This window comes from Dipodomys merriami, unplaced genomic scaffold, assembly GCF_024711535.1.
Source record: "Dipodomys merriami isolate MVZ:Mamm:240054 unplaced genomic scaffold, mDipMer1.0.p SCAF_83, whole genome shotgun sequence".
NCBI lineage: Eukaryota > Metazoa > Chordata > Mammalia > Rodentia > Heteromyidae > Dipodomys > Dipodomys merriami.
Genome location: NW_027206435.1, coordinates 2553061 through 2625149, shown reverse-complemented (window position 1 = coordinate 2625149; position 72089 = coordinate 2553061).

Sequence of the window (72089 nt, the reverse complement as noted above, 5' to 3'; positions counted from 1 at the left end):
ATCCTACCCCTGAGCCTAACCCTCAGCCTAACCCTAACCCAAACACTAATCCTTACCCTATACCTAAACCTAATGCTAACCCTCACCCTAACCCTCAGCCTCACAATAAATCTAATGCTAACATTAACCCTCAACCTCACCCTAAACTTCGCCCTAAACCTTACCTTCTTCTAAAACCTATCCCTCACCCCAACCCTAACCCTCACCCTAAGCCTAAACCTCACCCTCAGCCTCAAGCTCAACCTCAGTTAACCCTAACCCTAACTCAAACCCTAACACTAAACCTCACCCTAACTCTAAACCTAACCCTAACTCAAACACTCAGGCTAACACAAACTCTATCCCTAACTCTCACCCTAACCCTAAACCTAATCCTAAACCTAACCCTCATCCTCACCCTAACCCTTACCCTCACCCTGACCCTAAGCCTAACCCTCGGCCTAAACCTCATACAAACCCTAACCCTAACCTTAACCCTCACCCTAACCTTAACCCTAACCCTAACCCTCACTCTAACCCTAACCCTCACCCCAACCCTAAACCTCACCCTCACCATCAACCTCACCATCACACTCATCCTAAGCCTCAACCTCTCCCTCACACTCACCCGAACCCTCACCCTAACCCTCACCCTAAACCTAACCATCACACTCACCCTCACAATGACCCTCACCCTAAACCTCACCCTCACCCTCAACCTAACCCTAAACATAACCCTAACCCTCACCCTAAACCTAACTCTGACCCTCACCCTCACAGTCACACTAAGCCTAACCCTACACCTAATCCTAATCCTAAACCTAACCCTCACCCTCACCCTTACCCAAACCTAAAACCCCGCCTAAGCCTAAGCCTAACCCTAGCACTCACCTAACCCTTATCCTCACCATCACCCTAACGCTAATCCTTAACATAACCTAACCCTCATCGTAACCCTAACTCTCACCCTCACACTCACCCTAAACCTAACCCTAGCCCTCACCCTAACCCTTACCCTCACTGTCACTCTAATCCTCACCCTAACCCTAACCCTCAACCTAACCCTTAACCTAACTCTATCCCTCACCCTCAACCCTAACCCCAAAACTCACCCTAACCCTATTCCTAACCCTAAACCTAATCCTCAACTTAACCCTCACCCTTACCCTCACCCTAAGCCTATCAACAACCATAACCCTCACCCTATCCCAAACCCTAAACCTAATGCTATTTCTAATCCTCACCCTCACCCTAACCCTCACTCTAACACTTACCCTCACCCTAAACCTAACCCTTACCCTCACCCTAAACCTAACCCTCACCATAACCCTGACACTAGCCCTAAACCTAACCCTACCCCTCAGCCTAACCCTCACCCTAAACCTAACCCTTACCCTAATCCTCACCCTATACCTAACCCTAACCATTACCCTCACCCTAACCCTAACCCTAACCCTCAAACTAAACTAACCGTCACCCTAACAGTAACGCTAACCCTACCCTTCACCCTAACACCCACCCTAACCTTAATCCTCACCCTAATCCTAAACTTAAACCTAGACCTCAGTCTCACCCTATCACTAACCCAAACCCTAAACTTAAAACTAACCATTACCCTAACCCTAAACCTAACTCTCAGCCTCACCCTCATCCTCACCATCATCCTCACCCTAATTCTCACCCTCACCCTCAAACTAACACTTACCATAACCCTAACCCTCACACTAATCCTAACTCGGACCCTCACCCTCACCCTCACCCTAAACCTAATGCTAAACCTAAACCTGAACCTCACCCTAACGCTCACCCTAATGCTTACCCTCACCCTCAACCTCACCCTAACGCTAACCCTAACCCTAGCCCTCACGCTAACCTTACTCTCACCATTACTCTAACCCTCACATTAAACCTAACACTCTTCCTAACCCTAACCCTAACCCTCACCCTCACTCTCACTCTAACCCTAACTCTAACCCTCACCCTAACCCTAAACCTAACCCTAACCCTACAACTCAACATAACCCTCACCCTCAACCTAATCCTAACGGTAACGCTAATCCTCACCCGAAACTTAACCCTAAACCTAATGCTATCCCTAACTTTCACCCTCAACCTAACCCACACTCTAACCGTTACCCTCACCCTAAACCTAACCATAACACTAAATCTAAACCTCACTCTAACCCTAACCCTAACCCTATCTGTCACCCTAACTCTTACCCTCACCGTCACTCTAACCCTTACCCTAACCATCACCCTCACCCTAACCCTAACCTAACCCTCACCTTAACCCTAACCCTAACCCTAACCCTCACCCTAACCCTAACCATAACCGTAAGTCTCAACATAACACTCACCCTCACCCTCATCCTATCCTTCACCCTAACCCTAACCCTAACCCTAAACCTAACGCTAACCTTAACCCTCACCCTCACCCTAAATCTCACTCTAACCATTACCCTCACCCTAACCCTAACCCTAACCCTAAAACTAAACCTCACCCTAACCCTCACACTAACAATAAATCTAACCCTAACCCTCACCTTAACGCTCACCCTAAACCTCACCCTAATCCTAACACTCACCGTCACCGTAACCCTCACCCTAAACCTTTCCCTCACCCTAATCCTAACCCTAACTCTAAGCCTAACCCTCACACTAACCCTATCCCTCACCCTAAATCTACCCCTAACCCTCAGCCAAACCCTCTTCCTAACCCTAAACTTAACCCTAATTCTAAACCTCACCCTCACCCTAAGCCTAACCTGAGCCCTAAACCTCACTCTCAACCTCACCCTAAATCTAACGCTATCCCTAAACCTCACCCTTACCCTAACTCTCATCCTAATCCTTACCCTCACCATAACCCTAACCCTAACCCTAACCCTAATCCTCATTGCAACCCTAAGCCTCACCCTCACCCTAACCCTCACCGTCACCTTAACCCTCAACCTTACCCTAACTGTCGCGCACACCCTAAAACTCACGCTCACCGAACCCGAACCCTCACCCTAAACTTAAACTAAACCTCAGCCTAACCCTAACCCTCACCCTAAACCTAAGTCTAACGCTCACCCTCATAATAACACTTAACCTCAACTTAACCCTCACCATAAACCTCACCCTAACATAACGCTAACCCTAAACCTCACACTCACCCTAACCCTTACCCTCAACCTAAACCTAACCCTAACCCTAACCCTCACACTAAGCCTAACCCACACCCTACCCCTAATCGTAACCCTAACCCTAACCCTCAACATAACCCTCACCCTCACCCTCACCCTAACCCTAACCATAAACTTAATCCTCCCCCTAACTCTAACCTAAACCCTAATGCAATCCCTAAACCTCACCCTCACCCTAACCCTCACTCTAACCCTTACCCTCACCCTAACACTAACCCTAACCCTAAAACTAAACCTCATCCTAACCCTCTACCTAACCTTAAATCTAACCCTAACAATGACCCTAACGCTCACCCTAACCCTCACCCTAACCCAAACTCTCACAGTGACCCTTACACTGACCCTAAACCTTTGCCTCACCCTAATCCTAAACCTAACCATAATCCTAACCCTCACTCTAACTCTAACCCTCACCCTCACCCTAACAGTAACCTTCAGCTAAACCCTTTTCCTAACCCTAACCCCAACCCTCAACCTAATCCTAACCCTAACCCTCAAACTAACCCTAATCCTAACCCTAAACGTAACCCTCACCCTAAACCTAAACCTCACCCTCACCCTCACCCTCACCCTAACCCTAACCCTAACCCTATTTCTATCCCTAAACCTCCCCCTCCCCCTAACTTAACACTAACACTAAACCTCACCCTAACCCTCAACCTAACCCTAAACCTAAAACTATCCCTCACCCTAACGCTCATCCTAACCCTCAACTTAACCCTAAACCTCACCCTAAAACTAACCCTCACCCTAAAACTTACCCGTAACCTAACACTAACCCTAGCACTAACTCTAACCCTCACCCACACCCTAAGCCTAAGCTGAACCCTAACCCTCACCCTCACGCTCACCCTAACTCTAACCCTATCCCTAAACCTCACCCTCACCCTAAGCCTCATCCTAACCCGTACCCTCACCATAACCCTAACACTCACCCTAACCCTAACACTAACCCTCACCTTCACTCTAACCCTCACTGTCATCCTAATGCTCACCCCAACACTAACCCTCATCTACACCCTCACCCTCACCCTCACCCTCACCCTAACACTCACCCTCACCCTAACCATCACCCTAACCCTAACCCTCACCCTAACCCTTACCTCAATCCTCACATAACCCTAACCCTCACCTTAAACCTCATCCTCACCCTAATCCTCACCCTAAACCTAACCCTAAGCCTTTCCTAACCGAAACCCTGACCCGCACCGTGACCCTCACCCTAACCCTCACCCTCAACCTAGCCCTCACCCTAAAACTAACCCTAACCCTAACCCTCACACTCAAGCTCACCCCAAAATTCAGCCTAACCCTAACCCTAAAACTAATCCTAAACCTAACCCTAACGGTCACACTCACCCTCACCCTAACACTAACACTAATGCTAACACTAGCACTCACCCCAACCCTAACCATAATCCTAACCCTAACCCTCACCCTAAACCTAATGTTCACCCTAAACCTAAACCTCACCCTAACGCTCACCCTAACCCTTACCCTCACCCTCAACCACACCCTAACCCTAACCCTAACACTACCCCTCTGCCTAACCTTCACCCTAAACCTAAAAGTAACCCTAATCCTCACCCTATAGCTAACCATAACCCTAACCCTCACCCTAACCCTACCCCTCACCGTAACTCTAATGCTAACATTAACCCTCAACCTCATCCTAAACCTCACCCTAACCCTTACCCTCACCTTAATCCTATCCCTCATCTTCACCCTAACCTTAACCCTAACCCTAACCCTAACCCTAATCCTCACATTAACCCTAAACCTCACCCTAAACCTAAACGTACATGTCACCCTAACGCTAACTTTAACTTAACCCTAACCCTAACCCACACCCTAATCCTAACCCTAATCCTAACCCTAACCCTCACCCTCATCCTAACCCTCACTCTAACACTCCCCCTCAACCTAACCCTCACGCTCACAATAAACATCACACTAATCCTACCGCTCAGCCAAACCCTAACCCACTACCTAACCCTAACCCTCACCCTGACCTTCAACCTAAACCTAAACCTAACCCTAACCCTCACCCTAACCCTTACCCTAACCCTAAGCGTAACCCTAAACATAACACTCACACTAAACCTAACCCTCACCCTAACTGTAACCCTAATCCTAATCCAAAAGCTAACCTTAACTGTCCACTTAACCCTAAACCTCACCCTAACCCTTTCCCTCACCATAACACTAACCATAACCCTAAGCCTACCCCTCAGCCTAAACTTCACCCCAAACCTAACCCTGACCCTAAGCCCTACCCTAACCCTCACACTAACCCTAACCCTCACCATAACCCTAACCCTCACACTAATCCTAACCATAACCCTCACCCTCACCAACACCCTCATCCTCACCCTAACCCTCATTCTAACACTCACCCTCACCCTCAACCTCACCCTAACCCTAACCCTAACCCTAACCCACACCCTCACCCTAAATCTCACCCTGAACCTGACCCTAAACCTAACCTAATCAAAAACCTAACCCTCAACTTCACCCTCACACTAAACCTGACCCTCACCCTAGCCCTCAACCTAACACTAAACCTCACCCTAACCCTAAACCTAAACCTAAGCCTCAACCTAACCCTAACCCTCACCCTAACCCTAACTCTAACAATACCCATCATTCTAAAGCTCACCCTACCCTAATGGTAACCCTAACACTTTCCCTAAGGCTAACCCTCACTTTAACCATCACCCTCCTACTAAACATCACCCTAACGCTAATCCTCACCCTAACCCTAACACTAACCCTCACCCTAACCCTAACACTCAACCTAACCCTCACACTCCCCTAAACCTCACCCTAACCCTAAACCTACCCCTCACCGTAACCCTAATCCTAACCCTTAACTAACCAAAACCCTCACCCTCACCCTAACACTCACCCTAACCCTTACCCTCACCCTAACCCTAACCCTAACCATCACACTAACCCTAACTCTCAACCTAACCCTAACCCTACCCTTCACACTAACCCTCACCCTAACCCTAACCCTCAGCCTAAACGTAACCATAACCCTCACCGTCACCCTAACACTCAATCTAACCCTAACCCTTACCCACACCCTAACCTTCACCCGAACCCGAACCCTAACCCTAACCCTAACCCTAAACGTCACCCTAAACTTCACCCTAACCCTAACCCTCACCCAAAAACTAACCCTAACCCTCACCCTAACCCTAACACTCACACTAACCCTAAACCTCAACCTAATCCTCACGCTAAAATTAACCCTAATCCTTACCTAACCGAAACCCCCACCCTCACACTGACCCTAACACTCACCCTATCCCCAACACTAACCCTAACCCTCACCCTGACACTAACCCTCACCCTAACCCTATCGCTACACCTCACCGTAACTCTCAACATAACCCTAACGCTAACACTAAACCTCACCATAGCCCTAACCCTAAATCTAACCCTCACCGTCACCCTAACACTCACCCTCACCTTAACACTAACCCTCAGTCTAACCTTAACACTCACCCTAACCCTAAACCTAATCCTAACACTAATCCTCACCCTCACCCTCACCCTCACCCTCACCCTAAACATAACCCTATCCTTAACCCTCACCATAAAACTCATCCTAAACCTCAGCCTCACTCTAACTCTAATGCTAACCCTAACTCTCACCCTCACCCTAAACCTCACCCTAACCCTTACCCTCACCATAACCCTAACCCGAACTCTAACCCTAATCCTAACCCTAACCCTAACCCTTGCCCACACCCTAACCATCACCCTCACACGAACCCTCACCCTCACCCTCACCCTCAACCTAACCCTAACGCTAACCCTAACCCTAACCCTAAACCTAATCCTACCCTCACCCTCACTCTCACCCTACCACTCACCCTCACCATAAACATCACCCTAAACCTAACCGCACCCTAAACCTAACCCTAACCCTAACCCTAAACCTAACCCTCACCCGAACGCTCACCCTATCCCTAACGCTAATCCTACACCTCACCCTGATACTAACCCTCACCCTAACCCTTATCCTCACACTAACCATAAACCTAACCCTAACCCTCACAGTCATCCTAATCCTCACCCTAACCCTCACCCTAAAACTCACCCTAACGCTTACCCTGTCCCTAACCCGCAAACTAACACTAACCCTAAAGCTAACGCTCACCCTAAACATCACCCTAAACCTAACACTAACCCTAACCCTCACCCTCATCCTAACCCTCAACCTAAAACTATCAATAAACGTGACCCTAAGCCTAACTCTGACCTGAACACTCACGCTCACCCTAACCCTCACACTAAACATCACCCTAACCCTAACCTTCACCCTCACACCACCCTAATTCAAACCCTCACCATAATCCTAACCAGCACATTAACCCTAACCCTAAACCTCACCCTCACCCTCACCCTAACCCTCATCCTAACACTAAACCTCAAACTCACCCTCACCCTCAACATAACCCTAACCCAAACCCTAACACTAATAGTCACCCTAAAACTAGCCCTAACCCTTACCTTACCAAAAACTTCACCCTCACCAATACCCTCCCCCTAAACCTCACCCTCAGCCTAGCACTCACCCTAACACTAACCCTCACCCTAACCCTAAACCTAACCCTCGCCCTCACCCTAACCCTAACCATAAACCTAACCCTAACACTCATCCAAAACCCTAACCCTAAACCTAATTCTAACACTAAACCTCACACTCACTCTAACCCTCACCCTAACCCTTACTGTTCACCCTAATCCTAACCCTAACCCTCACACAAACCTAAACCTCATACTTAACCTAACCCTACCCCTCAGCCTATCTCTAACCCTAAACCTAACCCAAACCCTCACCCTATCCCTCACTCCCAACCAAACCCTCACCCTTACCCTTACCCTCACCCGAACCCTAACACTCACCCTCACCCTAACCCTCAACCTAACACTTACCCACACCCTAACACTCACCCTAAATCTATCCACAAACCTAACCTTCACCCTAAACCTCAAACGAAACCTTAGCCTCACCCTCACCCTAACTCTCACCCTAAACTTTACCCTCACCCTAACACGTAGCCTAACCCTAAACCTAACCCTCACACTAACCCTAACTCTAACCCTCTGCCTAACCCTTATCATAACCCTAAACCTAACCCTAATCCTCACCCTAAACCTAATCCTAAACCTAACCCTAACCCTCACACTAAACCTAACCATAACCATCAGTCTAAACCTCACGCTAACACTAACCATAACCTAACCCTAATCCTAACCATAACAATTAACATAACACTCAACCTCCCCTTCCCCCTCAGCCTTACCGTACCCCTAACCCTAATCCTAAACCTAACACTCAACCCCACTCTCACCCTAACCCTAAACCTAATCCTAATGCTAACCCTCACCCTCAGCATAACCCTAACCCTAATCCTAACCCTAACACTCAACCTCACCCTCACTCTCACCCTCACCCTAAGCCTAAAATTAACCCTAACCCTCACCCTCAACCTCACCCTCAGCCTAACTCTCAACTTCATCCTCACCCTAACACTAACACTAACCCTAACCCTCACACTAACCCTAAACCTGACCAAAACCCTAACGCTAAATCTAAACCTCACCCTCACCCTAAAACTCACCATCACCCTAAACCTCATCCTAACCCTAACCCTCAACCACACCCTAACCCTCACACTCACCCGAACCCTCACCCTCACCCTAACACTCACTCTCACCCTAACCTTCACCCTCACAATATACATCACACTAACCCTAACCCCTAGCTTAACCCTAATCCTCATCCTAACCCTAAATCTAATCCTAACACTAACCCTCACCCTCACCCTCAATCTGCAAAGGTTGTTATCTTGCAAGCATTAGCCGCTTTGGAGAGTGGATCCTCACCCCAGATTTGGCTGTCGGCCCTAAGAGGCAGTTAAGCCTTACCATTCTGCATAGCCTTAGCACCCCGAGGGATCAGGGGATCCCATTGCACTGGGACAGGTATGCAATTTGCAATTTGGGACAGGGTGCAAGGCAAGTGCACTGCACTTGAGGAGATGGTTCTCATCTCCTCAAGAAGAGCATGCTGGGTTGCAAGTGGGTTGATGCCCAAGATCCCACCTCTGCAAAAAAGGCATCGGACGGGCCTGGTCATCACTGGGGAAGGTGCCCCTCAGGCGAAGGCCAGGGCAAGGTCCTCTCATTAATGTTTTAGACAGAGGCCCAACCTCTACTCTTACCTGTCACCAAAAAACAAGAAAGGGGAACTGTAGGGAGCCGGGGCGAGACTCCGTCCACTCCCTTGCAGCTTTGAGGTAACCACCCCATATTAGACGGTGCTTGGCGGGACGCCTGGGCTTTGCGCGTGTGCGAGCCAGGTAGAATCCCCAGCCAATCCCATGACACCTGGTGACGGTGAAAGGCAGGCGACCAACAATAGACCGACCCGCGTTCCTATTTCCCTATATAAGCGGCTATGTTTCGGGTGCACGCTCTCTCGCGCCCAAGCTCTCCCATCAACTAAAACGCTCTCCAATAAAGCGTGATCTGAGAAGACTCCTGGTGTGGTGGTCGTTCTTTCTCGCTGGTCGAGTAGACGGTCGCTACACACCATCACCCTCAACCTCACCCTCACCCTAACCCTCACCCTAACCCTAAACCTTAATCCTAACCCTAACCCTCACCCTAACCCTAACCCTCACACTAACCCTCACATTCAACCTAATCCTCACCCTAACAATAACCCTAACTCTTACCTGACCAAAATCCTCAACTTCACCCTCATTCTTAACCTATCCCGCACACTCACCCTGGACCTCACCTTAACCCTTACATTAACCCTAACCCTAAACTTCACCCTCACCCTCACCGTCACGCTCAGCCTAACCCTAACCTAACCCTAATCCTAAACCTAACACTCAACCTCACCCTCACCCTAACGCTAACCATAAACCTAACCTTCACACTCACCCTCACCGTCACACTCAGCCTTACCATAACCCTCACCCAAATCGTAACCCTTACGCTCACCCTCACCATCATACTCACCCTAAACCTCACCCTCACCCTAAACCTAAACCTCACATTAACCCTAACCCTAAACCTCACTATTACCCTAAGCCTAAACCTAACCCTAACAATAACCCTAACCCTATCCCTCATCCTAACCCTAACCCTAAACCTAAACCTAAAACTCACCCTAACCCTAATCCTAACCCTAAACCTCAGTCTCACTGTAACCGTCACCCTAACCCTGACCCTCAACCTCACCCACACCCTAAACCTCACACTAACCCTATCCCTCAACTTCACCCTCATACTCAGCCTAATATTTAACCAAAACCTAATCCTAACGCTAACTTTCACACTCACCCTAACCTTAACCCTAACAATAACCCTCATCCTAACCCTAACCCTCAAACTTACCCTCACCGTAACCTCCACCCTAACCCTAAACCTAATCCTAACCCTAACCCTCACCCTAACCCTCACCCTAACCATCACCCTAAACCTAAAAATAACCCTCATCCTAACCTTAACCCTCAACCTAACCCTCATTCTAACACTAACCCTAACCCACACCCTAACCCTAAACCTCACCTTCACCCTCACTGTCAGCCTCATCCTAACCCTAAACCTGACCATAACTCTAAACCTAACCCTCACCCCCTCACTCACACTAACACTAATCATAACCCTAATGTTAACCCTCACCCTCACCCTCAACCTAACCCTAACCATCACCCTAACAATAATGGTAACCCTAACCCTAAACCTAATCATAACGCTAACCCTCACACTAACCCTAAACTTAACCCTATAACTCACCCTAACCCTAAACCTAACCCTCACACTAACACTAACCCTCACCCTAACCCTACCCCTAACGCTCACCCTAAACATAACCCTCACCCTAACCCTCACCCTAACGCTAAAGCTAACCCTAACCCTCACCCTCAACCTAACACTAACCCTAACCCTTATCCTCACACTAACCCTAAAGCTAACCCTAACCCTAACTCTCACACTAACCATAACCCTCACCCTAACCCTAACCCTCATCCTAACTTAACCCTAACTCTACTTCTAAACCTAACCCTCTCCCTTACCCTAACCGTCACACTGATGCTCACTCTCACCCTCAGCCTAATCCTAACCCTACTACTAATCCTAACCCTAACACTCACCTTCAGCCTCACCAAAATTCTAACACTAACCCTAATCCTAAACTTAACCCTCACCCTATCCCTAAACCTAACCCTTACCCTAATCCTCTCCTTAACACTATTGCTAACCCTAAACCTCACACTCAACCTAAACCTCACTCTAACTCTAAAGCTCACTATAACCCTAACCCTAACACTAACACTAATACTCATCCTAACCCTAAACGTCAACCACACCCCAACATTCAACCTCACACTCACCCTCACCCTAAAACTAACCCTAACCCTCACCCTCACCATAAATATCACCGTAACCCTAACCCTCACCCTAACCCTAACCCTAACACTAACCCTAACTGTAACCCTCAACCTAACAACCAACGCTAACCCTAACTCTCACCCTCACCCTAATCCTCATCCTCACAATAACTCTAACCCTAACCCTAACCCTAACCCTCACCCTAAACCTTAACCTAACCCTAAACCTAACCCTAACCCTCACACTAACCCTAACCATCACACTAACCCTCACATTCAACCTAATCCTCACCCGAACAATAACCCTAACTCTTACCTAATCAAAACCCTCAACTTCACCCTCATTCTCACCCTAACCCACACATTCATCCTGGAACTCACCTTAACCCTAACCCTAAACCTAACCCTAAACTTCACCCTCATCCTCACCGTCACGCTCAGCTTAACCCTAACCCTAACCCTAATCCTAAACCTAACCCTCAACCTCACTAACCCTCACCCTAACACTAACCCTAACCCTAACATTCACCCTCACCCTCACCATCACCCTCAGCCTTACCATAACCTTCACCCAAATCATAATACTTACCTTCACCCTCACACCCACAATAAACCAAACCCTAACCATAGCCTTCACCCTAAACCTAAACCTCACATTAATCTTAACCCTAAACCTCACTCTTACCCTAACCCTAAATCTAACCCTAAACCTAATCCTAACCCTAACCCTCACCCTAACCCTAACCCTAAACCTAAAACTCACCCTAACACTAATCCTAACCTTAAACCTCACACTCACTGTAACCGTTATCCTAACACTGACACTCAACCTCACCCTCACCCTAGCGCTCACCTTAAACCTAACGCTAACACTCACACTCACCCTCATACTCAGCCTAACCCTTAACCAAACCCTAATCCTAACCCTAACATTCACACTCACCCTAACCCTAATCCTAACAATAACCCTCACAATCACCCTCACCATCACCCTCATCCTAACCCTCACACTCAACCTCACACTCACCCAAACCCTCACCGTCAACCTAAATTTCACCCTAACCCTAACCTTCACCCTAACCCTAAACCTAACCTTCACCCTAACCCTCACCCTAACCCTCTCCCTAACCCTCACCCTAAACCTAAGAATAACCCTCATCCTAAACCTAACCCTCAACCTAACCCTCATTCTAACCCTAACCTAACCCACACCCTAACACTAACCCTCACCCTCACCCTCACCCTCACCCTCAGCCTAACCCTAAACCTATCCCTAACCCTAAACCTAACACTCACCCCCTCACTCACACTAACACTAACCAAAACCCTAATGTTAACCCTCACCCTCAACTTAACCCTTGCCCTCACCCTAATAATAACGATAACCCTAACCCTAAACCTAATCATAACGCTAACCCTGACTCTAACACTAAACCTAAAACTATAACTCACCCTAACCCTAAACCTAACCCTAATATTCACCCTAACACTAACCCTCACCCTAACCCTACTCCTAACCCTCACCCTAAACATAACCCTCACCCTAACCCTCACCCTAACCATAAGCTAACCCTAACCCTCACCCTCAAACTAACGCTAACGCTAAACCTTATCCTCAAACTAACCCTAAACCTAAACTTAACCCTAACCCTCACACTTACCCTACCCCTCACCCTAATATTAACCCTACCCCTCACACTAACCCTGACCCTAGCCCTAACCCTAATACTAACCCTCACCCTAACCCTAACCCGAACACTAACTCTCACCCTCATTTGAAACCTCACCCGAACCCTTACCCTAAACATCACCCTAACATTAACCCTCACCCTAACTCTAAACCGAACCCTCACCCTAAACCTAACCCTCAACGTAAGCCTCACCCTGAACCCAATCCTCATTGTAACCCAAACCGTAACACTTTCCTACCCGAAATGCTCACCCTCACCCTCACCCTCACCCCAATCCTCACCCTCACCCTAGCCCTCACCCTAAACTTAACCCTCACCCTAACCCTAACAAAAACCCTCACCTTCACACTCACCCTAAACCTAAACCTAAACCTAATCCTTACATAACTCTCACCCTAAACCTAACCCAAACCCTTACCCTATCCTTCACCCTAACCCTCACCCTCACCCTAAACATCACCCTAGCTCTAATCCTCACCCTAAAACTAAACCTCGCCCTAACCCTCACCCTAAACCTAACCCTAAAGCTCACCCTAATCACACCCTAACCCTCACCTTAAACCTCACCATAGACCTAACCCTCACCGTAACCCTAAACCTCACCCTAACCCTCACCCTAATCCAAACCCTAACCCACACCTTCACCCTCATCCAACTCTAACCCTAACTCTAATCCTACTTCTAACCCTCACCCTCACCCTAAATCTAAACCTAACCCTTAACCTAACCCTCACCCTCACCCTCACACTAACCCTAATCCTCACACTATCCCTAAACCTAAGCCTAAACCTCACCCTAACCCTCACCCTCAACCTAACCCTAATGCTAACCCTAACCATCGTCCTCACCCTAAACCTAAACCTAAACCTCACCTTAACCCTCACCCTCACCCTCACCCTAAACCTAGCCCTAAACCTCACATTAACCCTAACACTAACCCTAACCCTCACCCTCACCCTAACCCTCAACCTAACCCTTAGCCTAACCCTAACACTAACCCTAACCCTCACACTATCCCTCACCCTCACACTAACCCTAACCCTAACTTTCACCCCCACCCACACCATCATCCTCAGCTTAACCATAACCCTAAGCCAAATCCTAACCATTAACCTCACCCTCACACTCACCCTAAACCTCAACCTCACCGTAGCCCTCACCCTAATCCTAAACCTCACCCTAATGCTAACCCTAAACCTCACTCTCACCCTAACCCTAACCATAACCCTAACAATAACCCTAACCCTAACCCTAATCCTAACCCTAACCCTCACACTAACCCTTACCCTAAAACTAACGCTCATCCTAAACCTATCCCTAACCCTCACAGTCACTTTAAGCCTCACCGTCACCCTAACCCTCAACCTAAACCTAAACCTCACCTACATGCTAATGCTCAACCTCACTCAAACCATAACCCTCCCCTAACCTTAACGATAACCCTGAAACTCACCCTAACCCTATAGCTAACCCTAAAAATAATCCTAACCCTAATCTTAATCCTCACCCTAACCCTAAACCTAACCATAAAACTCACCCTACCACCAATCATAACCCTCAACCTAACACTCACCCTAAACCTAAACCTCAACATAAACCTCACCCTAACCCTAACGCTGACCCTAACCTTCACCCTCAACCTAACCCTCACTCACCCTAACCCTTATCCTCAAACTAACTCTTGCCCTAACCCTAACCCTAACCCTCACACTAACCCCAACCCTCACCCTAACGCAACCCTACCCCTCACACTAACCCTCACCCTAAACCTAAACCTAATCCTAATCTTCACCCAAACCCTAACCTTAACCCTAACCCTCACCCTCACCTTAATCCTCCCCCTTACCCTAAACATTACCCTAACCCTAACCCTCATCCTAAAACTAACGCTAAACCTCACCCTAACCCTAACCCTCAACCTAATCCTCACCCTCACGGTAATCCTCACCATAACCCTGACCCTAACCCTTACCTAACCAAAAACCTCACCCTCTCCCTCACACTCACCCTAACCCTCACCCACACCCTAACACTCACCCTCACCCAAAACCTCACCCTCATGCCAACCCTACCCTAAACCTCACACTAACCATATCCCTTACTCTATCCCTAACCCTAACCCTCAACCTAATCCTAACCGTCCACCTAACCCTCACCATCAACCTAATCCTCTCCCTAAACCTAAACCTAACCCTTAAATAACTGAAGCCCTCACCCTCACTCTCACCCTAACCCTCACCCTAACCGTAACCCTAAACATCAGCCTCACCCTAACCCTCACCCTAACCCTAACGCGAACCCTAAGGCTTACCCTCACCCTAACACTCACTCTAACCCTTATCCTCAAACTAACCCTAACCCTAACCGTAACCCTCACACTCACACTAACCCTAACCCTCACCCTAACACTAAACCTAACCCTACCCCTCACCCTAACCATCACCCTAACCCTAACCCTAACTCTAACCCTAACCCTCACCTTAAACCTATCACTAAACCTCACAGTCACCCTAACCCTCACCCTAACGCTAACCCTCAACCTAACCCTCATCCTCACCCACACCCTAATGCTCAACCTCACCCGTACCCTAACCCTCACCCTAAAACTCACCCTAACCCTAAACCTCACCCTAATCCTAACACTCACCAAAACCCTAACACTAACACTCACCCAACCCTAAATCTCACACTAACCCTCAAGCTCAACCTAATCCTCAACCTAACAATAACCCTAACCCTTTCCTAACCGAAACACTCACCCTCACCCTCACCCTAAGTTTCACCCTCATGCTAGCCTTCACCCTAAACCTAACTCTAAACCACATGCTTCCCTTCCCCTCCCCCTCATCCTAACCCTAAAACTAACCCTAATCCTAAACCTAACCCTCACCCCCACCCTCACCCTAACCCTAAACCTAACACTAACAGTCACCCTAACCCTAAACCTCACCCTAACCCTAATCCTGAACCTCACCCTCACCCTAAACCTATGAGAAACCTAACAATAACCTAACACTAACCCTAACCCTAATCCTAACCCTAACCTTCACCCTAACCCTAAACCTAACCCTAAATCTCACCCTAACACAAATCCTAACACAAATCCTCACCCTAACCGTAACACTCACCCTAACCCTAAAACTCACCCTACCCCTCATCCTAACCCTAACGCTAACCCTAAACCTCACCCTCAACCTAACCCTCACCCTAACCTTATCCTCATATAATCTCTAACCCTAAACCTAACCCTAACCCTCACCCTAACCCAAAACCTACCCCTCACACTAACCCTAACCCTAACCCTAAACCTAATCCTAACCTTCACCGCAACCCTAACACTAACCCTTACCCTCACCCTCACACAAACCATCACCCTCACCCTAACTTTCCCCCTCACCCTAAACATCACCCTCACCCTAACCCTCACCCTAAACCTAACCCTAACCCTCACCCTAACCCTAACCCTCAAACTAACACACACCCTCACCCTAATCCTCACCATAACCCTAACCTTAACCCTTAACTTACCAAAATCGTTAACCTGACCCTCACCCTCACAATCACACTCACCCTCTCCCTATCCCTCACCCTAACCTTAACCCTCACCCTAACCCTAACACGCACCCTCAACCTCACCCTAAACATAACTCTAAACCTAACCCTCACCTTACATTAAACCTCACTCTAACCATTAACTTCAACATAACTCTAAAACTAACCCTAAAACTCACAATAACCCTAACCCTAACCCTCACCCTAACGCTCACCATAACCCTAACCCTCACCCTCACCCTAACCCTCACCTTAACCTTAAACCTCACCCTAACCCTAACCATCACCCACACCCTAAACCTCACCCTCACCTGAACCCTCACCTTCACGCTAACCCTACCCTAAACCTCATCCTAACCCTAACCCTCACCCTAAAACTAACTCTAAACCTAACTCTCATACTAACCCTAACGCTCACCTTATCCCTCACCCTAAACCTCACCCTAACCCTAACACTGACCCTAACCCTCAATCTCAACCTAACCCTCACCCTAAACTTTATCCTCACACTAACACTAACCCTAACCCTCACATTAACCCTAACCCTCACCCCAACCATTACCCTACCCCTCATCCAACCCCTCACCCCATCCCTAAACCTAACCCTCCCCCTAACACTAACCCTCACTGTCACGCTAAACCTCACCCTAACCCTAACCTTCACCTACACCCTACACTAACCCTCACCGTCACGCTAACCCTCACCCTAACCCTAACCTTCACCTACACCCTAACCCACACACTTGTCGTCACCCTAACACTCACCCTCACCCTCAACATCAGCCTAAGCCTAACCTTCACCCTAACCCTAACCCTAATCCTCACCCTAACCCTAACCCTCACCTTAAAACTCACCCTCAACTTAATCCTCACCTTAACCCTAACCCTAAGCCTTTCCTAACCAAAACCCTCACCTTCACCCTAACCATCACACTAACTGTCACCCTCACCCTAGCCCTCACCCTAAAACTAAACCTAACCCTCACCCTCACCCCCACCCTCAGCCTAACCCTAATCCTAACCCTAACCTCAACCTCACGCTCAACCTCATCCTCACCCTAACCCTAACCCTAACCTTAACCCTAATGATAAAACTAGCCCTCACCCTCACACTAACCAAATCCCCAGCCTAACCCTAACCATAACCCCAACCCTACCCTAACACTCAACTTCACCCTAACCCTCATCCTCACACTAGCCCTCACTCTAACCCTAAACCTCACCCTAACCATAACCCTAACCCTAACCCTCTCCTTCACCCTAAACCTCACCGTTACATTAAACCTCGCCCTAAACCTTACCCTCACCCTAACCCTAACCCTAACTCTCTCTCTAACCCTCAACCTAACCCTTACCCTAACCCTCACCCTAACCCTAACCATAACACTAAACCTCACCCTAAACCTCACCCTAACCCTAAGCCTAACCCTAAACCTCACCCTCACCCTAACACTCACCCTAACCCTTACCCTCACACGAACCTAACCCTAACCCTCAGCCTAAACCTCATATTAAACCTAACCGAAACCCTAACCTTCACCTTAGCTTAACCTTAACACTAAACCAAACCCTCACCTTAACCCTAACCCTCACCCTCACGCTCAACCTCACCCTCAGCCTAACCCTAACACTAACCCTATTACAAACCCTAACCTTCACCCTCACCCTCACCCTAACTCTAAACCTAAGCCTAAACAAAACGCTCACCCTAACCCTAAACCTATCCCTAACCCTCACCTTAACCCTAACCCTAATCCTAATCCTAACCCTCACACTCCCCCTAACCCTTACCCTCACCCTAATCTTAACCCTAACCCTCAGCCTAACACTCATCCTAACCCTAACCCTAACCCTACCCCTAACCCTCAACCTCACCCTAAATTTAACCCTATCCCTAACGCTAACTCTAAAACTCTGCGTAAATATAATCCTAACCCTAATCCTCACCCTCACCCTAAAACTAACCCTAAACCTAACATTAACCGTCACCGTCACCGTCACCTTAGCACCCACCCTCAACCTCACCCTCACCCTAACACTCACCCTCACCCTAAGCAGTACTCTCACACGAACCCTCACCCTAACCCTAACCATAACCCTCATCCTAACCCTCACCCTCACCCTAACCCTCACCCTTACCCTAAACATAACACTTACTCTCACCCTCACACTAACCACCACCCTAACCTTTAACCTCACACTAACCCTCTAACCCTAACCATAACCCTCACACTAACCCTACCCTCACCCTAACTCTAACCCTACCCCTCCCCTAACCCTCAGCTTAAACCTAACCTTAACCCTGAACCTCACACTCAACCTGACCCTAACCCTCACCCTCACCCTAAACCTAACCGTCACCCTGAACCTATCCCTAACCCTCACCCTCACCCTAACGCTCACTGTCACCCTAAACCTCACCCTAACCCTAACACTAACACACAAACTAACAGTCACCCTCACTAGAACCCTCAATCTCATCACAACCCTCATCCTTAACCTAAACTTCACTCTAACACTAACCCTCACTCTAACCCTAACCCTAACCCTCATCCTAAACCTAACCCTTAACCTAAACCTCACCCTCACTCTAATCCTCACCCTAACCCTAACCATAACCCTTACCTAACTTAAACCCTCACCCTCAACCTCACTCTCAACCTAACTCTCACCCTAACCCTAACCCTAAACCTCACCCTAACCCTCACCCTCACAGTAAACCTAAACCTAACCCTAAACCTCACCTTCAACCTCACTCTCACACTAACCCTCACCCTAACCCTTACCCTCAACCTAACCCTAACCCTAACTCTCACAATCAACCTAACCCTCACCGTCACCCTAACCCTCATCTTTACCCTAAACCTCACCCAAACCCGATCGCTCAACATCACCCAAACCCTAACATTCACCCTAACCCTTACCCATACTCTAAACCTAACTCTAACCCTAACCCTCACCAAAACCATAACGCTAACCCTCACCCTTACACTAACCCACACACAAATCATCACCTTCAACCTAATCCTCACCCTAACAATAACCCTAACCCTTACCTAACCGAAACCCTTACCCTCAACCTCACCTTCACCCTCAACCTCACCCTCACCCTAGCCCTCACCCTAACCCTTACCCTCAACCTAACCCTAAACCTCACCTACACTCTCCTCCTCCCCCTAAGCCTAACGGTAACCCTGACCCTAACCCTAACGCTAACCCTCAACCTCACCCTAAACCTAACGCTAAACCTAACCCTAACCCAAAACCTAATCCTATCCATAACCCTCACTCTAACCCTAAATGTAACGCTAAAACTCACCCTAACACCAATCCTAACCCTAACCCTCACCCTAAACCTAACCCTCACCCTAATCCTAACCCAAACACTCACCCTAACCTTAAACCTCACCCTAAACCTCACCTTAACCTTAACCCTCACCCTCACCCTAACCCTCATCATAATGCTAACCCTAACTCTTACCTAACAGAAACCCTCAACTTCACCCTAGCCCTCACCCTAAACTTAACCCTCACCCTAACCCAAACACTAACTCTCACCCTCATACTAAACCTAAGCTTAACCCTAAACCTCATCCTATCCCTGAACCTATATCTAACCCTAACCTTAACTCCCACCCTAACACTCAACCTAAACTTAATCCTCAATGTCACCTTAACCCTCACCCTAAACCTCACAATCACCCTAACCCTCACTCTAACCCTTATCCTCACACTAATTGTAACCCTTATCTTGACCCTAACCCTAATATTCACCGTTACTCTCACCCTAACCCTAACCTTAACCCTAATTCTAACACTAACCCTCACCTGCACCATCACCCTAACTCTAACCCTAACCCTAACCCTCACTCTCACCCTCACCCTAACCCTAATCCTAACCCTAATCCTAACCCTAACCCTAACGATCACACTAATCTTAATCCTCACCCTAACCCTAAATCTAACCCTAACCCTCAGCCTAACCCTTACCCTCACCCTAACCACCACCCAAACCCTAAACCTAAACCTAACCCTAACCCTCACCCTAACCCTAAACCTCAACCTAACCCTAAACCTCACCCAATCCCTAACCCTCAAACTCTCCTTCACCCTCACCCTAACCCTGACCCTCACCCTAACCCTAAACCTAAAACTAAGCTTAACCCTCACATTAACCCTAAACCTAACCCTCAGCCTATCCCTCTTCCTAACCCTAAACATAACCCTAAACCTGAACCGCCCCCTAACCCTAACCCTCACCCTCACCCTCAGCCTCAGGCTAACCCTATCCCTAACCCTAATCCTTACCCTAACCCACACACTCAGCCACAACCTAACTCTAACCATAACCCTAATCCTAAGCCTCACCCTCACCCTTACCCTAACCCTAACCCAAATCCTCACCCTAACCCTCACCCTAACCCTAACCCTAACCCTAACACCCACCCTCACCCTAAACCTCACCCTAACCCTTAAACTCACCAAAACCTTGACCCTAACCCTAACCCTAATATGAACCCTAACGCTAACACACACCCAAACCCTAACACTCAAGGTCACCCGAATCCTCAACCGAACCCTTACACTACCCTAACCCTAAACCTAACCCTAATCCTATACCTATCCCTCACCCTAAACTTACCCATTACCCTAACCCTAACCATCACCCTCACCCTAACATTCACCCTCACCCTTAATATCACCCTTAACCTAACCCTCACCCTAACCCTGATCCTAACCCTAACCCTACTCCTCACCCTAACACCTACCCCTAGCCCTAACCCTCTCGCTAACACTAACCATAACCATAACCCTCACACTCACTCTAACACTCATCGTAACCCTAACACACAGCTGAAACCTAACCCTCACCCACACCCTAACACTCGCCCTCACTCTCACTCTAAACATCAACCTAACCCTAACCCTCACCCTAACCGCTTCCCTAACTCTCACCCTAAACCTAACCCTCAACCTAACCTTCACCCTCAACCTAATCCTCACCCTAACCCTAACCCTAACCCTTAGCTAACCGAAACCCTCACCCTCACTCTAAATCTCACCCTCACACTAGCCCTCAACCTAACATTAACCCTCACCCTAACTCTAACCCTCAACCTCATCCTCACCGTCACCCTCACACTAATCCTCACCCTCAAACTCACCTTCACCCTAACCCTCAAAGTAACCCTAACCCTCACCTTAACACTAAGCCTCACCATCACCCTCACCCTTAACTTCAGCTTAACGCTAAACCAAACCCTAATCCTTATCTTAAACCTCACATTCACCCTAAACCTAACAGTCACCCTCACTCCCACCCTCAACCTCACGACACCCTAACCCTCACCCTAACCCTAACCTTAACTCTAACCCTAACCCTCTAAACCCTAACCCTAACTCTAAAACTCACCCTAATCCTAACGCTAACCCTAACCTCACCCTCAACCTAACCCTCACCCTAACCCTTATCCTCACACTAACCCTAACCCTAACCATAACCTAACCCTCACACTAACCCTAACCCTCACCCTAACCCCAACCATACCCCTCACACTAACCCTCACCCATACGCTAACCCTAATTCTAACTTTCACACTAACGCTAACCTTAACCCTAACTCTCACCCTTACCCAAACCCTCACCCTCACCCTAACCTTCCCCTCACTCTAAACATCAGCCTAAACCTAACCCTCACCCTAAACCTAACAGTAACCCTCACCCTAACCCTAACCCTCAACCTAAATCTCACCCTCAGCATAATCCTCACCATAACCCTAACTCTAACCCTTACCTGAACAAAAGCCTCACCCTCATTCTCACCCTCATTCTCACCCTCACCCGCTCCCTATCCCTCACCCTAAACTTAACCCTCAAGCTAAACCTAACCCTCATGCTAACGCTCACCCTAATCCTAACGCAAACCCTAATCCTAAACCTAATGCTAACCCTAACACTCACCCTACCCTAAACCTCAACCTAAACCTTACCCTCAATATAACCCTAAACCTAAACCTAATCCTTACATTAACCCTAATCCTAACCCTCACCCTAATGCTGACAGTAACCCTAACCCTCACCCTCTCCTTAATCCTCACCATAACCTTAACCCTCACCCTAACCCTAACCATCACCCACACCCAAAAACTCACACTCACCCGAACGTTCACCCTCATGCTAACCCTAGCCTAAACCTCACCCTAACCCTAACCTCACCCTAAAACTAACTCTAACCCTCACCCTCATACTAAACCTAAACCTCACCTTATCCCTCACACTAAACCTCACACTAACCCTAAAGTTAACCCTAACCCTCATTCTCAAACTAACCCTCACCCTAACCCTTATACTCACAATAACTCTAACCCTAAACCTAACCCTCACATTAACGATAACCCTCACCCTAACCCTTACCCTACCCCTCACGCAAACCCTAACCCTCACCCTAAACCTAATACTCACCTACAACCTAACCCTCACACTCGCCCTCACCTAACTCTCACCTTCAACCTAAACATCACCCTAATCCTAACCTTCACCTTAACCCTAACCCTAATCCTCCCCCTAACCTTAACCCTCACCTTAAACCTCACCCTCACCCTAATCCTCACCCTAATCCTAACCCTAAGCCTTTCCTAACCGAAACCTTCACCCTCACCCTAACCGTCACCCTAAGCCTCACCCTAACCCTAGCCCTCACCCTAAAACTAACCCTAACACTCTCCCTCACCCTCACCGTCACCCCCACCCTCAGCATTTCCCTAACCCTAACCCTAACCTCAACCTCACCCTCACTCTCACCCTCACCTTCACCTTAACCCGAACCCTAATGCTAAAACTAGCCCTCACCCTCACACTCTCCCTAAACCTCAGCCTAAACCTCAACCTAATACTAACTCTACCCCTAACTCTCACCCAACCCTAATCCTCTCCCTCACACTAGCCTTCACCCTAAACCTGACCCTCACCCTCACCCTAATCCTAAACCTCTCCTTCACCCTAACCCTCACCGTCATCCTAAAACTCGCCCATACCCTTAACCTCACCCAAACCCTCACCCTACCTAACCCTAACCCTAACACTTACCCTCACCCTAACCCTCACCCTAACCCTAAGCCTAACCCTAACCCTCACCCTCACCCTAACACTCATCTTAACCCTTACCCTCACAGGAACCCTAACCCTAACACTCAGTCTAACCCTCATATTAAATGTAACCCTAACCCTAACACTCACCTTACTCTTAACCCTAACCTTAAACCTAACCCTCACCCTAACCCTAAGCCTCATGCTCACCCTGAACATCACCCTCAGCCTTACCCTAATACTAACCCTAATCCAAAACCTAACCCTCACCCTCACCCTCACCCTAACTCTAAACCTAACCCTAAACAAAAGCCTCACCCTAACCCTAAACTTATCCCTAAACCTCACTCTAACCCTAAACCTAATACTAATCCTAAACCTCACCCTCACCCTAACCCTTAACGTAACCCTAACCCTAACCCTAACCCTCAGCCCAACCCTAATTCTCAACCTAAACCTAACCCTCACCTTAAACCTCACCCTCACCATAATCCTCACTCTAATCCTAACCCTAGGCCTTTCCTAACCGAAACAATCACCCTCACAATAAACGTCACCCTAACCTTCACCTTCACCCTGGCCCTCACCCGAAAACTAACCCTAACCCTCACACTCACACTCACCCTCACCCCCACCCTCAACCTAACTCTAACCCTAACCCTAACCTCAAACTCACCCTCACCCTCAACCTCACCCTAACCCTAACCCGAACCCTAATGCTAAAACTATCCCTCACCCTCACACTAACCCTAACCCTCAGTCTAACCCTAACCCTCACCCTAACCCTAACCTTCTCCCTCACACTAGCCATCACCCTAACCCTAACCCTCACATTAAAACTAACCCTAACCTTCTCCTTCACCCTAACACTCACCGTTACCCTAAAACTCGTCCTAGCCCTTGCACTCACCCTAACCCTCACCCTAAACCGAAACCTAACCCTAACCCTAACCCTCACCCTAAACCGAAACCTAACCCTAACCCTAACCCTCACCCTCACCCTAACACTCACCCTAACCCTTACACTCACAAGAACCCTAAACATAACACTCAGCCTAACCTACATATTAAACGTAACCCTAACCCTAACCCTCAACTTACCCTTAATCCTAACCCTATACCTAACCCTCACCCTAACCCTAACCCTCACCCTCACGCTAAGCCTCCCGCTCCCCCTCACCCTAACTCTAACCCTCACCCTCAACATAACCCTAACCCTCATCCTCATCCTAACACTCACTGTCACCCTAACCCTCACCCTAAGCCAAACCCTAACCCACAAACTAACCATCACACTCACCCCAAACCTCACCCAAAACCGAACCCTCAATCTAACCCCAACACTCAACCTCAACCTAAACATCACCCTAACCCTAACCCTCACTCTAACCCTAACCAAAACCCTCACCCTAACCCTCAAACTAAACCTCACCCTCACCCTAATCCTCACACTAACCCTAAACATAACGCTTACCTAAATGAAACACTCACCCACACCCTCACTCTCACCCTAAACCTCACCGTAACCCTAACCCTAACCCTCACCCTCACCCTCACAGTAACCCTAACTCTATCCCTAACCCTCACCCTAACACTCACTCTAAACCTAACCCTAACCCTAACCCTCACCCTCACCCTCACCCTAACACTAAGGCTAATTCTAACCCTTACACTCACCAATAACCCTCACCCTAACCCTTACCCACAACCTAACCATAATCCTAATCCTAAACCTCACAATCACCTTAACCCTCACCGTCACCCTAACCCTCATCCTTACCCTAATCCTCACCCACACCCGATCGCTCAACATCCCTCGAAACCTAACACTCACCCTAACCCTAACCCATACTCTAAACATCACTCTAACCCTAACCCTCACCAAAACCGTAACCCTAACAATTACCTAACCGAAACCATTACCCTCAACGCACCATCACCCAAAACTTCACACTCACCCTAGCTCTCACACTAACCCTAACACTAACTCTAACCCTAAACCTCACCCACAATCTCCCCCTCCACTTCAGCCTAACCCTAAACCTGACCCCAACCCTAACCCTAACCCTAACCCTAACAATAACCCTAAACCTAACCCTAACCCTAATCCTATCCCTAACCCTCACCTTAAACCTAAACCTAATTCTAAAACTCACCCTAACACCAATCCTAACCCTAACCCTCACCCTAAACCTAATCCTCACCCTAACCGTAACCCTAAAACTCACACTAACCCTAAAGCTCACCCTAACCCTCACGCTAACCCTAACGCTAACCCTAACCCTCACCCTCAAATTTACCCTCACCCTAACCCTTATCCTCACACTAACACTAACCCTAACCGTAACCCTCACATAAGCCCTCACCCTAAACCTCACCCTAACCCTAAAGCTAACCCTAACCCTCACTCTCAACCTTACACTCACCCTATCCCTTATACTCAACAAACCCTAACCCTAACCCTAACACTCACATTAACCCTAACCTTCACCCTAACCCTTACCCTACCCCTCACCCAACACTTCACCCTAACCCTAACCCTAACCCTCACCGTAACCCTAACCCTAAACCTCACCTTGACTTAACACTCCCCGTCACCCTAACCCTCACCCTAACACTAACCCTCACCTACAGCCGAACCCTCACACTCGCCCTCACCCTAACTCTCCCCCTCCCCCTCAACATCACCCTAATCCTAACCCTCACCCTAAATCTAACCCTCACCTATACCCTAACACTAACCCTCAACTTAAACCTCACCCTCACATTAATCCTCACCCTAATCCTAAGCCTAACCCTAAACCTAACCTTCACCCTAACACTCACCTTTTCCCTTACCCTCACACGAACTCAGCCTAACCCTCATATTAAACTTAACCCTAAACCTAACCCTCACCTTAGCCTTAACCCTAACCCTAAACCTAACCCTCACCCTAACCCTAACCCTCATGCTCACACTCAACCTCACCCTCAGCCTTACCCTAACACTAACCCTAATCCAAACCCTAACCCTCACCCTCACCATTACCCTAAGTCTAAACCTAACCCTAAAAAAAACCATCACCCTAACCCTAAACCTATCCTTAACCCTCACCCAAACCCTAACCCTAATCCTAATCCTAACCCTCACCCTTACCCAAACCCTTACCCTAACCCTAACCCTAACCCTCAGCCTAACCCTCATCTTAATCCTAACCCTAACCCTAACCCTCACCCTAACCTTAACCGTAATCCTAACACTATCCCTCACCCAAACACTAACCCTCACACTCACCATCAAACTCATCATCACACTCACCCTACCCCTCACCCTCACCCTCACCCTAACCATAAACATAACCCTAAAACTTACCCGAAACCTAACCCCCACCCTCACCCTCACCATCACCCTCAACCTAAACCTCACCCTCACCCTTAACCTAACCCTAACCCTAACCCTAACCCTCAACCTAAACTTATCTCTGACCCTCACCCTCACACTCACCCTAAGCCTTACCAAACACTTAAGCCTAATCCTAAACCTAATGCTCACCCTCAATATCACCCTAACCCTAAACCTAAACCTCACCGTCACAGTCACCCTCACAGTCACCTTAACACTCACCCTCAACCTCACCCTCACCCTAACCCTCACCCTCACCCTAAGCAGTACTCGCACCCTAACCCTCACCCTAACCCTAACCATAACCCTCATCGTAACCCTAACTCTCAGACTAACCATAACCATAACACTTAACATCACCATCACCCTAACCGCCACCCTAAATTTTAACCTCACACTAACCCTAATTCTAACCCTAACCCTAACCCTCACACTAACCCTAATCCTCACCCTAACCCTCACCTTCACCCTAACCCTTACCCTCACCCTCACCCTAACCCTAACCCTCCTCTTCAACCTAACACTAACCCTCACCCTCACCCTAACCCTCACTCTCACCCTAACCCTCAACCTAACCGTAACACTAATCCAAAAACTAACCATCACCCTGACCCGAAACCTTATCCGAACCCGAACCCTCAATCTCACCGCAACCCTCAGCCTCACCCTAAACATCACCCTAAACCTAACCCTCACTCTAACCCTAACCAAACACTCACCCTAACCCTAAGCCTCAACCTAAACATCACCCTCACCCTAATCCTCACCCTAACCCTAACCATAACCCTTACCTAACTGAAACCCTCACCCTCACCCTCATTCTCACCCTAACCCTCACCCTCACCCTAACCCTAACCCTCACCGTCACGCTCACCCTCACCCTCACAGTAACCATAACCCTAACCCTCACCCTAACCCTCAACCTAACTCTAACCCTAACCTTAACCCTAAGTCTCACCCTAACACTAACGCTAACCCTAAACCTTAACCTCAGCCTAACCCTTACCCTCAACCTAACCCTAACCCTAACCCTAACTCTCACAGTCACCCTAACCCTCACCGTCACCCTAACCGTCATTCTTACCCTAAACCTCACCCACACCCGATCGCTCAACATCACCCAAACCCTAACACTCACCCTAACACTCACCCTAATCCTCACCCATACTCTAAACCTCACTCGAACTCCAACCTTCACCAAAATAGTAACGCTAACCCTCACCCTAACACTAACCCTCACACAAAACCTCACCCTCAATCTAATCCTCACCCTAACAATAACCCTAACCCTTACCTAAATGAAACCCTTTCCCTCACCCTCACCCACATCCAAAACTTCACCCTCACCCTAGCCCTCACACTAACCCTAACCCTAACCCTGACCATAACCCCAACGCTAACCCTCACCCTCACCCCCACCCCAACCCTAACCCTAACAATAACCCTAACCCTAAACTTAAACCTTATCCTATCCCTTACCCTCACCCTAACCCTAATCCTAACGTTAAAACTCACCCTAACACCAATCCTAACCCTAACCCTCACCCTAAACCTAACCCTCACCCTAACCCTAACCCTAACACTCACCCTCACCCCAACCCTAACCCTAACCTTAACCCTAACAATAACACTAACCCCAACCTTAAACCTGATCCTATCCCTAAAACTCACCCTAACCCTAAACCAAACGCTAAAACTCACCCTAACAAGAATCCTAACCCTAACCCTCACCCTAAACCTAACCCTCACCCTAACCCTAACCCTAACACTCACCCTAACCCTAAACCTCACCCTATCACTCACCCTAACCCTGACGCTAACCCTAACCCTCATCCTCAACTTAACCCTCACCCTAACCCTTATCCTTACACTAACCCTAACCCTAACCCTAAACCTCACACTAACCCTAACCCTCACCCTAACCCTAACCCTACCCATCACACTAACCCTGACCCTAACTCTAACCTTATGCTAACCTTCACCATAACCCTAACCCTCACCCTAACCCTCACCCTCACCCTAAACATCACCCTAAACCTAACCCTCACCTTAACCCTAACCCTAAACCTCACCCTAACCCTAACACTCCACCTAACCCTCACCCTCACCCTAAACATCACCCTAAACCTAACCCTAACTCTTACCTAACTGAAACCCTCACCCTCACCCTCACCCCCACCTAACCCTCACCCTCACCCTAGCCTGCCATGCCTACTCCAGAGGAGTATTCTTAGGATGGGAAACCAGCTTTCAGACCTGCTAATGGGACTTCATAGACCCATCTCTGAGTATTGGGACTTCACTGAAGTCTACCTCAGAGAATGGGGTTTTACAGAGACCTATCTCCGAGTATTGGGATTTCACCGAATTCTACCTCGGAGAATAGGGCTTCTAAGAGGCCTACTCCTGGAAAGGCTGGCAAACCCCTGGGAAAGATGTGTTTCTGCCTTTCTTTTCCTCACTGTATAAGAGTGCCTATTAATCTTTTACTGTTCTACTGCTCTTTGTACTTACTCATTGTCAACGTTCCCTTAGTCAAAGCTCTTTCTTAAGAGTGTTGACGACTCCAATATATGATGAATTTCTTAAAAATATGACTAACTCACCAGAGTTAAGTGCTACCCTGGAAGCCCTCTTATGGATGCTAGTAGACAAGTCATAAGCAAATATAAAAGTATTGGGGGTTTCACCAAGTCACTTCAGCAGAAGGAATTGTCTGTAAGAGATTTACAAGAAGCTGTAGGTGCGGCTAGAACAGAAAGAATGTATGGCAATTGCTGAGATAACTACTTGGGAGAAAGAACTTCCTGTTATTCTCTTTCATTTACTAAGAGACTTGCTAGATGTAGGCCTCCATGACCTTACTATTAAAGAAGGAACAGGAAAAATCTTATGGGACAATTAAGGCCTCTATAGATGGTGACAAACGTCAAAACCCATTATATTTCTTAGAGATAAGCCAGAAACAAGTGCCTTTCAGGCGACCAGCTGGGGTTACCACCAAAGAATGAAGCCCTGCAGCAAGATTGTGTAAACTTTAGCACTTTCAGGCGACCAGCTGGTGACCATCCAAGAATGAAACCCTGTAGCAAGATTGTGGAAACTTTTGCCCTATTCTTATGGAGACTTTCTGCTATAAAAGTTTGTTATCCTCTGCATTAAATCGCACTCAGCATCCACTCCTCTTGGGTGTGAGTTGTCTGTTTGCCATCTCCCCCCCCCATGCCAGGTTCCTCCCCTAAGTATCATCAGTCGTCCAAACAGTGCCGGTCCAGGGCACTAGCTCTCACCCTAAACTTAACACTCACCCTAACCGTAACACTAACTCTCACCCTCACCCTAAACCTAAGATTAACCCTAAACCTCATCCTATCCCTCAACCTAAATCTAACCCTAACCCTAACACTCACCCTACCCCTCAACCGAACCTTTAACCATACCCTAACCCTAAGTCTAAATATAATCCTAACCCTCACACTAATACTAACCCTCACCGTAACTCTAACCCTCACCCTAACCCTAAACCTAACCATAACACTAAACCTCACCCTAAACCTAACCCTGACCCTCACCCTCACCCTAACCCTCACAGTCACCCTAACCCTCATGGTCACCCTAACCCTAACGTTCACCCAAATTCTAACCCTCACGCTAAACCTAAACCTAACCCTAACACTCACCATCACAGTCAGCCTAAACCTAAAACTAATCCTAAAACTCACCCTAACCCTAACCCTTACCCTAACCCTCAGCACAAACCTAAACCTAACTCTAAGCCTCACCTTCAACCTAACCCTAAACCTAACCCTAACCCTCACCCTCACCCTAATCCTAACCCTAACACTCACCTTAAATGTAACCCTAACCCTAAACCTCAACCTAACCCTAACCCTAACCTTCACCTTAACCCTAATCCTTACCTTAACCATAACGCTAACCCTCACACTAACAATAACCCTAACTCTAACCCTCACCCTCACCCTCACCCTAACACTAACACTAACACTAACCCTAATCCTAATCCTAACCCTCACCCTCAACGTCACCCTCACCCTAATCCTCACCCTCAAACTCACCTTCACCCTAACCCTCAACCTAACTCTAACCCTCACCCTAACCCTAACCCTAACCATCACCCTCACACTCAACTTCAGCCTAAACCTAAACTTAACCCTAATCACAACCGTAACCCTCACATTCACCCTAAACCTAAGCCTCACCGTCATCCTCACCCTCACCCTCACCCTCAAACTCACCCTCACCCTAACCCTCACCCTCAGCCTAAACATCACCCTAAACCTAACCCTCACACTAAACCTAACCTTGACCTTACCCCTAACCCTAACCCTCACCCTAATCTTTATCCTCATACTAACACTAAACCTAACACTAAACCCTAACTCTCACACTCACAGTAACCCTAAACCTAACCCTAACCCACACCCTCACTGGCACCCTCACCCTAGCCCTCACCTTCAACCTCACCTTCACGTTAATTCTCTAACCCTAATCCTCACCCTAACCCTAAACCTAACCCTCACCCTCTCTCTAACCCTAACCATAAAACTAACCCTAATCCTCACCCTAATCCTCATCCACACCCTAAACCTAACCCTCACCATCACCCTCACCCTCACCCTAACCCTACCCCTCACCCACAACTTCACCATCACCTTAACCCTCACCCTCACCATAAACATCACCCTAACCCTAACACTTCCCCTAAACCTAAGCGTAAACCTAACCCTCACCCTAAACCTAAAGATAAACCTTACCCTCACGCTCACCCTAAAACTCACTGTAAGCTTTCTCCTCATACTAAACCTAACTCTAACCCTAACGCTAACCGTCACACTAACCTTAACCCTCTCCCTAACACTAATCCTACCCCTCAACCTAAACATGACCGTAAACCTAACCCTAACCCTAAACCTCACCCTAACAATAACCCTAACCCTAACCATGATCCTAACCCTAACCCTCACCCTAACCCTAACCCTAACAATAAAACTCACCCTAACCCTAATCCTAACCCTAACCCTCACCCTCACTGTCACCGTCACCCTAACCCTGAACCTCAACCTCACCCTAACCCTAACCCTCACACTAAACCTAACCCTCACACTAATCCTAAGCCTAACCCTCACCCTCAACCACACACACAGCCTAACCTGTAACCAAACCCTAATCCTAACCCTAAATATCACACTCTCCCTAACCCTAACCCTAACAATGACCCTCACCATCACCCTCACTCTCACACTAACCTCACCCTCAACTTCACCCTCACCCTAACACTCACCGTCACCCTAAACTTCAAACCTAACCATAACCCTCACCCTAAACCTAAACCTAACCCTAACCCTCACCCTAAACCTCACCCTATCCCTCACCCTAACCCTAACCCTACCCTCACCCGAATCCTCATCCTAACACTAACCCTAAACCTCACCCTAACCCTAACCCTCAACCTCACCCTCACCCTCACCCTCAGCCTAACCCTAAGACTAACCCTAATCTTAAACCTAACCCTCAACGCCTCCCTCACCCTAACCCTAACCATAAACCTAACGCTAACCCTCACACTCACACTCAACTAAACAATAACCCTAACCCTAATCCTAACCCTCACCCTCACTGGAACCCTCACCCTCACCCGAAACCTCACCCTAAACATCACCTTAACACTAAACCTCACCCTAACCCTAACCCTAACCCTAACCGTCACCCTAACCCAAACCCTCAACCCCAATCCTCACTGTCAAGTCAATCCTCACCGTAACCAAACACTAAAACTTACCTACCAGAAACCCTCACCCTCATCCTCACCTTCACCCTAACCCTCATCCTCACCCTAGCCCTCACCCTATACTTAACCCTCACCCTAACCCTAACCCTCAATTTCAGCCTCACCCTAAACCTAACCCTAAACCTAACCTTCACCCTAACCGCCACCCTAACCCTCACCCACACCCTATCCTTCACTCTAACCCTAACCCACACCCTCACACTAAAGGTCACCCTAACCCTCACTCTAACTCTAAAACTAAAGCTCACGCTAACCCTTATCCTCACCCTTACCCTAACCCTCACCCTAACCCTGATCCTCACACTAACCCTAACCCTAACCCTAACTCTAACCCTCAACCGAACCCTAACCCTAACATTAACCCTAAAACTCACCCTAACACTCACCCTAACCCTAACCCTCAAACTCACCCTAAACCTCAACATAACACTTGCCATCAACCTAAACCTAACCCTCGCTCTAACCCTAACCCTCATCCTAACCTAACCCTAACTCTAACCCTGAACCTAACCCTCACCCTTACCCTAAGCCTCATACTGACGATCACCCTCACCCTCAGCCTAATCCTAAACCTAACTCTAATCGTAACCCTAACACTCACCCTCTGCCTCACCAAAACTCTAACACTAACCCTAATCCTAAACCTAACCCTCACCCTCACCTTATCCCTAAACCTAACCCTTATCCTAATCCTCTCCCTAACACTATTGCTAACCTTAAAACTCACACTCACCCTAAACCTCACTCTAACTCTAAAGCTCACTATAACCCTCAAACTAACCCTAACATTAATGCTCACTCTAACCCTAAACCTCAACCACACCCTAACACTCAACCTCAACCTCACCCTCACCATAACGCTCACATTCACTCTAACCCTAATCCTAACACTAACCCTACACCTAACCCTCACAATCACCCTCACCTCACCTTTAACCTAACCCTAACCCTCATCCTCATCCTAAATATCACCCTAACCCTAACCCTCATCCTCACCCTAACCCAAACCCTCAACCTAACCCTCACCCTAACCCTAACCCTAACCCAAATTCTAACCCTTACCCTAACCCTAAACCTAACCCTAATCCTCACCCTAAACCTAACCCTCAACCTCACCCTCACCTTAACCCTAACGCTAACCCTCACCCTACCCTAAACCGAATCCAAACCTAACCCTCACCCTCATCATCAACCTCACCCTAAGCCTCACCCTCAATCTCACCTTCATCGTAACCCTTAAACGAACCCTAACCCTCACCCTAAACCTAAACCTAAACCCCACCCTCACTCTCACCCTCAGCCTAACCCTAAACCTAAACCTAATCCAAACCCTAACCTTCACCCTCAACCTAAACATAACTCTCAACGTCACCCTCACCCTAACCCTCATCCTCAAACTCACCCTCACCCTAATATTCACCAACACCCTAAACCTCACCCTAACCCTAACCCTCACCCTCACCCTAACGTTAACCCTAACCCTAACCCTAAATCTCACCCTAACCATTATCTTCAGACTAACCCTAACACTAACCCTAAACCTAACCCTCACACTAACCCTAACCAAAACCCTAATACTCACCCTCACCCTCACCCCAACATTAAACCTAACCTTAAAAATAAACTTAACCCTAACCCTAACCCCAATCCTAACCCTAACACTCACCCTAACCCTAACCCTCACCGCAAATCACACCCTAACCCTAATGCTAAGCCTAACGGTCACCTCACCTTAACTCTCACCCTAACCCTTATCCTCACACTAATACTAACCCTATACATAAACTTAACCTTAACCCTCACCTTCACCCTAATCCTCACCCTCACCCTAAAACTCACCCGAACCCTAACGAGAACCCACACCCTAACCCTCATCCTCACCAAACCCTCACACTCACCTGAATCCGAACCCTCAACCTAAACTTCACCCTAACCCTAACCTTCACCCTACCCCAACCCTAACCCTCACCCTAACCCTAACCCTCAACCTAACCTTCACCCTCACCCTACCCGTGACCCTATCCCTAACGCTCAACCTCACCCTCAATGTCACCCTAAGACTAAACTTAACCCTTACCCTAATCCTAAACCAAACCCTCACGCTCACCCTCACCCTAACCCAAAACGTAACCCTCACCCGCACTCTCAACCTATCCCTAAACCTAAACCTAACCCTCACCCTAACTCTAAAACTTACCCTTACCCTCACCCTAACCCTAACCCTAACCCTCACCCTAAACCTCACCCTAAACCTCACACTAACCCTATCCCTCACCCTAAACCTAACCCTAACCCTCACGCTCACGCTCACCCTCACCATCAACTGAATCCTAACCCTAACCCTAATCCTAACTCTAACCCTCACCGTCACCCTAACACTCAGCCTAACTTTTAACCTCAAACTAACCCGAACTCTAACCCTAACCCTAACCCTCACACTAACCCGATCTTTCACCCAAACCCTAACTCTGCCCCTCAACCTAACCCTCACTTTAACACTCAACCTAAACCTAACCCTTACCCTCGTCTTTAACCTAACCCTCACCGTTACCCTAAACCCACCCTAAACCTAACCCTAACCCACACCCTAACCCTCACCCTCATCCAAACCCTCAACCTCACCTGAACCCTCACCCTCACCCTAAACCTCAGCCTCACCCTAAACATCACCCTAAACCTAACCCTCACTCTAAACCTAACCATAAACCTAACCCTAACCCTAACCCTCAACCTAACCCTCATCCTCACACTAATCCTCACGCTATCCCTAAAACTCACCCTAACCCTAAACCTTACCCTAACCCTAACCCTAACTCTGACCTTCACGCTAAACCTAACCCTTACCCTAACCCTCGCCCTAACCCTATCGCTAACCCTAACCCTCACTTCACCCTAACCCTAACCCTAACACTAACCCTCACCCTAACTCTAAACCTTACCCTAACCCTAACACACTCTCACCCTATCCCTAACCCTAACCCTAATCCTAACCCTCAACCTAACTGTCACCCTATCCTAACACTAACCCTAACCCTCACCCTCACTCTAACCCTCATCCTAACACTTATGCTCACACTAAACCTAATCATAACCATAACCCTAACCCTCACACTAACCTTAACCCTCTCCCTAACCCTAAACCTACCCCTCACCCTAAACCTCACCCTCACCCTTACCCTAAACCTAACCCTCACCTGAAACCTCACCATAACCCGCACATTCACCCTAACCCTCACCGTCACCCTAAACCTCACCCTAAACCTAACCCTTACCCACACCCTAATGCTCACTCTCAACCTAATCCTAAACCTCACCCTAACCCTTATCGTCACCATAAACATCACCCTAATCCTACCACCTACCCTAACTCTAACCCTAACTCTCATCCTAACCCTAACACTCACACTAACCCTCACCCTCAACTTAAACCTCACGCTAACAATAACCCTAACACTTACCTAACCGAAACCCTCACCCTCACCCTCAACCTACCCTCACCCTAACCCTAAACCAAAACCTAACCCTTACCTTCACCTCACACTCGTCCTCAGCCTAATCCTAACCCTAACCCTAACATTCACCCTCACCCTCACCCTCACCCTAATCCAAACCCTAACCCTTACCCTAACCCTCACCCTCACCCTAACCCTCACCCAAACCTTTAACCGCACACTAACCCTAACTCTAACCCTAACCCAAACCCTCACAGTAAACCTAACCCTCAACCTCTCCCTAACCCTACCCTCACCCTAACCCTAACCCTAACCCTAACCCACACCGTAACCCTCACTCTCACCCGAAACCTCATCCTCACCTGAACCCTCACCCTCACCCTCAACATAAACCTCACCCTAAATTTATCCTCATACTAACCCTAACTATCAACCAAACCTAACCTTCAAATTAACACTAAACTTTTCCCTAACCCTAATCCTACCCCTCACACTAACCCTCATCCTAAACCTAACCCTAACCTTAACCTCACCCTCACCCTAACTCCAATCCTCACCCTCACCCTAACCCTGACCGTCACCCTAACCCTCACCCTAATCCATATCCTAACCCACACACTAACCCTCACCCTCACCCGAACCCTCATCCTCACCCTCACCCTCACACTCACCCTAACCCTCAGCCTCACCTGAAATGTCACCCTAACACTAACCCTCAAACTAGCCCTCTTCCTCAACCTAATCCTCACCCTAACCCTAACCCTAATGCTTACCTAACCGAAAATCGCACTCTCACACTCACCCTCACCCTAAAGCTCAACCTCACCATAGCCCTCACCCTAAACCTAAACCTCACCATAAACCTAACCCTAAACCTCACCTTCACACTCACCCTAACCCTAACCCAATCCCTAAGCCTCAGCCTAAGCGTAAACCTTACACAAACCCTAACCCTCACCCTCATCCTAACCCTCACCCTAACCCTAAACTTTAACCTCACCCTCACCATCACCCTCAGCCTAACGCTAACCCTAACCCTAATCCAACCCTAACCCTCACCCTCACCCTCACCCTCACCGTCACCCTAAACCTAACCCTAGCGCTAACCCTCACTCTCAAACTAACCCTAACCCTTCCCCTAAACCTAACCCTCAACCTAAACCTCACCCTCACCCTAATCCTCACCCGAACACTAACCCTAACCCTTACCTAACCGAAACCCTCACTCTTACACTCACTCTCAACCTAACCCTCACCCTCACCCTAAACCTAACCCTAACCCTCACCCTAACCCTCACCATAACCCTAACGCTAACCCTAACCCTTACCCTCACCCTAACCCTCACACTAACCCTTAACCTCAACCTGACCCTAACCCTAACCCTAACCCTCACAATCACCCTAACACTCGCCGTCACCCTAACGTTCATCCTTAAACTAAACCGCACCCACAACCGATCGCTCAACATCACCCGAACCCTAACACTCACCCTAACACTTACCTAACAGAAACCCTTAACCTCACCCTCACCCTCACCCAAAACTTCACCCTCACCAAAAACATCACACTCACCCTAGTCCTCCCACTATCCCTAAACCTCACCTACACTCTCCCCCTCCCCCTCAGCCTAACCCTAACCCTAATGCTAACCCTCACCCAAACACTAACCCTCACACTCACCCAAAACCTTTCATTCACCCTAAACCTAACCCTAACCCTAACCCTCACTCTAACACTAATGTTAACACTAACCCTCACCCTCAACTTAACCCTCACCTTAACTCGTATCCTCACACTAACCCAAACCATAACCCTAACCCTCAACCTCACCCTAACCACAACCCTCACTCTATTCCTGACCCTAACCCTCACCCTAATCCTAACAGTCCACCTAACCCTCACCCTCAACCTAATTCTCTCCCTAACCCTAACCCTAACCCTTACCTAACTCAAACCCTCACCCTCACTCTCACCCTAACCCTCACAGTAACCCTAACCCTAACCCTGACCCTCACCCTCATCCTAAACCTAACCCTAAACCTAACCCTAACCCTAACACTAAACCTAACCCTAACCCTAAACCTAACCCTAACCCTAACAATAACCTAAACCTAAACCTAAACCTAAACCTCAACATAACCCTCACCCTAACCCTAACCCTAACCCTGACCCTGACCCTAAACTTAACCCTAACTCTCACACTCACCCTAACCCTAATCCTAACCCTAACCCAAACCCTCACTGTCACCCTTACCCTAACCCTCACCATCAACCTCGCCTTCTCCCTATTCCTCAAACTAACTCTAACCCTCACCCTAACCCTAAACCTATCCCTCACCCTCTCTCTAAGCCTAACCATAAATCTAACCCTAACCCTCAACCTAACCCTTATCCTCATAATAACCCTATCCCTAAACCTAACCCTCAACCTCACCATCACCCTAAACCTAAACCTAACCCTCACCCTCACCCTCACCCTAACCCTAACCCTAACCCTCACCCTCACCCTTACCCTCATCCTAACCCTAACCCTAACTCTAACCCTCACCCTAACCCAAACCCTGAAAGATTAAAAATTGACCATTACCATTACTATCTTGCTAACTGCTGATTCTGCTTCTGTAAACTTGCTTACGCTAGCATTGACCCTTCCCTTCCCAGAAATGAGTTAAGAAGTTTCAGGGACCAGATGCCGGCCCCAGGACAAGGTCAGTGGTCGTATATAAAGAATAGACAGTACATGTTCCTCAGTTCCCATTTAGAAATTCCACAGACAGGACCTTGAGATAACGACCACCTGGCAAGACCACAAGCTGAGCCAAGTGTCAACCAATCATTGGCCTGTAACCATGTAAACCCCCTCTTAAACCAACCATGGGCCAGTCATTTTACAAAGAGTATTACAAAATTTCCCGCTTGGCAAAGTGATTGTTGGCATATATGATGACTTTTAAATGGACCAATCATGGGATGCTTTGTGTTATGCATTAATCTTGTGGTTTTTGCCTTTAAAAGAAGGCTTGTAACCGCTGCTCAGGGCTCCCTGACCACCTGGGGAAGGAAGTCCGTTTGTGCAAACGTCGAATAAACTCCTCTTGCTTATTGCATCTTCCGGCCTGGAGTCTGAGTTTTCTGGGGCGTCCTTCCATTGACGAAAGTATCCTAGGGGACTAGGGTCTTTCATTTGGTGCATTGGCCGGGAACCAGGCGCCCCCAAACCCCAGATTCCAGGACCGGCAGGAGGTAAGATAGAGCTCTTGTCTTTCATGTTTGTCGTGTTCGTTTTATGTTTTGGGGATCCAAAAGTGCCTTACAGAACCTGTGTGGTGGAAAAGAGGGAAATGCAGACGTGCCCACTACCCTGGTCCCGCCCTGGGGTTCTACCCCAGGGTGCATGAATTTGTGGTGTACTAGAGGGAAAAGCAGACGTGGCCACTACCCTAGTCCCGCCATGGAGTCCTACTCCAGGATCGTGTGGAGGGGGGACGAGGTCCGAGTGTCTCTGTGCTCGGGGGAGTTAAGGCACGGCCGGCCTCTCCCTTCTGAAGTTTCTCTCCTCATTTGTGCTCACTCGGGGACCGCACGGCGTTTGTCTAGTCTTGTCTGTGTCTGTCTGACGTTAATTGTCTTTGGTGTTTGTTTTGTGACTTTCAAGGAAATGGGTCAACAATCGAATCTACTCCTAGGACACCTGAGACCTTGTCCTAGTTCATTTAAAAACAAAAACCGCTGGTTCTGCTTTTGTAACTTGCTTGTTTGTCAATTATGAAGCTGCCACTGACCACCTGCGAGTGGCCTCAGTTAGATCTCAGCCTCGGGCCTTGCCTTGGGGGGGTCTAAACGTGGGGGAGAACCTGTCAGTCTGAGGAGATGGCCGCTAGGGACTTCTTTCCCTTGCCCCAAGATGACTGGCAATTCTCCTCCACCTTGGAAGGCCTCTGGGTCAACGTCTGCAGGAATCTAAGAGAAAAATCCTCCGGAGGTGAGTAGTGGTGTTGAGTCCCCTGGTAAGTGAATGGTGGTGAGATGTCGCCCCATTCACTGAGACCTGATTTTGTCTTTGTGGCCACTTGTTTGTCTTGTTTACTTTAGTGTGTGTGTTTGTTTTGTTTTCTGGGATAGGGAAGTTCTGGGTGAGTGTGGCAGGCTCACCCAGCAGACTCTGGATTCAGCTTGCTGAGTGAGAACAGCACAGAGTTCTGGTAGGGATAAACTGGTGCCCATTAGTCCCCAACTCAGCCTTCAGTTCTTGTCTAGTTCTGTTTTAGAATTGGTACCAGTTTTAAATGTGGATCCTTGGTTTTTGTGTTTATCTGTGTTTTTGTTATTTATTTGAACATCTCTGGGGAAATAAAAGTTCCAGCTGGGCTCAGTCACAGACCTGCTATGCCCATCCCCCACCCCCACCCCCCGAGGCATGGAAGGTTACTGGGCTAGTTTGGTTCCCTTCAAGCCTCAGGCTGCATTTTCTCCTTGTGGAGGCTGCCAGCAGGGAGGGTGTAGAAGGCTGTGTGCCTTGTTTAGACTTTTTCAGCTAGTCCTGACAATGTAACGATTTGTAAAGTGCTCTTTTCTATCTGTGTGAGTGTTTTGTGTGTGTCTGTGAACGTGTTCAAAGATAAGAATTGTCAGCATGCTTTAACAATTGGGTGAGTTTAAATTTAAAATTCAAAAGGTTATGAGGTTTGGACATTACCAAAAATTCTAAAAAAATCTTCACATTGTTTTAAATGGCTTTTTAAAGATTTTTTTTTAACTTGCAAATTAGAAAATCTGGTATTTTAAAAAACTAATATTTTAAATGCATAAGACTGTTTATACTGTAATAAGTTATCTGGCTTAACAAAATGCATTGGCTGTTTAGGATCTGGTTCCCTTGGCTAAAATTTGGGATAAATATTAAAAATTTAAATGTAAAAGTTAGTTTAACAATGTCAAAGATGGTACCTGTTCTGTCTGTCTAAAAACTGTGTATTTCATTCAAGAACCAAGAAAAGAGACGGGGAAAAACTTAGAAGCCAACAGAATACCTATCTTTAGGGATAAGGGGTGAACAAGCAGAAGTGCAGTTCAGCTAGTCATGCATGGTGGGACAGGTCCTGGGAAGAGTCCATGCATGGTGAAAGAGGGCAAGCTGGCACAAACGCAGTTCATCTAACCCTAAAGAGTCGGATTGGGTGTGTGGCCCATCTTTGTTCTCTCTTTTCCCTGCAGATAGACACTGAAAACATGATGGTTAAAATAAGAGATGTGATGATCTGATTAGTATTGCTAAAACTTCCCCTTGGATATGTTAACATTAAAATTAGGAAGGCCTTAAAAAGAGGGCTAAAAAGTTATTTGTATAATGTGACTTGCTTTTAATGTTTTACAATTAGGATGATTAAAGGTCATAAAGACACTAAGTCTGGCTTTTTGGTTCAGTTATGATGATTGTTATTTTCTCATTAAGGAAAAATTGTCATTTCAGTTTAAAAATCTTAATGTGTGTCTGTTTTAAAACAAGCATCTAAGAGGCAATGAGTGAAACTTGGCCTCAAGATTTTAAGGGATCTTTTCAAAATGCAAATAAGAGGTTTTAAAAATAATTAGGAATGGATTTTTGGATATAAAGTTTAAATGTAAAATTGTTCTTAACATTGGCCTCAGGGTACACAAAGGAAAAAATTAGGATTACCAAAATAATTGCTATTCCAGTTTGCTCTTATAGGTTGTTTTTTTTTTAAGTTTCCAGCAAGCCCAGAGGAAAGCACAGAGGATGCTTAAAAGTTTGTCAGATGTAACTTTGACTCTTAATAAGTTTCAGGTAAGAGCATGCTTAAAAGCTACTTCTATGTTGACCACCTTGTTGCTTTTAATTGGAGTAAAATGGCCTTTTATAAGACTCACTGATCTGCAAACTGGTTCAAAGCCAGCCCGGGCACAAAAAGGTTCCTGTGAGACCGTCACCTCTATTCAGCCAGCAGAGTACTAGCCCTGGACTGAAGAGTCAGGGGACAGTACTCAAGCCCCAAGCTCGAGACTCACAGTGGCAGAGTACTAGCCCTGGACTGAAGAGTTAGGGGACAGCATTCAAGCCCCCAGTCTGGGACTCAAAGTGGCAGAGTGCTAGCCTTGAGCTGTAGAGCTTAGGGACAGTGCTCAGGCCCCGAGTTCAAGTCCAGCGACCAGCTAAAGGGAAATGCCAATGAGGCATTTTTCCCAATGTGGAGAAGACACTCCTGGGACAAAAGCAATGGAGGAGCATCCAGAGGCAGTAAGCTACTGCTTGGATGGCAGAAATGTCAGATCCTAGAGTCACTTGTGCATGGCCCTTCAAAACTGGTCGGAGCCGGGAGGTCATAAAAAGAGTTTATAAGCATGCCAAATGTCCATGACTATCTACCTTGTAAGGGACAGGAACTTGCCAGTCCTCTGTGACAGTAAAAGCCAATATAATAAAATGTGGGGGATAGTTTAAATCTCAACCCCTTTATGTGCCAAAAGCTCTAATTGAGCTGACACTAGTTACATGAAGTTCATCTGCTCAGGAAAAAGTTTGTAAACCTGAGAGTGTGTTTCTATTTGATACCTGTCTAAAGGCCTGCAAAGGTAACTTATGCATTGTTTGGGATCATTAGAGATCACATTCCTAAGCCATCTAGAAAGATGCTTTTGCAAACCAGAGTGCTAAAGAAGCTACACTGCTGTAGCCGGAAAAAAGTTCTGTGCAGTTGTCAACAGTTAAATATTGTTCTTAATGACATCTAACCCTGATGGCCTCTTTGTAAAATAGGCTAAGTTTATAGGTTCCTGGCTAGGTAGGATCAACGCCCCTGAAGTCAGATTGAAGAAGTTAAAGAAGATGGAACTTCGCCCTTCTTCCCCATTTTAAGATCAAGGGTCCAGAGTCAGTTTTGAAAAAAATGAGACAAAATAGATGGCATAAAAAATAGTGTTAACAGTTGTCAGTGTATAAGGTGTAAAGACTGCATCTGTCAGAGATGGCTACAAGACTAAGCCTTCTGAGCCTTCTGTATCTATTTACAAAAATATCTGGTTAGTACAAAGTTGTGATTTTGGTAAATTGTCCTGGACTATTGTTTAAAGATCTTAAAAATCAGCAGGATCAAAGCCTGCCAAGCCTATGCAATGTATTTTTAACCAGTCTGTGTAGGAATTGAAAGCCGAGCATGAGGTGTGACAGTCCCTTGGAGCCACTGAGAGACCCTGCTGGTGCTGTTGCTGCTGATGCTGCATACCCTAATGGGTAAAGTTCAACGACGGCCTGACAGCCACCTGGAGGAACTCCTGCCTGATTCCATCACCTGAGTCTGCTTCCTGGTTGACTGCTGCTAAATCTAAGTTCTTGTGGGACATTCTTTTGGGTGATATCCAGAAACCCTCTCTTCCCACAGTGGATATTGAGGAAAAGGATATCGGTGGCTTGCTTGTCTTAGGCACTTCAGTGCATAGTGACTGAAAATCCACTCTGTGGTCACAGCCTAGTTTGGCTCTGGTATGGTAATAACCTGAGTGTGTTATCAATGAAAATTGTAAAGGAGAGGGGGGTTGTAAAGAAAGCCTTGGAAAAGGAATTATAAAGGAGAGGGGGGTAGTTAAGAAAGCCTTGGGAAGGGAATTGGGGAAAAATTGGTATCCCCTTTAGATAAGAAAGGATTTAAAAAGTAAGGATTGTCTTTAATTGTTTGGAAAAGGGAAAGAAGACAAACCTCAGAAAGTTTAAGTATGCAGCAACTGGTATGAGTATGTCGCAAATGGTATGAGTATGTCGCAAATAGTATGAGTATGTCTCAAAATTGGAGCTTACAAGTACAACTGGTATAAAATTAAGTTAACTGTGATACATGGACGCAGGACTGGTAAAAAAAAATGTAAGGGGCTCTGGTACAGTTACTTTTGTTACAATCGGACCTTGTATATTCAACAGACTGATGTCTTTTGTAAAAAAAAAAAAACAAAACATCAGCGCAGTCCGTCTATTAGTTCTTGGGTCTCATTACCAAGCACTAAGAATAACTGACACCCCACAAAATAATATAGAGACACCCAAATTTTAAGATTAAAATTAGTTCAGAGAAGAAGTGGGGAAAATGAAAGATTAAAAATTGACCATTACCATTAATAACTTGCTAACTGCTGATTCTGATTCTGTAAACTTGCTTACGCTAGCATTGACCCTTCCCTTCCCAGAAATGAGTTAAGAAGTTTCAGGGACCAGATGCCGGCCCCAGGACAAGGTCAGTGGTCATATATAAAGAACAGACAGTACGTGTTCCTCAGTTCCCATTTAGAAATTCCACAGACAGGACCTTGAGATAACGACCACCTGGCAAGACCACAAGCTGAGCCAAGTGTCAACCAATCATGGGCCTGTAACCATGTAAACCCCCCCTTAAACCAACCATGGGCCAGTCATTTTACAAAGAGTGTTACAAAATTTCCCGCGTGGCAAAGTGATTGTCGGCGTATATGATGACCTTTAAATGGACCAATCATGGGATGCTTTGTGTTATGAAATAATCTTGTGGTTTTTGCCTTTAAAAGAAGGCTTGTAACCGCTGCTCAGGGCTCACTGACCACCCGGGGCAGAGAGTCCATTTGCGCAAACGTCGAATAAACTCCTCTTGCTTATTGCATCTCCCGGCCTGGAGTCTGAGTTTTCTGGGGCGCCCTCCCACTGACGAAAGTATCCTAGGGGACTAGGGTCGTTCAACCCTTACCCTAAACCGAACCCTCAACCTCACCCTAACCCTCACCCTCACCCTAACCGTAACCCTAAACCTCACTCTAAACCTCACACTCACCATAACACTCAAACTAACCCTAACACAAACCCTCACCCTAACTCTTACCCTAACCCTAACCCTAAACCTAACCCTCACCCTAACCCTAACTCTAAACCTCACACTAAACCTAACCCTTCCCGTAACCCTAAACCTAACCCTTACCCTCAACCTAACCCTAACTCTAACCCTAAAATTCAACCTCACTCTCACACTAACCCTAACGCTAGAACCTAATCCTCACCCTCACCCAAAATATCACCCTAACCCTAACACTAACCCTAACCCTAACCTTCATCGTAACGTCAGCCTAACCCTAACGCTAACCCAAACCCTCACCCTCACCGTAACCCTAATCCTCACACTAACAATAACCCTATACCTGACCCTAACACTCACACTAACCTAACCCTCACCCTAACACTAACCATACCCCTCACCCTAAACCTCACACTAACCCTAAACCTAACGCTAACCCTCACCCTATTCCTAACCCTAACCCTAACGCTCATCATCACCCTCAACCTAACCCTAAACTTAACCCTAACCCTCACCCTAACACTTACCCTTACCCTAAACCTAAACCTATCCCTCACCCTCACCCTCACCCTCACCCTAACCCTAACCCTAACCCTCACCCTAAACCTAACCCTAACCCTAAACCTCAAACTAACCCTAAACCTAACCCTAACCCTAAACCTCAAACTAACTCTAAACCTAACCTCACCCTAACCCTAATCCTTACCCTAAACCTAACCATAACCCTCACCCTCACCATCACCCTAACCCTTACCGTAACCCTCACCCTAACCCTCACCCTCACTGTCACCCTCACCCTAATCCTCACTCTCAAACTCACCTTAACCCTAACCCTCAAAGTAACTGTAACACTCACCCTAACCCAAAACCTAACCCTCACCCTCAACCTCAACTTCAGCCTAACCCAAAACCTAACCCTATTCTAACCCTAACCCTCACATTCACCCTAAACCTAACCCTCACTGTCACCCTCACCCTCACCCTCACCCTCAACCTCACCCTCACCCTAACCTTAACCCTAACCCTAACCCTCACCATAACCCTAACCCTCACACTAACCTCACATTCAACCTAAACCTCACCCAAACAATAAACCTAACACTTACCTAACCAAAACCCTCACATTAACCCTCATTCTCACCCTAACCTGCACACACACCCTGGCCCTCACCTTAACCCTAACCCTAACCCTAAACTTAAACTTCACCCTCACACTCACCATCACGCTCAGCCTAACCCTAACCCTAACCCTAACCCTAACCTTCGCCGTCACCACACTGTCACCCTCAGCCTTACCATAACCCTAACCCAAATCGTAACCCTTACCCTCACCCTCACACTCACACTCACCCTAAACCTCACCCTCACCATAGCCCTCAGCCTAAACCTAAACCTCATATTAAACCTAACCCTAAAGCTCACTCTTACCCTAACCCTATACCTAAACCTAACCCTAACAATAACCCCAACCCTAACCCTAATCCTAACCCTAACCCTCAAACTAAACCTAACCCTAAACCTAAAACTCACCCTAACCCTAAACCTAACCCTAAACCTCACCCTCACTGTAACTGTCACCCTAACCCTGACCCTCAAAACCACCCACACCCAAAACCTCACACTAACCCAAGCCCTCACCCTAACCCTCAGCGTCACCATCATACTCAGCCTAACCCTTAACCAAACCCTAACCCTCACACTCACCCTAACCCTAATCCTAAAAATAACCCTCACAATCACCCTTACCATCACCCTCAGCCTCACTCTCAGCCTCAGCCTAACCCTAAACCTAACCCTAACCCTAAAACTAACCATCACCCCCTCACTCACACTTACACTAACCATAACCCTAATGTTAACCCTCACCCTCACCCTCAACCTAACCCTAACCCTCACCCTAACAATAACGGTACCCCTAACCCTAAACCTAATCATAATGCTAACCCTCACACTAATCCTAAAACTAACCCTATAACTCACCCTAACCCTAAACCTAACCCTAACCCTCACCGTTACACTAAGCCTCACTCTAACCCTACACCTAACGCTCACCCTAAACATAACACTCACCCTAACCCTCACCTTAACCCTAAAGCTAACCCTAACCCTCACCCTCAAACTAAACCTAACCCTAACCCTTATCCTCACACTAACCCTAAACCTAACCCTAACCCTAACCCTCACACTAACCCTAACCCTCACCCTAAAACTAACCCTACCCCTCATACTAACCCTGACCCTAAACCTAAACCTAATCCTAACCCTCACGCAAACCCTAAACCTAACACTAACCCTCACCCTCACCTGAACCCTCTCCCGAACCCTCACCCTAAACATCACCCTAACATTAACCCTCACCCTAACCCTAACCCTAACCCTCACCCTAAACCTAACCCTCAACCTAACCCACACCCTGAACCCAATATTCACCATAACCCAAAGCGAAACTCTTTCCTACCCGAAATGCTCACCCTCACCCTAACCCTCCCCCTTAACCTAGCCTTTGCCCTAAACTTAACCCGAACCTGAACCCTAACACAAACCCTCACCTTCACCCTCACCCTAAACCTAAAACTAAACCTAATCCTTACCATAAGCCTCACCCTAACCCTAACCCAAACCCTTACCAAATCCCTCACCCTAACCCTCACCCTCACACTAAACATCACCCTAGCTCTAATCCTCACACTAACCTTAAACCTCACGTAACCCTCACCCTAAACCTAAACCTAAAGCTCAACCTAACCCACACTGTCACCCTCACCCTCAACTTAAACCTCACCCTAGTCCTAACCCTCACCCTAACCCTAAACCTCACCCTAATCCTCACCCTAATCCAAACCCTAACCCTCACCCTCACCCTCACCCTCATCCTAACTCTAATCCTAACTCTAATCCTACTTCTAACCCTCACCCTCACCCTAAATGTAACCCTAACCCTAAACCTAACGCTCACCCTCACCCTCACACTAACCCTAATCCTCACCCTATCCCTAACCCAAACCCTAAACCTCACCCTAACCCTCACCCTCAACCTAATCCTAATGCTAAGCCTAACCCTCATCCTCACCCTAACCCTGTCTAACCCTCACTTTAAACCTCATCCTCACCCTAACCCTAACCCTAGCCCTAACCCTCACATTAACCCTAACGCTAACCCTAACCCTCACCCTCACCCTAACCCTCAACCTAACCAATACACTAACCCTAACACTAACCCTAACACTCACACTAACCCTAACCCTAACCCTTTCCCTAACCTTCACCCTCACCCACACCGTCATCCTCACCTTAACCATAACCCTAACCCAAATCCTAACCATTACCCTCACCCTCACACTCACACTCACCCTAAACCTCAACCTCATCGTAGCCCTCACCCTAAACCTCAACCTCATCCTAACCCTAACCATAAACCTCATTCTCACCCTAACACTAACCCTAACCCTAACAATAATCCTAAACCTAACCCTAACACTAATCATAATCCTAACCTTCACACTGAACCTAACCCTAACCCTAAAACTCACCCTAAACCTAATCCCAACCCTAACCCTCGCACACACTGTCACCTTCACCCTAATCCTGACCCTCAACCTCACCCTAACCCTAACCCTCACATTAAACCTAACCTTCACTATAACGCTAAGCCTAACCCACAACCTCACCCTCACACTCAGCGTAACCCTTAACCATACCCTAATCCTAACCCTAACCCTCACACTCACCCTAACCCTAACACTAACAATAACTCTCACCAAAACCCTCAACCTCACCCTCACCCTAATCCTCACCCTCAACCTCAACCTCACCCTAACCCTCACCATCACCCTAAACTTCACCCTAACCCTACTTTCACCCTAACCCTAAGCCTAAAACTAACGATAACCCTCACCCTAACCCGCACCCTAAACCTAACCCTAACCCTAACCCTGAACCTCACCCTAACCCCAACCCTAACATTAAACCTAAAACTCACCCTAAAACTCACCCTAAGCCGAACTCTCAAACTCTGCCTAAGCCTCAACCTAACCTTTGCCATCACACTAAACCTAACCCTCGCCCTAGCCCTAACCCTCATCCTAACCCTAACCCTAACTCTAACCCTAAACCAAACCCTCAACCTTACCCTAACCCTCACACTGACGCTCAACCTCACCCTCAGCCTAACCCTAACACTAACCCTAACCCTCACCCTCAACCTGAATATCACCCTAACCCTAAACCTCACTGTAACCCTAACCCTCACCCTAACCCTATCATCAACCCTCAACCTCACACTACCACTCACCCTAACCCTAACTCTCGCCCTAACCCTAACCCTCATCCTAACCCTAACCCTAACGCTAATCATAACCCTAAGCCTCACCCTCGGCCTCACCAAAACTCTAACCCTAACCCTAATCCTAAACCTAACCATCATCGTCACCCTATCCCTAAACCTAACCCTTACACTAATCCTCACCCTAACCCTATTGCTAACCCTAAACCTCACCCTCACCCTAAACCTCACTCTAACTCTAAAGCTCACTTTAACCCTAAACCTAACCCTAATCCTCACCCTAACCCAAACCCTCAACTTCACCCTAACACTCAACCTCACCCTCAACTTCACCCTCATGCTCACACTCACGCTAACCCTAACCCTAACACTAACAATACACCTAACCCTCACCCTCACCCTCACCCTCACCCTAATCCTAACCCTAAACCTGACCCTCACCCTAAATATCAACCTAAGCCTAACCCTCACCCTAACCCTAACACAAAAACTAACCCTAATCCTAACCCTCATTCTCACACTAACCCTAACCCTAACCCAAACCCTCACGCTAAACCTTACCCTAACCCTAAACCTAACCCTAACCCTAACCCTCAACCTCACCCTCACCCTAACCCGAACCCTAACCCTAACCCTCACCCTACCCTAACCCTAATCCTAAACCTAACCCTCACCTCACCATCACCCTCACCCTAACCCTCACCCTCAAACTCACTTTCACCCTAACCCTCAAACGAACCCTAAACCTCAGCCTAACCATAACCCTAACCCGCACCTTCACTCTCACCCTCAGCCTAACCCTAAACCTAACCCGAATCCTATACCTAACCCTCGACCTCAAAATAAACATAACCCTCACCGTCAACCTCACCCTCACCCACACCTAACCCTCATCCTCAACCTCAACCTCACCCTAACATTCACCCTCATATTAAATATCACCCTAAACCTACACATCACGATAACCCTAACGTTAAACCTAAACCTAACCTTAACCCTCACCCTAAACATTGACTTCAGACTAAACCTTACTCTAAAGCTAACACTAACCCTCACACTAGCCCTAACCCTCTCCCTAAACCTAACCCTACCCCTCACTCTAACCCTCACCCTAACTCTAAACCTAACCCTAACCCTTACCCTAACCCTAACCCTCACCCTCACCCTAACCCTCATCATCACTCTAATCCTCACCCTAAACCTAACCCTAACCCACAACCTAACCCTCACCCTCACCCTCACCCTCACCCTCAACTGAACCCTCACCCTCACCCTCAACTGAACCCTCACCCTCACCCTAACCCTCACCCTAACCCTAACCCTCAACCTAACCCTCACCTAAACCTAATACTCACCCTAACCCTAACGCTAACCCTTACCTAAGGGAAAACTTCACCCTCACCCTCACCCTCACCCTAACCCTCACCATCACGGTAGCCCTCACACTAACACTAACCCTAACCCTAACCCTAAGCCTCACCCTCACCCTAACCCTAACCCTAACCCTCACCCTAAAATCTATCCCTTACCCTAACCCTAACCCTAACCCTCACCCTAAATCTATCCCTTACCCTAACCCTAACCCTAACACTAACCCTCAATCTCACCCTAACCCTAACCTTAACCGTAACCCTCACCCTCACTCTAACACTAACCTTAACCCTAACTCTCACCCTAACCCTAACTCTTACCGTAACTCTAATCCTAAGCCTCACCCTAACCCTCACCTTAACCCTAACCCTAACACTAACCCTCACCCTAAACCTAAGGCTAACCCTAACCCACAACCTCAACCTAACCCTCACCCTAACACTCACAATAAATCTAACACTAACCCTATAACTAACCCTCACCCTCACCCTCACCCTACATCTTACCCTCACCATAACCCTAACTCTCACCCTCACCATAACCCTCACTCTAACCCTTACCCTCACCCGAACCCTCACCCTAAAACTAACCCTAATCCTCACCCTAACCCTCACCCTAAACCTCCCCCTAACCCTAACCCTAACACTAACCCTAAAGCTCACCCTAACCCTAAACCGGAAACTCACCCTAACCCTCACCGTAACACTTAATCTCACCCTAACATTAACACTAACACTAATCTTCACACTAAACCTAAACCTAACCCTCAGCCTAACGCTCATCCTAAACTTAACCCTAACCCTATCCCTCACTCAAAACCCTAACACTCATCCTCACCCTCAGCCTCAGCCTAACCTTAACCTAACCCCAATCCTAACCCTAACCATAAACCTAAACCTCAGCCTCACCAAAAGTCTAACCTTATTGCTAACTCTCACCATCACCCTAACATTATTGCTAAGCCTAACCCTCACCCTCACCCTCACCCTAACCCTTACCCTAACAATAACCCTAAACCTACCCCTAACCCTAATCTTCACCCTAACCCTAACCGTTAAACACAACATAACACTCAACCTCACCAGAACCCTCACGTTCACACTCACACTCACCCTAACCCTAACCCTAACCCTAACCCTAACTTTAACCCTAAACCTCAGTCTCACCCTAACCCTCACCCTAACCCTAAGTATCATCCTAACCCTAACCCTCACCCTAACCCTCACCCTAACCCTAACACTAACCCTCATCCTAAACAGCACCCTAAACTTAAAGCTAACCCTAACCCTCACCCTCATCCTAACCCTAACCCTAACCCTTATCCTCACACTAATAATAACCCTATACATAACCTAACTCTCACACTAACCCTAACCCTCACCCTAACCCTAAACCTACCCCTCACCCTAAACTTCACCCTAACCCTACTCCTAACGCTAACACACACCCTAATTATAACTTTAATCCTAACCCTCACCCTCACCCTAATCCTCACCGTCACCCTAAAACTCACCCGAACCCTAAACCTAACCCTCAACCTAACTTTCATGCTCACGCTAACCCGAACGCGAAAACTCACATTAACCCTCACACTCAACCTAAACCTCACCCTAAACATAACCTTCACCCTAACCCCAACACTAACCCTCACCCTAAATTTAACACTGAACCTAACACTCACCCTCACCCTTATCCTCACCCTAACCCTAAACTTCACCCTCAACCTCAGACTCGACCTAAGCCTAACCCTTACCCTAACTCTAATGCTAAACCAAACCCTCAGCCCCACCCTCCTCCTAACCCTAACACTAACCCTTACCCTCACCCTCACTCTCACCCTAACTCTAAACCTAACCCTCACCCTCACCCTAAATCAAACCCTTACCCTAAACCTATACCTAACACTAACCCTAAACCTAACACTGACCCAAACCCTCACCTAACCCTAACCCCCAAGCTCACTCTAACCCTCATCCTCACCCTCACTCTAAACCTCACCCTAACTCTGATCCTCACACTAACCCTAACCCTAACCTTAAACCTCAACCTCACACAAAACCTAATCCTAAACATAAACCTCACGCTCACACTCACCCTCACCCTAACTCTAACCCTAACCCTATTCCTAATTCTAAACCTCACCCTCACTCTCACCCTAACTCTAACCCAAACCCTATCACTAACACTCATCCTCACCCTTACCCTCACCGTCACCCAAAAACTCACCCGAACCATAACCCTCACCCACACCCAACCCTCATCCTCACCCGAAAGCTCAGCCTCACCCGAACCCTCACCTTCACTGTAAGCCTAACCCAAACCCTAACCCTCACCCTCACCCTCAGCCTCAGCCAAACCCTAACCCTAACCCTAACACTCACCCTCACTCTCACCCTAACCATAAACCTAAACCTAATCCTAACAGTAACGCTCACACTAACCCTAACCCTAACCCTAACGCTAAACCTAACGCTTACCCTCACCCTAACACTCACGCTAACCCTTTCCCTCAACCTAACCCTAACCCTAACACTAACACTAAACTTGAACCTCAACCTAATCCTAACCCTACACTTCACCCTAAGCGTTACCCTAACCCTAACCCTTACCCTAACCCTAACCCTCATCCTAAACTTATCCCTAACCCTCACAGTCACCCTAAGCCTCACAGTCAACCTAACCCTCAACCTAAACATCAACCTCACCCACACGCTAAGGCTCAACCTCACTCTAAACCTAAGCCTCACCCTAACCCTAAGGATAACCCTCACCCTCACCCTAAACCTATCCCTAACCCTAAAAATAATCCTAACCCTAACCCTAACCCTAACCCTAACCCTAACCTAACCCTAACCCTAACCCTACCGGAAACCTCACCCTAACCATAACCCACAATCTATCCCTAACCCTAACCCTCACCCTAATCCTAACCGTCCACCTAAACCTCATCCTCAACCTAATCCTCTCCCTAACCCTAACACTAACCTTACCTAACTGAAACCCTCACCCTCACTCTCACCCTAAACCTCACCCTAACCCTAAACCTAACCCTACCCCTCACCCTAACCATCACCCTAAGCCTCACCCTAACCCGCACCCTAACACTAATGCTAACTCTATGGCTTACCCTCACCCAAAAACTCACTCTAACCCTTACCCTCAAACAAACCCTAACCTAAACCTCACCCTCACACTAACCCTAACCCTCACCCTAACACTAAACCTAACCCTACCCCTCACCCTAACCATCACCCTAACTCTAACCCTAACTCTAACCCTAAACCTCACAGTCACCCTTACTGTCACCCTAAACCTAACCTTCAACCTAACCTTCATCCTTACCCACACCCTAACTCTCAAACTCACCCGAACCTTAACCATCACCCTAAACCTCACCCTCACCCTAAACCTCACACTAATCCTAACACTCACCAAAACCCTAACCCTTACACTCACCCAACCCTAAATTTCACACTAACCCACAAGCTCAACCTAATCCTCACCCTAACAATAACCCTAACCCTTTCCTAACCGAAACACTCAACCTCACCCTCACCCTCACACTAACTTTCACCCTCATGGTAGCCCTCACCCTAACCCTAACTCTAAACCTCACCCTCCCCCTTCCCTTCCATTCCCCCTAACCCTAACACTAACCCTATTCCTAAACCTACCCCTCAACACCACCCTCACCCTTACCCTAACACTAACACTAACACTCACCCTAACCCTAAACCTCACCCTAACACTCACCCTAATCCTAACACTAACTCTCACACTCACCCTAACCCTATCGGAAACATTAACAATAATCCTAACACTAACCCTAACCCTATTCCTAAACCTAACCCTGACACTAACCCTAAACCTAACCCTAAAACTCACCCTAACACCAATCCTAATACGAATCCTCACCCTAACCCTAACCCTCACCCTAACCCCAACCCTAACACTCACTTTAACCCTAAAACTCACCCTAACCCTCACCCTAACCCTAACACTAAACCTAACCCTCACCCTCAACCTAACCCTCAACCTAAACCTTATCCTCACACTATCCCTAACCCTATCCCTAACCGTAACCCTCACACTAACCCTAACTCTCACCCCAACCCGAACCCTAGCCCTCACACTAACCCTCACCCTAAACCTAACCCTAATCCTAAACTTCACCCTAACCCTAACCCTAACCCTAACCCTCACAATAACCCTAACCCTCACCCGAACCCTTACCCTACCCCTCATCCAACCCCTCACCCTATCCCTAAATCTAACCCTGACCCTAACCCTAATCTTCACCATCACGCTAACACTCACCCTAAACCTAACCCTCACCTAAACCCTAACCCTCACACTTGCCCTCACCCTAAAACTCACCCTCACCCTAAACATCACCCTAATCCTAACCCTCACCCTAACCCTAACCCTAATCCTCACCCTAAACCTAACACTCACCTTAAAACTCACCCTCACCCTAATCCTCACCCTAATCCTAATCCTAAGCCTTTCCTAAGGGAAACTCTCACGCTTACCATAACCGTCACCCTAACCGTCACACTCACCCTAGCCCTCACCCTAAAACTAAACCTAACCCTCACCCTCACCATCACCCTCCCCCCCACCCTCAGCCTAACCCTAACCCTAACCCTAACCCTAATGCTAAAAGTAGCCCTCACACTCACTCTAACCAAAACGCCAGCCTAACCCTAACCCTAAACCTAACCCTACACCTAACCCTCATACTCACCCTAACCCTCACGCTCACACTAGCCCTCACTCTAACCATAACCCTCACCCTAACCCTAAACCTAATCCTCTCCTTCACCCTAAACCTCACCGTCACCCTAAACTTTACCCTAAACCTTACCCTCATCCTAAACCTCACCCTAACCCTAACCCTAATCCTAACACTAACCCAAACCCTAACCCTCACTCTAACCCTAACCCTCACCCTAACACTCACCCTAACCCTTACCATAACACTAACCCTCCCCCTAAACCTAAGCCTAAGCCTAACCCTCACCCTCAACCTAACACTCAACCTAACCCTTACCATCACATGAACCCTAAGCCTAACCCTCAACCTAAAACTCATATTAAACCTAACCCTAACCCTAACCCTCACCTTACCCTAAAACCTAACCCTAAACCAAACCCTCACCCTAACCCTAACCCTCACCCTCAACCTCACCCTCAGCCTAACCCTAACACTAACCCTAAACCTATCCGTAACCCTCACCCTAACCCTAACCTTAATCCTAATCCTAACCCTCACCCTCACCCTATGCCTTACCCTCACCCTAACCCTAACCCTAACCCTTAAACTAACCCTAAACCTCATCCTAACCCTAACCCTCACTCACATCTACACACTACTCCTAACCCTAACCCTAAGCCTAAACCTCACCCTCACCCTAAAACTCACACTAACCCTTACCCTCAAACTAAACCTAACCATAAACCTAACCCTGACACACCCAACCCTCAACCTAAACCTAAGCATAACACTAACCCTAACCCTAACCTTCACCCTCACCCTCAGACTAAACCTAACTCTAACCCGAAACGTCACCCTCACCGTCACCGTCACCCTCACCCTCAGCCTAACCCTAACCCTAAAAATAACCCTAACCCTAACACTAACACTAAGCCTAACCCTATACCTAAATCTAACACTAACCCTAACACATACCCTAACGCTCACCCTCACCACAATCCTAAACCTAACCCTCACACTAACCCTCACCCTAACACTCACCCAAACACTCACGCTAACCCTAACCCTATCTCTCACACTAACCCTCACCCGAAAGCTTATCCTCACCCTAACCCTAACCCAAACTCGAACCGTAACGCTCACACTAAACCTAACCCCCACCCTAAACCTAAACCTATACCTCACCTAACCCTAAAACTAACGCTAACTCTCACCATAACTCTATGCCTAACCCTAACCCTAACCCTCACCCTAACCCTTATGCGAACCCTAACTTTAACATTAACCCTAACCCTCACCCGAAACCTATCCCAAACCTTAATCCTAACCCTCAACCTAAGCCTCACCTTAACCCAAACCCTAACCCTAAACGTCCCCCTCACCCTAAGCCTCAACCTATCCCTTACCCTCACCCTCACTCTAACCCTCACACTAACCCTAACCCTCACCCTCACCCTAACACTTACCCTAAACCTAACCCTAACCCTAACACACACCCTAACCCTAACCCTAATTCCAACCCTATCCCTAAAACTACCGCTAACCCTTACCCTAACCCTAGCCCTCACTTAACTCTAACCCTAACCCTCACCCTCACCCTTACCCTCAAACTCACCCTAACCATCACCCTCACCCTAAACATCACCCTAACCCAACCCTCACCCTAACCTATTCCTAACCCTCACCCTAACCTTAACCCTCACCCTCACCCTTACTGTCACCCCAACTTTAACCCTAAACCAAACCCTCACCCTCAGACTAAGCCTAACGCTAAACCTAATCCTAACCCTACCCCTCAACCTCACCCACACCCTACCCCTAAACCTAACCCTAAACCTCACCCTCACCCACACCCTCACCTTAATTCTAACCCTAACCCTAACCCTCACCCTAACCCTAAACCTCACCGTAACCCTAATGATAACCCTAACCATCACCCTCAACCTCACCTTAACCCTAAAGTTAACCTGAACCCGAACCCTCACCCACACCCTCACCCTAACTCTAACTCTAACCCTCACCCTCACCCTAACCCTAAACCTCACCCTAACACTAACCCTAACCCTCATCCTCACCCTCACCCTCAACCTCACCCTAAAACGAACCCTAACCCTCACCCTCACCGTCACCCTCAGCCTAAGCCTAAACCTAACCCTAATAATAAAACTTACCCTAACCCTAAACCTCACCCTAAACCTAACCCTAACCCTAACCCTCACACTAACCCTAACCCTAAAATTAACCCTTAACCTAACTGTAACCCTAACCCTAATCCTAACCCTAACCCTCACCCTAACCCTCACCCTAAAACTCACGCTAACTCTAACCCTCATTCTCACACTAACCCTCAACCTAACCCTTACCCTCACCCTAACACTTACCCTAATCCCAAACCTAACCCTCACACTAAAGCTAACCCTCACCCTAATACTAAACCTACCCCTCACCCTAACATTAACAGTAACTCTAAAACTCACCCTAAGGCTAAGCCTAACACTAAACCTCACCCTCACCCTAGCACACACCCTAACCCTAATCCTAAACCTAAACCTCACCCTAACCCTAACCCTCACCCTAACACTAAAGCTCACCCTCATCCTAACCCTTACCCTAACCCTAACCCTAACATTAACCATAACCTTCACCTTAACCCTAAACCTAAACTTAACCCTAACTCTCAACCTAACCCTCACACCAAACCAAACCCAGACCCTAACCCTCCCCTCCCCCTAACCCTCAACCTAAACCTTGCACTCACCCTCACTCTAACCCTCACCCTAACCCTAACCCTCACCCTAATCCTAAACTTAACATTAACCTTAACCCTGACCCTTACACAAAACCCTAACCTTAACCCGATCCCTCCCCCTAACACTAACCCTAACCCTAACCCTCACCCTAACCCTAAGTCTCAACCTTACCCTTAATCTCGCCCTCACCCTAACCCTCACACTTACTCTAAAAATCACCCTAACCCTAACCCCCACCCTCACCCTCACACTCACCCTCAGCCTAACCCAAAACCTAACCCTAATCCTAACCTTTACCCTCAATCTCACCTTCACCCTAAACCTAACACTAACCCTAATTCACACCCTCACTCTCACCCTAAACTTCATCCTCACCCTCACCTGAACCCTAACCCTAACCTGATCCCTCACCCTAAACCGAAACCTCCCCCAACCCTTAATCTAACCCTCACCTTCACCCTCAAACTAAACCTAAACCTAACCCTCACTCTAACCCTAACCCTCACCCTAATGCTAACCCTAAGCCTCACCCTCACTCTCACACTTACCCTCACCCTTAACCTCACCCTAAACCTAACCCTAAACTTAACACTAACCCTCAAACTATACCTAACCCTCACCCTAACCCTAAACCTACCCCCCAGCCTAACCCTCAACCTAACCCTCAACCTAACCCTAACCCTCACCCTAACACTAACCCTAAACCTAATTCTCACCCTATCCCTAACCCTAACACTAAACCTCACCCTAACCCTAACCCCATCACTAACCCTAACCCTCCCCCTCCCCGTCACTCTCACCCTAAGCCTAACCTTAACCCTAATGCTAATCCTAACCCTAACCCTCACTCTCACGCTCACCCTGAACCTAACCCTAACGCTAAAACTCACCCTCACATTCACAATCACCCTCACCTTTAACCTCACCCTAACCTTAAAAATAACCCTAACCCTAACCCTCACACTAACCCTAACACTCACCCTTACCCTAACCCTACCCCTCAGCCTAACCCTACCCCTCAGCCTAACACTCACCCTAACGCTAACACTAAACATAACCCTCACCCTCAAGATAAACCTAACCCTAAACCTAACCCTTCCCCTAACCCTTACCTTCACCCTAAACCTAACCCTCACCCTGACCCTTACACTCACCATAACCCTAACCCTATCCCTATCCCTCACCTTAACCCTCACTCTCACCCTAACCCTAACCTTCAGTGTACTCCTCACCCTAATCCAAACCATAACCATAACCATAAACCTCACCCTAACCCTCAAGCTAACCCTTAAACTCACCCAAACCCTCACCCTAACTCTAACCCTAACACTCACCCAAACCATAATCTTAATCCTCAAACTAAACATAACCCTACCCCTCACCCTAACCCTCATCCTAACCCAAACCCTAACCCTAACCCTCAGCCTCAACCTCACCCTAAACCTAACCCTAACCCTAAGCCTCATCCTAACCTAAACCCTCACCCTCACCCTCAGTCTAACCCTAACCCTAAGCCTAATCGTAACCATCACCCTAACCCTCACCCTCACCCTAAACCTAAACCTAACCCAAACCTAACCCTCACCCTAACCCTCAAACTCACCCGAAACCTCACCCTAAACCTTACCCTCAACCTAACCTTAACCCTAACCCTAATCCTTAAACTGATCCTAATGTTAACCCTAACCCTAAACCTATCCCTCACTCTAACTCTCATCCTAACTCTAACCATTACTTTAACCCTAAGCCTAACCCTAACCTTCACCCTCACCCTAACCCTGAGCCTAAACCTAACCCTAATCCTAAGCCTAACCCTAACCCTCACTCTCATCGTCAACCTAAACGTAAACCTAACGCTAAATCTCCCCCTCACCCTCAAACTCTCTGTCATACTAACTGAAAATTACCCTAACCCTAACCCTAACCCTTACTCTCACCCTAACCCTAACCCTAACCCTAACCTCAACCCTAAACCTAACCCTCTTCCTCAACCTCAACCTCAGCCTAACCTTAAAACTAAGCCTAATCCATACCCTAACCCTCACTCTCAACCTCACCCTAAACCTAAGCCTAACCTAATTCTCAGCCTAACCATAACCATATACCTAACCCTAACCCTTTTCCTCACCCTAGCTCTCAACCTAACACTCACCCTGACCCTATCTCTCACCCTAACCCTAACCCTAACAGTAACCCTCACACTAATCCTAACCCGAACCCTAACCCTCACTCTCACCCTCACACTAAACCTGACCCTCACCCTCAACCTCAACTCACTGTCACCATAACCCTAACAATAACCCTAACATTAACCCTAACCCTCACCCAAACACTAACCCTAACTCTAAACCTAACACTCACCCTCCCCTCCCCCTCCCCCTAACCCTAACCCTAACCCTAAACCTAACACTCACCCTCCCCTCGCCTCACCCTCAGCCTAACCCTAACCTTAATCCAAATCCTAAACATAACCCACACTCTCACCCTCACTTTAAGCCTAAACCTAACCCTAAACCTCGCCCTCCCTCTAACCCTCCCCTCACTCTCACCCTCACCCTAACCTTTACAATAACAGTAACCCTAACCCTAACCCTCACCCTAACCCTAATACTAAACCTAACCCTATGCCTAAAACACCCCTCCCCCTCCCACACTTCAGCATAACCCTAAACCTAATCCTAATCCTAACCCTAATTCTGAGTCTCACCCTCACCCCAAACCTAACCCTAACACTAAACCTCACCCTCACCCTAACCCTTACCCTCACCCTAACAATAACCCTAAACCTAACCCTAAACCTTACCCTAACCCTCACCCGAACACTAACTTTAACCTTAACATCAACACTAAACCTAAACCTAACCCTCACCCTAATCCTATCCCTCACCCTGACCCTGAACCTCACCCTAACCCTAATCCTAAACCTAACGCTCAGCCTAAACCTAAATTGCAACCTAGCCCTCAACCTAACCCTAACCATAACCTTAAACCTCAGCCTCACCCTAACCCTCACTGTCACCCTAAACCTCACCCTCACCCACACCCTAATCCTCACCCTCATGGGAACACTCACCCAAACACTAAACCTCACCCTCACCTTAATCATCACACTAACCCTAACCCCCACCCTAACCCTAACCCTAACGCTCACCCTAACCCTCACCCTCAACCTCATCGTCACACTCACGCTAAGCCTATCATTAAACTTAACACTAGTCCTAAAACTACATCTCACCCTCACCCTCACCCTAACTCTTACCCTAACCCTAACACTAACCTTAATGCTCACCCGCACCCTAGATCTCACCCTAACCCTAACCCTAACCCTCACCCTCACCCTCAACCTAACCCTTACCCTCAACTTAAACCTAACCCTCACCCTAACCCTAACACTCAGCCTAACACTTACACTCACCGTAACCCTAACCCCAACCCTAATCCTAAACCTCAAACTAACCCTAACACTAACCCTAAACCTATCCTTCACCCTAACCCTAAACCTCACCTTAACCCTAACCCAATCTTCACATTAACCCTAATTCTCACCCTCACCCTAACCCTAATGTTAACCCTAACCCTAACCCTTAGACTAAACCTACACTTCACCATAACCATAATCCACCCCTCTGCCTAACCCTCACCCTAACCCTCACCCTAACACTCAGGCTAACCTTAACCCTCACTCTCATCCTAAACCTCACTCTAACACTTACCCTCACCCTCACCCTCACCCTCAGCCTAACCCTAACCCTAATCCTAACCCTAACGCTAACCCTAACACTAACCCTAACACTTAACATCACCCTCACCCTCACCCTCAACCTAACCCTCATCCTCAGCCTCACCCTCACCTTAGTCATAACACTAACCCTCACCCTAAACCTAATTCTCACCCTAACCCTAACCCTAACCCTCACCCTCACCCTTACCCTAACCCTAACACTCACCCTCACACTCACCCTAACCCTCACCCTAACCGAAATGCTAACACTAAACCTCACCCTCACCCTAACCCTCATCAGAACCCTTACCCATACCTTAAGCGTAACCTTAAACCTTACCCTAATGCTCAGACTAAACCAAGCCCTCACCCCAACCCTAACCCTACCCCTCAGCCTAACTGTCACCCTAACACTAAACCTAACCCTAATTCTCACCCTATTCCTAATCCTAACCTAACCCTCAGCCTCAACCTAGCCCTCACTATAACGCTAATGCTAACCCTAACCCTCACCCTAACCTTCACCCTCATCCTAACCCTAACCCTAAACCTCACCCTGACCCTAACCCTCACCCTAATCCTAACCCTAAACCTAACACTCAACTTCACGCTAACCCTCACCCGTACCCTTACCTTCACCCTCACCCTCAACCTAACCCTAACCATCACCCTAACGCTCAACCTAACCCTCAACCTAAACCTTACCCTAACCCTAACCCTAACCCTCACCCTCACCCTAACCCTCACCCTAACCTGAAACCTAACCCTAACCCTATCCCTCACACTAAATATAACCCTCACCCTAACGGTAATCCTACCCCTTAAACTAACACTCATACTAACCCTAACCCTAAACCTAAACCTAAACCTAACCCTCACCCTAAACCTAACCCTAACCCTCACCGTAACACAATCCCTCACCCTCACCCTCACTCTCACCGTCAGTCAAAGCCTAACCCTAACCCTAATCCTAATGCTAACCCTAACCCTAACCCTAATCCTAACCCTAACCCTCACCCTCACCTTCACCCTAACTCTAACCCTTACACAAACCTAATCCTAAACTCACCCTAACTCTAAACCTCACCGAACCCCAAGCCCCACCCTCACACTCAACCTAACCCTAAACCTATCCCTAACCCTCACATTCATCCAAACTCTAAAGCTAACCCTAACCCTCACCGTAAACATCACCCAAACCCGGAGGCTAACTCTAACCCTCACCCTCACCATAAACTCTAGAGAGCTGCGTGCAGCCGCATCTGAAAGATGGTGCTGGCTTCCGCGCTCCGCCTTCCCAATGGCGAGTGCTCTCTGTGGTAAACAACTCCTTATATGGCTAAAGCAAAGAATCTGGCTTGTTTCTGCGCACCTGAACCTATTGGTGGTTCCCACGTGGCGTATCAGGGTTGGCTACCCAGCGGGTACTTAAGGCTGTGGGGAATTCTCCCCGGGGTTGGGGTCAGAAGATTGCTCAAAGGTACAGAATAAACTTCAGAGAGAAGAGCTCAGTGTCGCGTCTTCCTTGCTGGTCGAGGCGGTCGTGACAATAAACCTCGCCCTAACACTTACACTAACCCTAAACTTATCCTAACCCTAAACTTAACCGTGACACTAATCCTAACACTAACCCTAAATCTCAACTTCACCCTAACCCTCACCCTAACGCTAAACCTAAAACTCACCCAAACACTAACCCTAACCCTAACCCTAATCCTCACCCACACCCTCACCCTCACCCTCAATGGAACACTCAACCTAACCCTAAAAAACAACCTCACCATAAACATCACCCTAAAGCTAACCCTCACCCTAACCCTAAACCTCACCCTAACCCTTACCCTCACCCTAATCCTAACCCTAAACCTCACCCTAACCCTAACCCTGACCCTTACCCTCACCTTAACCCTAACCTTCCCCGTAACCATAACCCTCCCCCTAACATTTACCCTCACACTAAGCCTAACCCTAGCCCTAACCCTAATCCTCACACAAACCCTAACCCTCACCCTAACCCTAACCCTAACCCAAAGGGTAACTCTCACCCTCACCCTCACCCTAAACCTCTCCCTAACCCTTACACTAACCCTAATCTTAACCTAACCCCAACCCTCACAATAATCCTAACCCTAACCCTAACCCTCACTCTCACAGTAACCCTCACCGTCACCCTAACCCTCAACCTAAACCTAACCCTCATCCACACCCTTAACTTCACCCTCACCTGAACACTCACCCTAACTCTAAGCACCACCATCACCCTAAACTTCACACTAACCCTAACCCTTACCCTAACCCTAACCCTAACCCTCACCCTAACCCTCAACTTCAACCTCACCCTCACCCTCACCGTAAACCTCACCCTAACCCTTATCCTCACTCTAATCCTAAGCCCAACCCTAACCCTCACTCTCAACCTAACTCTTATGCTCACCCTAACCGTTACCCTCACCCTAACCCCAAGCGCAACCCAAACCCTAAACCTCACACAAAACCTATCTATCACCCTAACCCTAAACCCAACCCTAACCCTCATGAAAATCTTCACACTAACCCTACACCTCACACTAACCCTTACCATAACCCTCAACCTAACCCTCAAACTCACCCTCACCCTCACCCTCAACGTCAGCCTAACAATAACCCGAATCCTAACCTTAACAGTCACCCTCACCCTAACCCTAACCCTAACCTTAACCCTCAAATTCACGCTCACCCTCAGCCTAACCCTCAGCCTCACCATCACCCTCACCCTAACTGTAATCCTAACCCTAACACTAACCCTAACCCTAAACCTAACCCTAACCCTCAAACTAAAGCTAACCCCCAACCTAATGCTAAACCTACTCCTCACCCTAACCCTAACAGTAACCCTAAAACTCACCCTAACCCTAACAGTAACCCTAACCCTCACGCTATCCCTAAACCTAATCCTAACTCTCACCCTCACCCTAGCAGTCACCCAAACCTAATCCTAACCCTAACCCTCACCCTCACCCTAACCCTAACCCTAACACTAATCCTCACCCTCACTCTAACCCTCAACGTCACCCTAAATCTCAACCTCACTGGAACACTCACCCTAACCCTAACCCTCATCCTCAACCTAACTCTCACCCTCAACCTAACCATTACTCTCACCCTAACCGTAAGCCCAACCCTAACCCTAACCGTCACACTAACACTAACCATCACCCTAACCCTAAACCTAACCCTAACCCTAACCCAAACCTTCACACTAACCCTAAACCTCACCGTAACCCTTACCCTAACCCTAACACTCAAACTAAACCTCACCTTCACCCTCAACCTCAGCCTAACCCTAACCCTAACCCTAACCCTAACGCCCACCCTCACCCTACCCCTACCCCTAACCCTAACCCTCACCTTCACACTCACCCTCAGCCTAACCCTCAGCCTCACCATCACCCTCACCCTAACCGTAATCCTAACCCTAACACTCACCCTAACCCTGACCCTCACCCTAACCCTAACCCTAAACTTCACACTCAACCTCCCCCTCCCCCTAACCCTAAACCTAAACCTAACACTCACCCTAACCCTAACACTCACACTAAAGCTAACCCCCACCCTAATCCTAAACCTACCCTTTACCCTAACCCTAACAGTAACCCTAACCCTCAGCCTAACCCTAAACCTAACCCTAACTCTCAAGCTCACCCTAGCCCTCACCCTAACCCTATCACTAACCCTTACTCACCCCCTCACACTCACCTTCAACCTCAGCCAAACCCTAAACCTAATCCTAATCCTAACCATAACCCTCAATCTCACACTCACCCTAAACCAAAATCTAATCCTAAACCTCACCCTCAAAATAACACCAACAATAACCCTAACCCTAACCCTAAACCTTACCCTAACCCTCACCCAAACACTAACCCTAAACCTAACCCTATCCCTCACACTAACCCTAACCCTCACCCTAACACTAACACTCACACTAACCCTAACCCTAACCCTAAACATAACGATAAACCTAATACAAACCCTAAACCTAACCAAAACCCTCACTATAACCCTAACCATCACCCTAACCCTAAAACTCACCCTGACCCTCATCCTAACCCTAAACCTCACCATAAGCATCACCCTAACCCTCAACCTAATCCAAACCCTCACCCTAAACCTAAGTCTCACCCTGACCCTAACCCTCACCCTAACACTATTCCTAACACTCAGCCTAAACCTAACCCTAAACCTCACCCTAAACCTCACCCTTACCATTACCTTAACACTAAATCTCACCCTCACCCTCACACTAACCCTAACCCTAAACCTCACCCTAACCATCACCCTAACCATAAATAAAACCCTAACCCTCACCCTAAAACTAAACCTAACCCTAACCCTAACCATAACCCTCACACTCACCCTAACCCTAACGCTAACCATAACCCTCACCCTAACCCTAATCCTACCACTCAGCCTAACCCTAAACCTAACCTAATCCTCACCCTAACCCTCACCCTTACGCTAACCTTAACACTAAATCTCTACCTCACCCTCACAATAAATCTAACCCTAAACCTCACCCTAACCCTCACCCTAACCATAAATCGAACCCTAACCCTCACCATAACTCTAAACCTCACACTAACCCTAACCCTAACCCTCACCCTAAACCTAACCCTCGCTCTAACCCCAACCCTTACTCTTACCTTCACCCTAACCCTCACCCTAACCCTCACACTAGTCCTCACCCTAACCCTAAACCTAACCTAATCCTCAACTTACCCTCACACTAATACTCACCCTAACCCTCACCCTCACCCTAACTCTCACACTAAAACTTACCCTCACCCTAACCATCACCCTCACCCTCACCCAAACCTAACACTAACCCTAAGCCTAACCCTTAACCCCCCTAACCCTAAACCTAACCCTAACCCTCACACTAACCCAAAGGCTAAACCTAATCCTCACCCTCAACCTAACCCTTACACTCACCCTAACCCGAACTCTAAACCTAAACCTATCCCTCACACTAACCCTCAAGCTATCCCTAACCCTAACCCTCACCCTAAACCTAACCCTCCTAACCCTCATCCTCACCCTCACCCTCAGCCAAACACTCACCTGAAACCTAACCCTAATCCTAACACTCAGCCTAACCCTCACCCTAACCCAAACCCTACCACTCAGCCTAAACCTCACCCTAATCCTAATACTAACGCTAATCCTCACCCTTTCCCTAACCCTAAACCTAACCCTTATCCTCACCCTAATCCACACCCTAACCCGAACCCTAAACCTAAACGTAACCCTCACACTAACCCTCACCCTCACCCTGACCCTAAGCCTAAACCTAACGCTAACCCTAACCCTAACCCTCACACTAACCCTAACCCTCATCTTAACCGTAAGTCTGCCCCTCACCATAACACTCATCCTAACACTCAGGCTAACCCTAACCCTAAACCTAACCCTCACCCTAACCCAAAACCTCACCCTCAACCTCAACCTCACCCTCAGTCTAAACTTAACTCTAACCCAAATCCTAACCCAAACCCTAACCCTAATCATAACCCTAACACTCTCCCTCACCCTCACCCTTACCCTAACTCTAACCCTTACCTAACCCTAACCCTAAACCTCACCCTAACTCATACTCTCACCGAAACCCAACCCTCACCCTCACACTAACCCTAAACTTCACCCTAAACATAACCCTACACCTCATCCTAACCCTCACCCTAACCCTATCCCTCACATTAACCCTCACCCTAACCCTAAACCTCACACTAACACTAACCCTCACCCTGACCCTAAGACTCACCTTAACCCTAACCCTAAACCTAACACTCATCCTCAGCCTAACCCTCACCCTTACCCTTACCTTCACCCTAACCCTCACTGTAACCCTAACCCTAACACGAACCCTCACCCTAACCCTCACCCTAACCCTAAACCTAACCCTAACCCTCACCCTAAACCTCACCCTATCTCTAACCCTAACCCTCACCATCACCCTAACCCTCACACTAAACCTTAGCTAACCTTAACCTTCAGGCTATCCCTTACCCTAACCTAACCCTATCCCTAAGCCTAACCATCATCCTCACCATCACCCTAGCCCACACCCTAACCCTAACCCTAAACCTAAACCTAACCCTCACCCTAAGCTTAACCCTCACCCTGACCCTAACCCTCAACCTAACACTAATCCTAACCCTAACCCTCACCATAATTCTTAGCCTTCCCCACACCCTAACCCTCACACTACCCCCAATTCTAAAACTCACCCTAACCCTAAACATAACCCTAACCCTCACCCTAACCTAACCATAACCCTCACCCTAAACCTAACATAAACCCTAACCATAACCCTTAACCTAAACTTAACCCTAACGTTATCCTAACCCTCACACTAAACCTAACCCTAAACTTTACCCTAACCCTCACCCTAATCTTAACCCTAACCCAAACCCTCCCCCTCACCCTAACCATTAACCTAAACCTTACCCTCATCCTCACCCTAACGCTCACAATAAAATTAACCCTCACCCTAAACCTAACACTAACACTCACCCTCACCCTCAAGCTCACACTCAGCCTAACCCTAACCTTAACCCTAATCCAAACATTAATCCTCACCCTCACCCTCAACCTAACCCTAACTGGAACCCTAACACTCACCCTCAAACTAACACTCACCCTCACTTTAAACCTCATCCCCAGCCTCACCCTCAACCTAAACCTAACCTTAACCCTCACCCTAAGCGTAACCCTGACCCTTACACTAACCCTAATCCACACCTTAACCCTCACACTCACCCTAACCCTCAACCTTAACCTAGCCCACACCCTAACCCTAAACCTCACCCTAACTCTAACCCTCACCCTAACCCTCACCCTCATCCTAACCCTCACCCGAACCCTTACCCTCACCCTAACCCTAACTCTCACCCTAACCCTAACACTATCCCTCACCTTAAGCCTCATCCTAACACTAAGCCTAAACCTACCACTCACCACAAACCTAACCCTAACCCTAACACTCACCATCACCCTCAGAATAACCCTAACCCTAACCCTAATCCTAACCCTATACGTCACCCTCAACCTCACCCTAATTCTAACCCTAAACCTAAGCCTAATCCTCACCCTCACCCTAACCCTAACTCTACCTCTCACCCTAACTCTAACACTCACCCTAAACCTAACCCTCACCCTCACCCTCACCCTAACTATAAACCTCACGCTAACCCTCAACCTAAACTTAACTCTAACCCTAACCCTAAACCTCACCCTAAACTTCACCCTAAACCTTACCCTCAATCTAACCCTAACCCAAACCCTCACACTAATCCTTACCCTCAAACTAACCCTACTATACCCCTCACCCTAACCCTCATCCTAACACTAATATGAACCCTAACCATCACCCTAACCCTAACCTTAACCCTCGCCCTCACTCTAACCCTCCCTGTCAACCTAATACTCATTTTCACCCTAATCCTCACCCACAACCCAACCTTCACCCTCACCCAAAACCTCACCCTATTCCTAAGCCTAACCCTAACCCTAACCCTCACCCACAACCTCACCCTCAACCTAAACCTCACCCACAACCTCACCCTCAACCTAACACTCATGCTAACCCTAAACCTCACTCTCAGCCTACCCTCATCCTAACCCTTACCATCACCCTAACACTATCCCTAACCACAACACTCACACTAAACCTAGCCCTCAGGCCTACCCAAACCTTACCACTCACACTAACCCTAACCCTAACCCTAACCCTAAACCTCACCCTAACCCTAAGCCTAATAGTAACCCTCACCCTCACTCTAGCCCTCACCCTAACCCTAATCCTAACCTTAACCCTCACCCTAACCCTAAACCTCACCCTAACCCTAACCCTCGCCCTCACCCTAACACTTCCCTAAATATAACCCTAACATTAACCCTAACTCTCACCCTAAACCTAACCCTTAACTTAACCCTAACCCTCACCATAACCCTCACCATAACCCTAACCCTAACACTAACCATCCCCCTCACCCTAACACTAAACCTAATCCTTACCCTCATCCTCAACCTGACCCTCACAATAAACCTATCCCTCACCCTAACCCTAACACTAACCATCACCCTCACCCTCACCCTCACCATCAGCCTAACCCTAAACCTAACCCTAATCCAAACACTAACACTCACCCTCACCCTCAACCTAACTCTGACCCAAAAACTAACCCTCCCCTCACACTCAATCTCACCCTCAACTTAAACCACAGCCTCAGCCTCACCCTCAACCTAAACCTAACCCTAACCCTAACACTCACCCTAAACGTAACCCTGACCCTAAGCCTACCCTTACACACATACTCAACCTCACCCTCACGCTCACACTCACCCTAACCCTAAACCTCACCCTAACCCTCCACTTCACCCTAGCCCTCACCCTAATCCTAACTCGAACCCTAACCCTCACCCTAAACATAACCCTCAACCTAAACCTCACCCTAAAACTTACCCTCATCTTAACCCTAAACTTCACACTAAACCTAACCCTCGCCCTAACACTAACCCTACCCCTCACCTTAACCCTCTTCCTAACCCTAAGCCTAACCCTAACACACTCCCTAACCCTAAGCCTAACCATAACACTCACACTGACCCTCAGCCTAATCCTAACCCTAACCCTAATCCTAACCCTATTCCTCACACTGACACTCACCCTAATTCTAACCCTAACCCTAAACCTAAATGTACCACTCACTCTAACCCTTACCATAACCCTAAACCTAACCCTAACACTCACCCTCACCCTCACCCTCAGCCTAACCCTAACCTTCACCCTAAACCTTACCCTCACCCTAACCTAACCCTAACCCTTACACTAACACTCACCCAAACCCTATTCCTAACACTTACCCTAAACCTAACCCTAACCCTCAGTCTCACCCTAACACTCACCCTAACCCTTAACCTAAAATTAACTCTCAAACTCACCATCACTCTAACACTCAACCTAACCCTAACCCTCAACAACACATTAACCCTCACAATAACTCTCACCCTCACACTAACATCACCCTAAACCTAACCCTCAACCTAACCCTAAACATAACCCTTACCCTAAACCTAACACTAAACCTAACACTCACCCTCCTCCTAACCCTCATCCTTACACTTACCTTCACAATCACCCTCACCCTAACACTAATTCTAACCCTAACCCTCACCCTAACCCTCATCCTAACCCTAAACCAAAACATAACCCTCACCCTAACCCTCCATTTAAACCTAAACCTAACCCTCACCCTCAGCCTAACACTCAAACTAACCCTTAACCTCACCCTAACCCTAACATTCACCCACACACTAACCCTAACCCTCACCCTAACAATAAAACTACCCCTCACCTAACCCTCATCCTAACCCTAACCCTAATCCTAACCCTCACCCTCACCATAAACCAAACCTTAACCCTAACCCTCAACCTAACCCAAACCTCACCCTCACCCTCACCCTCAGTCTAACCCTATCCCTAAACCTAATCCTTACCCTAACACTCACCCTCATGCTCACCCTCACCGTAAACCTAACCCTAAACCTAACCCTCACCCTAACCCTAACCCTCAGGCTAACGCTCACGCTAACCCTAACCCTAACACTCACTTTCACCCTAACCCTAAACAAAACACTAACCCTAACCCTCACCCTACTCCTCAACCTAACCATTAACCTAACCCTAATCCTCACCCTCACCCTAACCTTAAACCTAACCCTAAATCTCCCCCTAACCCTAAGCCTCACCCTAACACAAACCCTAAGCCTCATCATCACCCTAACACTCACCCTCACCCTAAACCTATCCCTAACCC